The 50,693-nt window shown below is 46.1% G+C and overlaps 1 protein-coding gene across 1 annotated transcript; it reads right to left on the bottom strand.

The window, feature by feature from the left end:
- Window positions 1-2,604: 2,604 nt before the first annotated feature.
- On the bottom strand, window positions 2,605-44,548 carry vat1 (vesicle amine transport 1). Its single transcript, XM_072487276.1, has 6 exons — window positions 43,981-44,548; window positions 38,784-38,991; window positions 30,108-30,278; window positions 29,680-29,769; window positions 18,458-18,693; window positions 2,605-3,346 (listed from the first exon to the last, which is right to left on the bottom strand). The coding sequence occupies exons 1-6, from the start codon at window positions 44,296-44,298 to the stop codon at window positions 3,260-3,262; spliced, it is 1,110 nt and encodes a 369-aa protein (XP_072343377.1). The 5' UTR covers window positions 44,299-44,548; the 3' UTR covers window positions 2,605-3,259.
- Between the last annotated feature and the right edge of the window lie 6,145 nt (window positions 44,549-50,693).

The raw sequence follows: 50,693 nt of genomic DNA, 5'->3' as shown, positions 1-50,693 counted from the left end.
GCTATTATCACTCGCTCACCTACCTCATTCAGTTTTGATGCACAGAGATCCAATGGGACAGTCTGCACCAGGCATTCCCATTGCAGTAAATGGGAGGGGCTGGGAAAGTTGTGTTAAACAAAATGGCCAGTGAAATAAAAGGTCACTCAATGGTCTGAGATTTTGCTACAGAATAACTTGTTGATTCCGGAATTGTTCCAAGTAGTTCACATGTTAACACAAAGAAAAGATGTTCCCTGTCTAGCTAAACATGTAGGCCAACTTGCTCCTATACAATAAGCTCATCTGTCCACTTAGGCAAGATGTCAGGATTCAATACTCAAATACTCTTTGGTCCCCAGTTATTTCTATAATGTTGTAGATTTTATTTGGTAAACAAGACATATCCCCTTTCACATCACATTTTATTAAAAAAAAACTTAAATCTACATGTCCAAACTAATTTTTCCACTATTTCAAGTAACATACTACTGCCTCTCCATTAATTTGGCATACTGCCTCTCTATTAATTTGGCACATGAAAGGGACTAGGACAATAAGGCCAACTTGATAAAGAACACAGGATTAAAAAGATCAATTACTGAAGCGTTTGTAGCCAAAACAGCGAGTTGGGAATTTTTGACGAGAGAGAGAGAAAGCTACCTCTGTGGGCAAAAAAGCTTGCTCTCCGCTTTGCTGCAGAACATTCTAATATAGAGGATGGGCTAGTCCAGACTGACCAATCTTAAATAAGAATCCGTCAAAACATTTCCATGTAGAAAGAGGCTTTCTCTGCTTTTAGTAAATAACATTCATCTAATTGCAAACAGTGTACAAGGCTGTAATGAACCCAAAGATCTCAAACCATGACTAGTTTACAGGTAACCACTGCAACTTATCCTAGGAGAGCTCATATGCTAATTTGCTCAACCCAACAATATTAAGCAAGAGCACAGGTTGACTTTTGCTCCTCTGCAGAGTGGTGTCTAGGTAGAAAACATTACAGACAGACACTTCATTACCATTTTTTATTTTTATAAAATGTAAAATACCGAGGACAGACTTCATTACCCAACGGGAGTCTCAAAAGTGGGGGCGGCTTGGGTAGAACTACAATCAAGAGTTTTGTGAGATTGAACTCCGGACATTAGAGGGCAGGGTTTTAATACTGACAAAATAAATATATGTCATCAACGGTTGAAATGGCAAACATTTGCTTATCTTTGAATCCATGCACAATTCACTGTAGATTTATCTAGTGCGCAAATGGAATAAATCTAGTTGAGTCTTCACAAGGCACTGGATTTGTACTCCTGGGGAGGCAGAGGTTACCATTAGCTATATTGTTACTTCCAGCACTAAAGACACTACAGTATTATAAACTAATATGCAACTTAATTGAGGAAAATTTGATGCTTTTAGGCAAGCTAAAATGCCAAATTCAGACCAGGTTGCTAAATAAGCAGTGCTCTCTGCAGAATGCAAATAAACCTTAATAATTTGGAGAAAGATTTAGCCTTGAGCCGCAATACAGAAGACGGAGATGTGTAGAAATGCTTAAAGAATTTGGCTCTAGTGCAAGATGGAGTCCTTAGTCGGAATGATTATTAAGTACAGGAGGCAATTGTGTTGGTACCACTGCTAGATCCACATTTCAGCTATTACTATTACTCCTAAACCTATACAGCTGTTGCAAAAATGCTTCATCAAGGTCCAGCATCAAACCCCATAAAATTACACTTAAAGCTCTTCTGTAATGTAAACAGAGCAAAAATTTAATGGAGAAACTCGCATTGGTCTTAGTGGCTCAAGTGGAGATCACAATTACCTGTTGTAACATTAAGATTTAAAACATTGATCCTACAATATTTGCAAGCCATTCAAGGTGGATTTAAGTTTCCTGGGTTAGATTATTCCAAGATGCAATGGCCCAAGATGTGGTTAGCAGAGTTTTCATTCTAATTATGGATCCAGTTTAAGTAAATGGTATACCTACCCCCTGGACCCCCCCCCCCCCCCCCCCCCCTGCAATTTACCAGTGCACCTTCAGCCCTCATTAAAATTCAGAAGTGTCTATTGATTGTGACAGCCAGGGGAGAACAGGCAATCCTGCTGCAAACAGAAAAGAAGTTTTAAACAATAGCAAGGCATGGTTAGTTGTGCAATTAGATCTGCAGTTCTAAGCAGCACGACCCACTTGAAAAAGGGCTGAAGTGCATGGGACAAAACAAAAACCCTGAAAAAAAAGTGACATTACCTTTGACTAGATCAGAGCTGGGAATGTGCAACTTCAGGATGTTCAGTCCAGGCAGAACATCCTAACTGAGTTGGTGACTTACCCAGTTCAGACTGGATTTCAGCTAATTAAACTGGAACCCAATTAGCTGTTAGACCAATTCGTTACTGTTTCTATAATTTTTTTTAAAACTACATGAACACTAATGTCAGTGTTTTAGTGATGGTTACTAGTCATCGGTTTTAGACACTTGCTGAGCCAAATCAGCTGGATATATGCACAGCCCCAGCTACAGTCCTCAAACACAGTTTCAGGAGATCAATGGAATAAGTAAAAATGGCGAAGTTCAGAGAGAGCAGAGTTGGAAGTAAGTAAGAGTGGGAGAGTTCTTTTAAACCCCAATATACGATTAGCATCTCCACAGGTTCAAACTCAGCCATCTCTTATCGCTCGACTGTGAATCAGTTAGTACTAACCCTTTAGGTTATATAAATGGACAGATGGAATGGAGTTGTGGGTGGCAATGAATTATAGAATTGAGGATAGGGGGAAAATGCTGCACAGACTTTACATGTTCAGCAGTTTCTGGAAATTGGGCATCTCTAGCATAGCTGTATGGTCACAGCCCCAGTTTCAAAGCATTTTACAAACACCAATCTATGCCACACTGACTAATGGAAACATCATGAATCCGTTTCATCCTCTTGGATATTTGTCTATAATATTTGGACCATTCACAGTAGTTTTGAATCATTGGAGAAAGGGAGCCAAGGCAGACTACGGCATGTCAATTGGAGATGTTTAAAAAGTTTGGAATTGAGCATTTTGGGGATAGAAAAAAAGTGATAACTTGTATACAAAAGGCCCATTAATAGGTTGGTATCTTTCAAGCAGCAAACAACCAAATAATCAGATTACAGGAGCGGTGAGCATTTATTTCCCTGCTTCAAGCTTAAGTTAGTCATCTGTCCATCTACAGGTCATAAAAGGTTAGCACTTTAACTAATTTACAAGGTATTTCCCTGCTGCCTCGAGGCAACTGGACTAATCTTCAGTCTTCTTTACTTCAGGGACCAGAATGACTTTCCCAATATTTTTGCGCTCCTGCATTTGCTTCATAGCATCTCCGATCTGCAAAAAGGAAAATAAATTTATACCCCGAGAACTGGTCGAGAATCCACATAGATAAAGGAAATAACAACAAAAAAAAAAAAAAAAAAAAAAAGAGACAATATTAAAATTAGACAATCCAAAATTGAGCAGGCATGGGGCAATTTAAATATTTAAAATAAATTTAGAATTCCCAATTATTGTATTTTTCAATTAAGGGGTAATTTAGAGTGTCCAATTCACCTACCCGGCACATCTTTTTGGATTGTGGGAGTGATACCCACGCAGACACGGGTAGAACGTGCAAACTCCATACGGACAGTGACCCAGGGCCAGGATCGAACCCGGATCCTCGGCGCAGTGAGGCGGCAGTGCTAGCCACTGCACTGCCCTGGTCAATTTAAATATTTAGGAGGAACCTTCCAAAGACAAATGTAAGACAAGGATCCAAAATCTTAGTGCTGAACCTTTGGTCCCACCCTCAAAGTCACATGATGCCAAGTGACAATTAAAGCATAGCAGGAGCAAAATCAACCCAAACACCAGGATTGCTTGGCATTTGAAGGTAACCTTCACAGTGGGAGGGAACAAATAATAAATGTGGGTTGACCACTCTAGCCTCCCAGTTGAAGGTAGTTTACTCAATAGGAACTTAAAAATAACCCTGTTCATGTTCGTCAAGCAAATAAGTCTGTCAGTGTAGTGATGCATTGGACAGAGACTTTAAACCATATGCAAAATCTTCCCAAGTTAACAGAAATGGTGCATACTTAACTATTTATTTATTTATTTATTTTTTAAAAAGGCAAGTTTGAAGAGGAAGCACCTTTTTCCTCTCTTCACTTGCTCATGTTGAATTCAATTAAAGGGAACATTCTTAACAGCCCCAACTTTCACACAGCAGATTAAAAATTCCTAATGCTTGAAAACCTTGACCCAAAATCCATACATTGTAAATCACTCCTATCAACATGTTGCACTGCCGCCGCCAATGCAAGTGTTATTTCAATTTGAACAAGTGGAAATTCTAAACAAATATGCTACTTGCTAGGTTAGTCATACTGCACAGAAGCTCTCCATGGGCTATAAGGCAATAACATTACCAAGTCTGAAAACATTATGCCCACTTGTGTTACTAGGTCCCACTCAAATGTTTTCTGTATTTCAAGCAAGTGGTCATGGAGTCACCACATGATGGCACCCTACACAAAACAATGTCACTGAAATCAAGTTCAACCTTTGCTGACAATACCCCAAGAAAGTAGAATTTAGGAATGCAATGGTGGAGCACTTTGTTCCAATTTACAATTGGACTAGTCAAAGCAACTATAGCACCGTTGTTTGGGGGAGGGGGGCAGGCGCAGTCAAATATTTAATATAGCAGTGATTATAGATTACTGATTAAACACTGTTTGCAAATTACTGTGTCTACAGATCAGAGACCAGTAGCCACGGTTGCATTGAGCACTGGGAGTACCAAAGCATTCTGTACACCCGAGTGCCACTACCTAGCTCTTTAGCATTTTGAACCTCTGGCAAGTCAGGAAAAGGGAAGGGTCAGCTCCTCAATGTCTGTATCGGTTTATGAAGTACTCCCAACAAAACCTAGAGCACTTCACATAGCATCAAACCCAAGAGCACAAAGGCATCCTGTATTTGCCAGAACTACACACAAATGAACAGCCTGGCTTGGTCATCGGGTAAACTTACAAATATGCTCTGGCAATGGGAAAAGTTGACAGAACAGGAAAACATTTCCTACTGGCAATTATCGCCTTCAAGATACCAAAACCAAGGACAGATATTACATTTGTTGTACAACTGGATTGTTTCCACTCCTGGAGTGGAAAATTGGAAAGAGATAAAGGGATAGGAAGAGTGCGACAGACCAAATGACAGATAAATCATTCCAAAATACAGCCAAGTGTAATAAGGAGTTCAAATGGCCTCCTGTCTGGTTGCAAAGTGGCACATTTTGCTAAAATTTCACTGTTACTCCTGAAGTACAATAGAAATCAAACTATGCAATCATGCCCGGCTACACTCCCACTCCTCTGGTTTGTAGCGCTTCACTTAGGGTTGATTGACAGCTTGTGAAAGATGCAAGTCCAAGCCCATATGCCATATTGAACAGCTAGACATTTTTCACCCCCACTGCTCGCCAATAACTGTTCTCCACTCAGGCACAGCTGAAACCCATGGCACGATCCTGCAGCTAACTGGCTACTGAACAGCTAGGATCAGAGTTAAATGACTGGTTCCTGTTCCTCCCTGCTTTACCAACTATACACAAGAGCCAGAAAAGGTCAATTAGGAAAGATGAGCTTTATTGAACAGCTCCAGAATCAAACTGGTGGGTCCAAATACTGGCCAGGATTTAGCCATTGCCACCACTCTGCATTCATTTAGCACCTCAATTTGACCAAAAATGTCCAGTGCTTCACAATCATTTCCTTTAGGTAGATGGAAATGGTTAAATCTAGGAAGTAACAGGGGGTGTGGATAAGGATTTCTGCAGTGGGTCAGCAGAGGCAGAGGAGGATGAGTTAGGTGATGACAGCAATGGTGAATTTATGTGTGCCTTTAACACAGGAGAATATCCAAGACATTCAGCCAAAACCAGATGTTGAGCAAGGGAGAGCAAAAGCTTATTGGGGGGGGGGGGGGGGGCTCAAGGTTTTTTTTTTCTTAAATATATAAAATCGAGAGGGGGTGTTACAAGAGAAATTGAGTAAATGTTAAATGGACTAGTGTTAGATGTGGACATAGTAGTCTTGGTGATGGAAAGGACTTCTGACTGGAAGCTTAGTTCAGTGGGCATCAACTGGAGGGGATGCCTGGAAAATCAGTGATAAATGGTGCTCAACACCATTCTCACTTTAAGCAAAGACAAGGGCACAATGCTATGGTCCTAATGAGCTTACCTCGCTACTTCTGGAACAAGATGTGGGAAAAAGAGCAAAGAAAAAAATAACGGAAGCCTATTCCTTAAGTCAATTCAAAGACGTTTTGGCACAGCATTCTGCCTTTCAAATATCGTGGCATCATAACCAAACTCCAATCCCACACATGCTTAGTTTCACCTCGCTCCCAAACAGCACTAACCAGACTGGTCACCTGAGATATCTGAACTTGATTTACTTCAGTAGCTGCAGGACCACAAGATTGGTAGCAAACCAAATTTGCTTGCTCGCAATTTACCAATACATCAGATACGTGCTTTGTTAGAGAATTGGACATTATGAATTCTCCCTCACCCGAACAGGTGCCAGAGTGTGGCGATTAGGGGGGATTTTCACAACTTCAATGCAGTGTTAATGTACTTGCAACACTAATAAAGATTATATTAGTAATTTCACGAGAACTGTTCAAAGAATCAACTTGTTTAAAAAATAAAAAAAATCCAAGTTCAATCAATCAACATTCATTAACTAACACCAGATCTACACATCCAGGATAGAGAGCTATGAAGCCAGGTGACAAATCATAACAGTAACACGTGACAAAAACGTTTGATGCTATTTTCTGACATTTTTAAAAGTGGGCAGGCACCTGCCAATATATAAACTTTTAGGACCACACAAACACAGGGAGAATGTGCAAACTCCACCCAGACAGTGACCCGGGGCCAAGATCGAACCTGGGTCCTCAGCACAGTGAGGCAGCAGTGCGAAACACTGCACCACCCCATATTAGATTTAGTTAGGAGTAATGAGCCAAATTTAGTTAGTAGCCCAATTGTGCAGACACCTATCAAAGTGATCATAACATGATTGGCCAATTCAGTGCAGTGTTTGAAAGTGAAAAGCACGTTGCAGATACTAGAATTTTAGGCCAACTTCAATGGGATGTGACGGACAGTAAACTGGAAAGACCCGTTAATGGGTCAACTGAATATCAGTGGAGAATATTCAGAGTATATACCCCTGAAGAAAAGGCTTCATTTCACAAATAAAACAGCCATGGACAAGATATGGGGCAGCACTAAACTAAAAGAAAGGGCTTACAAAAATGCAAAACATAGCACAGATCCAGATAGATGGGATGGATACACAGACCAACAAAGGGTCACAAAGCAATGTAAGAGTTACTGAAAGGGATTATGAAAGCAAGGACATCAAAATCAGTAAGAAATGTTAGTTATGTAGAGTGAAAGCAGGTGGTCAAGAGTAATGTATGTCCACTAAAAGCAGAAAATGGAGATATGGTCATTGATAATGGGGAAAAGACTAGAGATGTTGAACAATTACTTTGCCTCAGTATTTACAGTTGAGGATAACATGCCGAAGTCAAAGGACAGGGACTTGCACAATTAATGCAAGTCCGGCATCAGTAACTAGGAAATCAATGGAACTAAAGAGCGACAATTCTCCAGGACCTGATGGTTTACATCGGAAGATACTAAAGGAAGTAGGGGAGCAGATGTCCCCAACTATAATCTTCGAGTTCCCTAGATTCAGGAGTAGCCCCTCTTGGATGGGAAAAGGGAGAAACCAGGGAATTACAGACCGGTTAGCCCAACATCTGTGGGGGGAAAATTGCTGGAGTATAATCAGGGATGGGGTAACTGAATACCAAAATATTTTGGTCGATCAGAGGAATAATAGCTTACAGGGCTCAGAGAAAGAAGAGAAAAGGCAGCCACGCAGTGGCTGAACGATTCCATATTGGAAGTAGATTGATGGTACTCAGCCCCGACTGTAGAGCTGCGAGCGGAGATGAAAATTGCAAATGGACCTGCTCTCCTTGGGAAAGCAGCGCGTCGAACCAGCTCCACCTTTCATGAACATGGGGGACAAGGCCAGCCACCTACTGGCGCACTAGCTGAGGAAATAGGCAGTTGCAGAGGAGATTGCAGCACAGATCAGGGACAAGAGATCACAGCTCCAGGAGAGATCAACTGAGCCTTTGCAACCTTCTACCAGGGACTGCACACCCTCCCCGAGGGTGATTGAAACAATTCCTGAACAGGCTGAACTTCCCAGCTGTGTCTGTGTGAGTGGGTGGGGCACTGTTGGTTCTGGAGGAGGTCATGGCATGCAATCCAGGAAATGGCCAAACTGAAGGGTTCCCAGTGGAATTCTACAAAACGTTTGGGGCATCACTGACCCCGCACCTGCAGGAGAGGTTCAGCGACTTGCTGTTTGAGGGGGGCCCTGCTGCCCACATTGGCACAGTTGCTTGCCAGAAGTGATCAGACTAGGTCGGTCAAGGGCAGATAGCAACCATCAAGCACCTGTTGAACGCGTCATGTCCCCACCCAGGGAGGGCCACCAGAAGTCAACATCTCCCTGGTCGCAGAGAAAATCTTCCGACCAGGTGGAGTGGAAGTACCTCAGGTCAGTGCTCACCTCTATGGTGAGCATATCGACAAAAGCCACCAGCTCAGATTCAGGTGTTCATTGTCCTCACTGGCTATTGTGCTCATATCAGCAGAGGGGTGGAAAGGCATTGAGGGGAGAAAGGGGGGCGGAGTTTCTCTCTATGTGGATGACCTGTTCTACATTTTGAACCCCCTAGCCAGCTTGGGCAAGATAATAGAACAGGGGAGTTTGGTACCTTCTCGGGGGGGGGGGGGGGGGGGAGAAAAAGAGAGAGCGGGGGGAAAAGAGAGAGCGGGGGGGGAAAGAGAGAGCGGGGGGGAAAGAGAGAGCGGGGGGGGAAAGAGAGAGCGGGGGGGAAAGAGAGAGCGGGGGGGGAAAGAGAGAGCGGGGGGGGAAAGAGAGAGCGGGGGGGGAAAGAGAGAGCGGGGGGGGAAAGAGAGCGGGGGGGGGAAAGAGAGCGGGGGGGGAAAGAGAGCGGGGGGGGAAAGAGAGCGGGGAGGGGGGGAAAGAGAGCGGGGGGGGAAAGAGAGCGGGGGGGGAAAGAGAGCGGGGGGGGAAAGAGAGGCGGGGGGGGAAAGAGAGCGGGGGGGGAAAGAGAGCGGGGGGGGAAAGAGAGCGGGGGGGGAAAGAGAGCGGGGGGGGAAAGAGAGCGGGGGGGGAAAGAGAGCGGGGGGGGAAAGAGAGCGGGGGGGGAAAGAGAGCGGGGGGGGAAAGAGAGCGGGGGGGGGGGAAAGAGAGCGGGGGGGGAAAGAGAGCGGGGGGGGAAAGAGAGCGGGGGGGGGAAAGAGAGCGGGGGGGAAAGAGAGCGGGGGGGGAAAGAGAGCGGGGGGGAAAGAGAGCGGGGGGGGAAAGAGAGCGGGGGGGGAAAGAGAGCGGGGGGGGGAAAGAGAGCGGGGGGGGAAAGAGAGCGGGGGGGGAAGAGAGCGGGGGGGGGAAAGAGAGCGGGGGGGGAAAGAGAGCGGGGGGGGAAAGAGAGCGGGGGGGGAAAGAGAGCGGGGGGGGAAAGAGAGCGGGGGGGGGAAAGAGAGCGGGGGGGGAAAGAGAGCGGGGGGGGAAAGAGAGCGGGGGGGGAAAGAGAGCGGGGGGGGAAAGAGAGCGGGGGGGGAAAGAGAGCGGGGGGGAAAGAGAGCGGGGGGGGAAAGAGAGCGGGGGGGGAAAGAGAGCGGGGGGGGAAAGAGAGCGGGGGGGGAAAGAGAGCGGGGGGGAAAGAGAGCGGGGGGGAAAGAGAGCGGGGGGAAAGAGAGCGGGGGGGAAAGAGAGCGGGGGGGAAAGAGAGCGGGGGGGAAAGAGAGCGGGGGGGAAAGAGAGCGGGGGGGGAAAGAGAGCGGGGGGGAAAGAGAGCGGGGGGGAAAGAGAGCGGGGGGGAAAGAGAGCGGGGGGGAAAGAGAGCGGGGGGGAAAGAGAGCGGGGGGGAAAGAGAGCGGGGGGGAAAGAGAGCGGGGGGGAAAGAGAGCGGGGGGAAAGGAGAGCGGGGGGGAAAGAGAGCGGGGGGGAAAGAGAGCGGGGGGGAAAGAGAGCGGGGGGGGAAAGAGAGCGGGGGGGAAAGAGAGCGGGGGGGGAAAGAGAGCGGGGGGGAAAGAGAGCGGGGGGGAAAGAGAGCGGGGGGAAAGAGAGCGGGGGGGAAAGAGAGCGGGGGGGGAAAGAGAGCGGGGGGGGAAAGAGAGCGGGGGGGAAAGAGAGCGGGGGGGAAAGAGAGCGGGGGGGGAAAGAGAGAGAGAGAAAGAGAGAGAGAGAAAGAGAGAGAAAAAGAAAGAGAGAGAGAGAGAGAGAGTCACTCTTCGTTGCCACTCTCCCTAGTAGGAGAGTGCAGACAATAATGAATGCCCTGCCAAGGTTCCTTTTTTTGGGATCACTCCCGATCTTCATCCCCAAATCCTTCTGCACTAAGGTAAACAAACAAATCTTGGCTTTCATGTGAGTGGGCAAGAACCCCAGGGTCCGCAAAACCATCAACCCCAGGGTCCGCAAAACCATCATGAGAGGGTGGTGCCCGGAGGCAGGGTGGGGGAGCCTAGCACTGTTGAACCTCCTGGACAGCAAATGCAAAAAAAAAAAAAAAAAGTGGGGTTGGCCCAGGGCGGAATGGTTACAGATGAAGAGACCTCCTATATTGGGATGACCTTGCAAATGGACCTGCTCTCCTGGGGAAAGCAACGCGTCGAACCAGCTCCACCTTTCATGAACATGGGGGACAAGGCCAGCCACCTACTGGCGCACTAGCTGAGGAAACAGGCAGTTGCAGAAGAGATAGCAGCACAGATCAGGGACAAGAGATCACAGCTCCAGGAGAGATCAACTGAGCCTTTGCAACCTTCTACCAGGGACTGCACACCTCCCAAGGGTGATGAAACAATTCCTGAACAGGCTGAACTTCCCAGCGGTGTCTGTGAGAGTGGGTGGGGCACTGTTGGTTCTGGAGGAGGTCATGGCGTTTCCGACGGTGTGGACGCTGCCACCGAATGGGAGAATCCCGCCCCATGTATTTCCTTTCCTCTCCACCCCCAGGGCGTTTTACAAAATTCTCACCCAGGAGAGCTATCCCGCAATTGTATTTTCCCCCAACGCAAGTCAAAGCAGCCAAAAACGTGAGATTGCGAAGGTGAAAAAAAAAGTCAAAACCATCTATATGGAAATGGGGAACGTCACCAACAGAATGACAACTGTCACAGATGACAAGTTAAAACATTTGTGCTGAAGCAGGAATGTGCAGCTCTTAAACCTCTCAGGCAGCACCACCACAGCTGCCAGTTACTCAGCTCTTTTAATCTCAAGTATTGTTGGATTTGACACCCAGAACACTTTCCCCATTTGTCACAGAAAAGCCAAGCCTCTGAAAATCAGAGCTCATCAGCATCAACACAAACACTATATCCTCAAGTGTTCTGCCACATGCTGACTGACCTCCTCCTCCACAAACCATTTGTGCTCTATAGGATAGGCACCCACTCTGGACATTTGCACATTTCTTGCAAGGACATAAAATTTGAGACATGATTTTGCAGTTTTAAAGTTTCAGATTGTTCAAATATATTGCCACCCGTTTTCCCCAGCAGCTTCACTCCCACAAGCAAAGCTCATACATTACCGTGCCCTGGTACCATAGTTTTGACTGGCATCTGTGGTAATCAGCACAGCAGAATCAGCTCTGCCAGGCCTGGCTTCAATTTGCTTCCCCCACTCCCTACCCCCTTTACAATTCTTTATGAATTACTGTAGCTGCAGGCTACATGTTGTATCCTGAGCATTGTATATGATTTCCCCCCCCCCCCCCCCCCCCCCCCCCCCAAATTGTTCCTTCCTGTTGAACACTGCCCCAAAAAATTTTATTTAAGGGAAACGTGGATTGAGTAAGGGGCATCATGTTATTGAAATCCAAAAGTGGACAGGTGTGGTTTCACTCAGTTAAGATCCGATTCAGGCAGCACGGTGGCGCAGTGGTTAGCCCTGCTGCCTCATGCCACTGAGGACCTGGGTTCGATCCCAGCCCACTATCCGTGTAGGGTTTGCACATTCAGTGTCTGCATGGGTCTTACCCCCACAACCTAAAGATGTGCTGGGGTAGGTGGATTGGCCACGCCAAATTGCCCCTTAATTAGAAGAATTGGGTACTCTAATAAAAAAAGGATTACCTCGGGTCATTATTTTTCTACTATGGTGGAATTCTCTACCTGACCCCTTCTTAGCTGCCTGATCTAGCTTAAAATAATTCACATGTAGAGAGTCACATGGGAATAGTAGAGATCTGGCAGAAATCAGCATGAAGATATCAGGGCTGTATCCTGTATATAGGAGAGTTATTACTGAACCACACAAGCAGAGAGCTCTCTTCATGAGACCACATGAAGAACCAAAAACAATCCCAAAAATATCTTGCTGCCACTAACTGGTTGGAATCTATAGTCAGTCCCATATTCTACACACTTGGTGCAGAAATTTCAGAACGTTGGCCCGGAGATGGATTTTGCTGGGACGGAGGGACTCGAGCCTCCAAGTCAGGGGTCTGAGTCAGTGACATGGCAGGGCTTCTCAGGCTGGAGAAGATTAAATTCGCGTTAAGGAGTTTACTGCCATTCATCGATCTCTTTAACGAAAACTGACAGCGGGGGAAGTGGAGAATAAGGGAATGGAATCTAATATAAAGGGCAGGGGAAGTTGGGTATGTCACTGTGGGATTTTTGCGTGCGTCAGCTGCTCTGCTATTTAGAATGTAGATATGTTTAAAATGTTAAAATGATAAAATGTCTCAATAAAATGTTTTCTTAAAAAAAAAACCAGAACATTTCCTGCAGCTACAAGGGTGGGCAACATCCCATGGTGTCTGATGAATGTAATTTGTGGGGGTGTAATTATGTTGTAAAGCTGAGATTATTCTTTCAAGCCATGCTTACAAGAGGAGACATAATGCGTTTTGATTTCTGAGTAGATAATTCGAGACAGTGTTAGTACCACTTCCCTAATTGTGTAGGGAATCACTCCTGGAGCAAAATTAGCCTGGCCTCAGTTTTAGAAATTAAACAAAGTGATCAGGGTTCCTGTCTGGTATCATAATATTGTCAAGCCCTTGCACGACCTCTGGATTTGTAGCAGTCAAAAGAATCAGTTCATTGGACTTTGCCCAATCAATCATACAGGAACTCCCATGTAGGGAAATTTAGTTCCTGCTATCGAAATATGAAGACCACAAAAATATTCAAACAGGCAATTTGTAAAGAATCAGCAACCAGTAAGTTTATGATCGGATTATGATCAGACTGGGGAACAGGTTATCAGCTGGTAGACCAAAGCAGCCATATAATTAACTTTCACATCCTTTGATGAAACGTAAAGGGTCCCCAGAGTTACCACTCAGCCTGATGCTCTGCATGAAAGCAGGTCAGGATCAAGATTAACATGAGCACTCCAAGAAAGATGGCAAATAGGCAAATGACCAATACCTCCAGACCTCAACCACTAGATCCATCAGTACAACATTCCATCCAAATGAATTTCATGAATCTCTCACTGACTAATATTTTTTAAAATTCTTCTTAGGCAATTAGGGTTCCAAGAAAGTGGCCCATGAAAGTCTGTCAAATCCACGACATGCTCCATTTGATAAGGATTTCAAATGCTTGACAACTACATTTAGCAGACTGATAATTATGGCACAAACTTGATACCAATTTACATATTACTACATTCAATTTGACATTTAATATTGGCATCTCCTACTAACTAGCTGAGTCGTTTGCTAATGACTACTTTGATTATTCATGCTCAAACATCTTTGAAGCAAGCCTACCCATTAGAAATTACAACAGGAGTCATTGAGCCAACATGTCTAAACACTTTGTCACTGCAAATAGGTCCCCCATCAAAACCTGCAATTGTTTATAGCAAAAACAGTCAACAATCCGGTTTGGGTAAAGAAACCTCTATGACAATAGCTCCCAAGCCACAGGGCATAACATTGCCTGACTCAAAATCTATTCTACTTTTTATCCCCCAGAACATCTACAAATCTAGTCTTGGCCTTCTCCACTCCAAACCAATATTGTACCAGTACCCAAAGGTCTTTACTATGGAATCATGAAATGGAAGGAAGAATTCTGAAAATAAATTGTTGGGTTGGCACACTGGGGGTCAGATGGACTTCACCAAAGTCTTGAAAGAATTGGCTATTTTAGATGGTTGATGCACTTTAGTTTTCCAAAATTCCAGGGCTGCAGGGTGGCACAGTAGTTAGCACTGCTGCCTACACCACTGAGGACCTGGGTTTGATCCCAGCCAGTGTGGAGTTTGCACATTCTCAGTGTCTGCGGAGGTGCAGGTTAGGTGGATTGGTCGTGACAAATTGCTCTTTCATTGGAAAAAATAATTGGGTCATCAATTTAATTTTAAGGTTTGCCAAATTCTAGATTCAGAGATCATTAGGTTGGAAGATGCATATTCAAAGAGGGAAGGAGACAGAAAGCAGGAACAGGCCAATTAGTCCAACATCAGTCACCGGGAAGTGCTGGAAGCAATTATTAAGAGGGTACTTGGAAAAGATCAGGCAGAATCAACATGGTTTTGTCAAGGGAAATATGAAGTTCTTTTCCTTCATATGCACTGTGGATAAAGGGGAACTGGGTGCCTCAAAGATGGTGCAAATAGAGTTGTGTAGGGGATTACATGGCATGGATTGAAGATTGGCTGACAAAAGCACAATGTGGCAAGTGGTGTACCACACAAATCAGTGCAGGGGCTGCACTTTGCTTTCACAATTTATATTAACAACCGGGATGAAGAAGTGACTGAAGACATGGTGGTTAAATTTGCTGACACAGATAGGTAAGCCTAGCAAATGGAGCAATGTGGGCAACTGTGAAAGTGTCCAGTTCACAGTGAAAAAGCTAATCATCTAAATGATGAGATTGCAGAGCTGAGATCTGGCTGTCCAAGTGCATGAATTACAAAATACTAGTATGTAGGTACAGAACGTAATTAGGAAAGCCAATTAGAGGTCACTCATTCAAGGCAGAAGGAGAAAATCTTTCCTCAGGAGGGTCACGAGTCTCTCAAAAGGCAGCGGACGCATAATTTGAATATTTAAGGCAGGGCGAGAAAGATTCTTGATAAGGTGGGGTGAAATTATTCTGGTAGGCAGGAACATGAGGTTGAGGTTACAATCAGATCAGTCCAGATCTTATTGAATGGTGGAGTAAGTTAAAGGGGCTGAGTGACTTGCTCCTGATTCAGAAGTTTGTATGTGGGTACATTTTCAATTGGTGACAGAAGACCATACAACTGCATAAGAGGATCTTTCCTACCATCATTCACTACTCTGGAAGGGAATTAAAAATTCTACCCTCTTCACAGGCTTCCAGAAGCGATATCCATAAACCTGCCAAATGAGTTGCTGGAGTCCAATTACTTTGCTTTACAATTAAATAATTAAGACCAAGTTTCAACATGCAAATCGCCTGTTTAGGCAGGCTTGTTAAATATCCCAAGGAGTCTTCTCCAAATGCCAAGAGAAAGGCCACTACAGGGCTTCAAGTAAAGACCCCAATTCGGCTTCGCACTGGATTTTATTGGTGCAGTTGGCAATATTTTAGGTCAGGATAATAAATAGAACAAGTGCTGTCGAAATTAAATACTGCACATTATTTACAGGTAAACATCTGCTGGATTGGAGTAGGGCTCATGAAACGTGATCTGATGCACTAGGTTGTTAAATCAGTGTTACTGCAAACTCCCAATAGGGATGAAAGTAAATTTCCTATTAGGTCAATGTTATTTTAACAGTGACCTGGTTAAATAGCCAATAAACTTCGTGGTCCAGGTAATTTCTCAGTTGCACAGTGTACTAGTCATATACCCAAGCCAACAAAATGGCAGCATTCAGAGCACTAATAGAGTTCAAAGTACCATTCTATAGTTATAATAGGAAGTGCTGAGGGTTTTGGCCAAGGGTGGTACAGGCTTGGAGAGCCAAAGAGCTTGTTCCTTTGCTGTAATGTTCTTTGTTCCAAAGAAATATTCCCTTCACAACCTCAGGGCATTTTAGGGCTTTACACAGATTAATGACAAGAATTGTTTCAATGGTAATTAAAAGATAAACCAGTTGCAAAAATCTGATCTTCGACGTTCACCTTACAGGGGAAGGCAGCACTTAAATTTAATGCTTAAATTGATAGCTAGGGTGCGTACAAAGCCTTTACTGAAAGGGGACACTGATTTTTATGCTCAGATTATGTAGCCAGGTGCTGGAACCTTGGGCTTCCAATCACTGATTCAAGAGAGTTTACACTGGCAAAATAGGTTTAAGTAAACCCAAAAGAAAGCTACACGTGACATTGTGCACACGCACACATGCACTCAGTGCCACTAGCTCAAACGTTTAGCCCATGGTTAATTTTAAGCTTCCTTAGCCTGACGAAGGCCAACAGAGTCATGCCCCATTGCAGCTCTGCTTGGCACAGTTAGCAGGAGCAGAGTGAGGATATTTCCAGGTCAGAATGCTTCAAGTGCATTTAGCTACTAAGGAACTCCAGAAGGCAGCATTTATAAATTTGGCCTCCCCAAGATAAAAAGACCTTCAAGCCTCTGCTGCCTTTACTAGCAAAGCTTCAAAAAGATTTGATTTTAGGAATTAATAATCAAATAGGAACTTTGAATTCATAGACCAAGGAGCACCCAGGAGTTGCACCCAGCATGGATCCAGCACAATAGGTGAACTCAAGTGAGTCTCAAATCGGGCCTTGCACCAGGCACAAAACCTGTGTGACGTAACCCTCTCTCTCCCTCAAGTGTGATCCAGATCATGATCCATGATTGAATGGCGGATGGGGATGGGCTGAACCGTCTAATTTTTCTCCGGTGTCGCATGAATATTTAAATGAGCCTTACCTAAACATCAGATTCACGTGGCACAAGCCACACCTGGTAGGCAATGGAGCCAAGCCCAATTAAAAACTGGTGACATTGAAAATATTGACTATTGTCTCTCTTCCTTGGCATGGGAAAACAAGTCATTTTAGTATGATGTCTGTAACATTAACAATAAGGTAAGAATACTTCTCACCACCAGATGGAGAGAAGGAGCAGTGATATAAATATCATGTGACGTCTGGGAGAATGTTACAAGGTACTAGAAAGATTAGGTGAATAGCAGAGTTCTGTTGAGATGTCATTATTTTATTTAATAACTTATTCCTTGTTGGCTGGTTTGAATCTTTAATTTAGTAGTGTAAAATAAATCAGCTTTGTTCAATAACTCAAGCTTGGTGTTCTCACTACGTTTTCAAAGCATCCTGATAAACCCAATGAGAACAAAACGAGAACAAAACCCAACGCAAGTATTTTACCATGATCGTGCGCATGCGTGGCCACGCACCAGCCCATTCTTCTGCAGTTTTTGGCGCAGGAGCCGGGAGTTTTATCCTGCGCTGCTATAAGTCCCTCATAGGTCCCAGAATCGGAGAGAGTTCAGCCCCAGTTTTTGGAGTCATAAAACCCCCACAAATTCTCCATTTCAGCTGGCACTTAGCCACTGAAACGGCGAATCCACACCATTTGTTCTCTGCCCTATTTCTAGGGCTTGTACTTCAGTGATGATTATGTCGGTGTGAATCTAACCATCACCTCCTGACGTGAAGGCATTACCATAGCTGAATTTCCCCATTAACACCATCCTGGGGATTACCAGAAACAGAACTGGATTTATCATAGAATCATCATAGAATTTACAGTGCAGAAGGAGGCCATTTGGCCCATCGAGTCTGCACCGGCTCTTGGAAAGAGCACCCTACCCAAGGTCAACACCTCCACCCTATCCCCATAACCCTCCCCACCCAACACGAAGGGCAATTTTGGACACTAAGGGCAATTTATCATGGCCAATCCACCTAAGCTGCACATCTTTGGACTGTGGGAGGAAACCGGAGCACCCGGAGGAAACCCACGCAGACACAGGGAGAACGTGCAGACTCCGCACAGACAGTGACCCAAGCCGGAATCGAACCTGGGACCCTGGAGCTGTGAAGCAATTGTGCTATCCACAATGCTACCGTGCTGCCCGTCCACAATGCTACCGTGCTGCCCATAAATGCCCACTTCACCATTAAAAAAATAAAGTATTTTACCATGATCGTTTGCGAAGAAGAAGAAATTGATTTTATGGAGTGGGTGGGGCAGGAAGTTTGAGGAAATAAAATTCCTAGGATGAAGACAAGACTAAGTCGATGTTAATATTATTTAACCAGCAACAGTGCAGGGGTGGACGAGGCATTATGCATGACCAGCTTCAAGGGTAACACAAAGATTTTAAAATAAAGCTTCTTACCTGCTCAAATGACCACACAGAATCCACTCTAGGTTTGATTTTCCCTTCTTTGTACAGAGAAAGCAACTTGGTCAGAGCGTCGCTAATCTGGTCAACCTCCAGGTAGCCCAGATGGTAGCCGCACACAGCTTTGTTGGAATGCAACAACTGCAGGCTATTAATACTGAACTTATTCCACCACATCTTTGCGATGGCTAATGGATTGCGTTTGGGTCCAGTCAGTAGATTTGCTGCACCTGATTTAAGAAAACGCTCAGTTAGAACATGCAAATTACTGAAGGAAACATACATCTCCACAGACAGTGCCTGGAACATTCCAGCCAATTCTTATCAGACCGAAAGGAGTGTTTCCTGTGTTTAGCAAAATCCAGATCTGGGCAGTACAACATTCCATCTGAAGGGTGGATTGATGGGGGCCATGACATTTCAGTCATATGCTGCTATCAGCAACACAAAAGCTCATTTGAGTGAATAGGTTTTTGCCATACGCAAAAGGAGTTGTAACCATTTAATGTGCATTTTCATACCCAGCTCGTAATGTAGCAGCCCTCGTGTCCTCCTGACAAAAATAGCAACGTTCTGGCATGTGGGACAAGCCAGGGACCTTGTTCTGTTCCTCCTCTGCTATGCCATTCCCCTCATATTTTGAGGAAAGAACAAATGCCACTCTTGACAAAAAACTAGATTCATATGCTTAGAATGGTCGGAGAATACACTGACTGCTTTAGAGTGCCGGGGCTGCAAGGTCAATTTGATTTCTTTTGAATATTTTTCAAAGGAATAAACATTTACTTCATATGTGAGTCACTGGTCTCTCAAGGATGAGCCACACAGGACCTTGTAGGAGCTGCTAATCAGGAAGTGAACGCATGGGGCCATCAACATGGAAAGACTGCGTTAATAAGCACACAAATCTACTTCTATTTACAGCATTTAGCTTTGGGTGGTGTTATCTCGATCAAAATGAAGGATACACTTTGTGAGGTCATGGAATTTCTCTTCAATTTGGTCAGGGTTAGGATTAAGCTATCTATACTCAGCCAGGGCGGCAAATGTAGCCCCCATCTCTCCTTCTCCTCCCCCCCCCCCCCCCCCCCCCCCCAAGTGGTTTGCATTTCTCCACTATCAAGCAGACTTGGTGAAAGGTCACTGCGCACACTAGCAGAAATTCCCTCCCACTCACAAAAGATATGAACAAGAGGGTGCCAGCAAGATAACAAAAATCACCAGGGGACAGTGAGCCATATCCCACACAAATTTCATCCAATAATCTACAATTTTATGGAAGCAGCAATTTTTACCACATTAAATTTTGGGTTCACACCTGGGCTCCTAACTAGTACACTGGGCTAAATCACTGGCTTTGAAAGCAGACCAAGGCAGGCCAGCAGCACGGTTCAATTCCCGTAACAGCCTCCCCGAACAGGCGCCGGAATGTGGCAACTAGGGGCTTTTCACAGTAACTTCATTGAAGCCTACTTGTGACAATAAGCGATTTTATTTATTATACACCTTAGGCATAGCCAGGCTGAGAATTTAGCCAATAACCCTCACTCTGCATGAACATGATCCTCATTTCAGGAGTCAAATTGAAATGGAGACTGTGAGAATCCTGCTCACCTCCCTCTCCAAAGAAAAAAGGGAATTTTAAACAATGTCAAGTTTATTAAGTGACCAGAGCTGTGTGAACTTTAAAATTTCTTCTCCAAACGGACTCAAAATGGACCCCTGATTTCTGGACAATATAAAGAATGCAATACTTCTGTAATGAAATTGTCGACAAATAAAATGGCCAGTTCCAGGAATCAGGCCAGTTCCAGGGATCATTAATTAACCAGTTGATCACCAAGTGGAAGCTCCTAACAATTGTTTTACAACTCTTAGCTCAAAAAAAGTCTTGTGTTTTTTTGTATATGAATGGACATGAAGCAGATTTAAAGAATACTGGTGATATTAGACTGCAAGAATTCTGGAAAATGAAGGGCCAAGAATGGAGCCAGTGAAAGCAAGTCACATTCCAATTTTTAAAAAAAGTTTTATTCCAAAAACAACCCAATATAAATATCTCTCCCCCCCACGACAAACAAACAGACAGAAAGCCTCCACCATGCATAAAACGCCCTCTGCTGACCCTCAGAGCAAACTAAGTTAAGAACACAAATCCCCCAACCAGGCAGAGATCCCCAGGGGCGCTGCCAACCTCCAACTCAAGAGTCACTGCGGCAGAGAGGTGAAGGCCACACATTGGGGATTGTTTCGACTCCTCAACAATCCCCAACATTGCCAAAGGACATGAAACCTCCCCCCACCATCTGACAGGGTCTTGAAAACCACTGCTGCGCTCGTCCTCCTCTTCTCTCCCCCCCCACCCCCCAAGCCCAGGGTCAAGTGAGCCCTACTCACTTGAATGCAGCCTTGAACTGCATCAGGCTGATCCTAGCACAGGACAAGGTTGAATTAATCTGGAGCAATATTTCACTCTGGGCTCCTCACCCAAGCTCCCATCCCCAATTCCTCCTCCCATTTTGGCATAGTCCCCTTCTCCATCAATCACCTATAAATATTCCCAATCAGCCAGTCTTCCCGTTCTTCCGGGGTTAACATTTGCTTTGGCAGTGCGGGCAGCTACCTCATGCCCCAGATTGTAAAATATCTAAATTCACTCCTCCTTTGCAATTAGAATTACTCCTGTAATTCTGCTAGCCCCACAAATCTCCTCTCTACATACAAAGAGGTCCCTAACCCACCATCTGTTCCCTGTGGCAACTCTCATACATCACATCCATTCCTCCCACATAATCGGGGCCAATACCAACGCAGGTCCTACATCAAAATGCCACCTCAACCAATTCCAAATTCTAAGAGATGACAACAGGACTACTAGTGCCCCCGCACCCTCACCCCCTTCTGCATAAAAAAAGATCCTCCGAATCCTAGGTGTTTTGCCTTCCCAAACAAATTCAGAAATCAACTTGATCCACCCTCCAGAGAAATGCTTTGGGAGGCATATTTATGGGATTTAAAAATAAACAAAAACATCCATCAAAAACATTTATTTTTGTGGTGTACTCGTCCCACCAGAGATAGTAGCAGGGCACCCCACCTCTTCAAACCCCCTTTGACTCCCTCTACCAAACTGGCCAGTTCCATTTATGCATTGTGGCCCAGTCATGGGCCTCCTGAATACCTAGATACCAAAACAGTGTCCTGGCCACCTCGAATGGCAGGGCTCCCAAATTTGCATTCCTCTCTTGGGCATTCACCGGGAATACCTCACTTTGCTATATACCCAGAAAACGCACCAAATTTCCCCAGCAGATCCATCATCGTCCGAATTCTCTCTGGCTGGTCAGAGACATAAATCATCTGCATATAACCACACCCTGTGCTCCCTACCTCCCCTTAATATCCTCCCTCTCTCAACTGCAGTACAAATTGCCCAAGAGTTCAATAGCCAATGCGAACAATGCGTTGGACATTCCCGCCTCATTTCCCCATGTAATCCAAAATATCCAGAATTTATCACGTGCATCCTCACACACGTTGAGAGAGATGCACACAACTCGCAACCATAAATAAATGCTAGCCCAAACTGAAACCTCCTCAGGACCTCGAACAGGTACCGCCATTCCACCTGGTCAAAGGTCTTCGCCGCCTCCATTGAATGACACTTAACGAACCCCTTCCGGTCCTCAGACCACCTCATACACCCCTTTCCAAGCACCTCACTAAAACCTGCCCATCTGTATTTAGTAGGGCGATGGTCCTACAAGATCCACACCCCATCAGGTCCTTATCCTTCGTTGGGATCAACGAAATAGAAGCCTGCGCAATATGGCCAGCAACTCTACTTCGCCAACAATTCATTATGCATATCCAGGAGATGGGGTGCCAACGCTGCCAAAAACTACTTATAAAAACATTTGACCAGGAAGCCAACCGGCCCTGGTGCCTTCCCAAATTGCATCAATCCCACGCGCTCCATTATCTTCTGCAACCCTAATGGCACTTCCAATCCCCGTCACTTCACATCCTCAAACCCATCCAAAAAATTCCCCATATCCGCACCCTGCCCCAGGGCTCAGATCTATACAGCTTCCAATAGAAAACCTTGAAATGCCATTTCCCCCGTCGTCGTCATCACCAATCCCACTTCACCTGTACAATTTCCCAAGCAGCTGCCTGCTGCCTCAAACGATCGGCTAATATCCAACTGGCTAACATTGAACCTCCACCCTGGTCTGTGCCCATCCCAAGCTTTATCTCCACATAATGCGGCCGAAAATTACTACCCTACATATTCCACCTCCACGACCTATGACAGCTTCGCCTTCCCCCCCCCCCAACAAAGAAATCAATACACACATGAAAAGTATCCTCTCTCCAAGATGCCAGCAATGGGATTATGCACCGTTGGTGCACCGTGATGGGAACATAATAGTGACTGAGCAGTTTGGAATTTGGCCAGTTTAGGTTTAAATGTCTGAAAGCCTCATTAAATTTGAAATGAATAGGGTGGCATGGTGACTCAGCAGTTAGCACTGCTGACCGACAGCGCCGAGGATCCGGGTTCAATCCTGGCCCACTGTCCATGTGGAGTTAGCACATTCTCCCCATGTCTGTGTGGGTCACACCGCCACAACTCAAGATGTGCAGGGTAGGTGAATTGCCCATGCTTAATTGCCCCTCAAATTGGAAAGAAAAAGAATTGGGTACTCTAAATTTTGAAATGATTGCCTTCACACTAGAAAAAAAAAATCATATCTGGGGTGTGGGCATCACTGCCCACCCCGAACTGCCCTTGAACTGAATGAAATGGCCCAGCAAATCATAAAAAAGGGCAGTGGGTCTGCAGGTGGAAGACCAGGCAAGGATTTCCTTCCATAATTTTAACAGTGGTCATCAACAGATTTAATTGTAGATATTTATTGAATTAGAATACACATTTGAAACCAGGTCTACTAGCCTATTGACATACCACAATGCCATTGCCTTTCCACACATTAGCACCAGATCTTTAAAGCTAGCTTGTCCAGCCTCTCAGGATGTACAGTTAAAGTAACCTCCCTCGAGGTTTGCTTTAAACTGAGACTAGATATACAAAAAGGAACAGCTTCATGTCTGAAACACAGCCAGGAAATATTCATTAAACAATGTTGGGCAGGAATTGTTTTTGTGTTTCACTGAACAAGTAGAAGTGAACACCAATTTGCCTGTAAAGCCTTTCCTTCCCTCAAAGCTCATGATTTATAGCGCTGCAAAAATTAGGTAACAACAAGTACAAATGCAAGCTGCAGGCTTCCACTCTCCTGTGCACATTTTTCCTGTCACTATTCACAACGTCGTTCTGCAGAATACAATCCTAGCTCCCTCCCCTCATTCCCCAGCAACAAAGGCATCTTCCCATAACCTGCAGGAAAGGATAGTGAAGCAGCCCATTAGGAGGAACTTTGGCAAATTTCCACTGCCTTTGTTGAATGGTGAAGATTTATGGCCTGTGCATTATCATAACTATCAAGAACAACAAGTATGATGATGTTTTTCCATTACCCACTGTACTGGCATTATAAAACTATTTCTTTAATGTATTAAGGCAGCCACTTAAAGACCTGCACACCATAAGCTAAACAGGTCCAAAGCAGATTAACTAGTCTTTTATCCAAACTTTCGGAGAACCTTGCTCTGCAAAAATTGATACCCGTTTGACCTCATAACAATGACTACAGTTCAAAACCTGTGACGCAATCCAACAGATGTGGAAAGGCAGGTACTGTGCAAATTAATTCCCATCAGGTATACGCTATCACACTGCCAAGCATTGGACCAAGACAGGGACAGTGCTTTTCAGCATGTTTTGGACAGCTTTTTAAAATACATCAGCGAAGCGTTCTCTTGTACAAAATACAAGCACTAATAAAACGGAGCCGAGCTACCGCATTACACAAAATACCTACAGTCTGGAGGGCTAGCTGAGCTTAGTTTTCTCCTTAGGAACCCACCTTCAAAATTTGAGTAGAGAAGCTTACCAGAGCATAGGCGGTGGTGCAATTAAACATCAAAATTCAGTGAAGCCCTTTTTAGGAGACATTGATTACCACAAGATAGGACAACATTACTCCCTTGCGATCTACAGGAAGCGGTGCTATAGTGCAGTTGTAAGTTGCATTTTGAGGCAAGTACCTGGCCCCAAAATAAGGCTGCGTTTTGCTGACGTCCGGGAAGATATCAAGATTGAGACTTTTGGGACCTGGAGCTTGACATGGTGGACTCCACAATCCATTTCCACTCAACCATTGCCTTTTGCACACTGTCACGGTGCACAAACTGAATGATACTACACGACACACAAGGGAGCAGCAATGTGACAGTTGCTCAGACTTGCAACTGGAATCCTATTTTGCCATGATAGAATCAGAATCAGTGGAGTGAGGAGCGAGCAGCCATGGATGCAAAGGGTGGCCTTGGATTTCAACATCCGGTCCCAGATCCCCCATCTGGGTCATGCGCGCTTTCCAAATAAATGGCCAGTGATGTGATTAATGATTTGTGGCTAAATGTTACCCAAACATAATTAAATACTAACCTTGCCACCATGGTCTCGTGAAGCTAGTATAGGCATCTCGGAATTATTCCCAATAAATGGGGTTGCCTAGGATGCTCCAGGACTCATGGCAGGTCCCAACAGAACACCTCGGATGCTTCTTCCTCATTTGGAGGGTTGGGAAGGAACTGAACCATTTGACCCTTTTGTAATTAACAGAAACAACACCTGCTGAAATTTAAGCTTCAGTATATGAAAGTGAAGCCAGATGCTGGGATTTATTTTTAAAATTTAAAGTGGCAATTTCAACAACACCTCTCAAATTAGGAAGTAAACCAGATCGGAGGTTTGGGTTTACACTCCGACTGCACTTTCCAATGAAGTTAGGGGCGTAACATATGTCCCGACTGCACTTTCCAATGAAGTTAGGGGCGTAACATATGTCCCACCCAATTCCATGGATTACCTACCAATGAGCAAGGTCAAGATCAAAGAATCTAGTGTCAAAATTTGCCATCACCCTCAGGCAGTAAGGCTGCAAAACTGACCCAACCTCCCAAAATATGCTATTGTCCCAACTCAAGGGGCTGGATTCTCCGACTCCCCCGCCGGGTTGGAGAATCGACAGAGGCTGGTGTGAATCACACCTCGCCAGTGCCGTGCCGCCGCCCCCCCCCCCCCCCCCCCCCCCCCCCCCCCCCCCCCCCCCCCCCCCGCGGGCGATGGGTCGAAGTCCCACTGCTGGAATGCCTGTCCCGCCGACGAGAATCAAACCACCTCTCTTACTGGCGGGACTAGGCGGCACGGGTGGGCTCCGGGGTCCTGGGGGAGGGGGGGGCGGCGATCTGGCCCCGGGGGTACCCCCAGTGGCCTGGCCCACAATCGGGGCCCACCGATCCGCGGGCGGGCCTGTGCCATGGGGGCACTTTTTTTCCCTCCACCTCGGCCACAGCCTTCACCATGGCCGACGCACGAGACACGCCCCCCCTGCGCACGTGCAGGGCTGACAGCAGCCGCTGACGCTCCCACGCATGCGCGGACTTCTGCCGGCCGGCAAAGTCCTTTCGGCCCTGGCTGGCGTTGTGCCAAAGGTCTTTGCCGCCGGCCAGCGGCACACCAACCACTCCGGCGCGGGCCTAGCCCCTCAGGGTGAGGGCTTGGCCCCTAAACGTGTGGAGAAATCCGCACCTTTGGGGCAGCCTGACGCCGGAGTGATCCCCGCCACTCCATCCCACCAGGACCCCCATCCCGCCAGGTAGGGGAGAATCCCGGCCAAGGTTCTTGAACAAGGAGTTTCTCTCTTCTCTTCCTCCCCCACTTCTAAGTCCATCACTCCTGGAATAGATCTAAATTTCTGCCCCAGTCACAGTCGCAAAACAGCTCGAGAGTCATCCCACGAGTGCAGCAAGATAAACTCACGTCTCAACCTTTGTGCAAACTTGACATGGCTCCATCATCAGATTGGATCGGACTCACTTAGTTTCATTCTTAATCTACCCAGGCACAACCAGACACTGGCCTCCCTTCACCTCTGGTGTCCCAAGGAGTGATCTTTGGCCCCCTATTTCCCACTGACATACTAACCCTTGGCGACATCCAAAAAGCAGGAGTGTCCATTTTCACACATGCTGACAAAAACCTCCACTGTCTCCAAGCCATTAGTTTACTTGTCGGCCATCCAGACTTTCCCCTCTAATTTATCAGGAAGATTAAGCCACCAAACATTAAATCCTGTTCCAACCACCAACTCCATCCCTCTCCCGGAGCTGTCTGAAACTAACGCCACCTGCATGTTATTTCAGGTGAGCTTCCTACCACATCTCCAAAAGAAAACCACCAAGATCACCCATTTCACTCCAAAAACAATATCCACATATTCGACTGCAAAACCAATATCCCTACCTCGACCCATCTGCTCCTAAAACCTTCATACATGCCTTGGTTACCTCTGGGATTATTCCACCACATTTGTGGCCAGACTAGCTCCCCTAGTTCCATTTGTTTAAATCTGGTATTCAAAACTGTTGCCCATGTTCCACCAATTGTGACACTGATTTTAGTTCCCTCCATGGCCTCACCCGCTCACTATCCCCACCAGTCCTAATCACCCCGTGCCTTCAGCTGCCATGTCCCATAAAGCTCTCTTCCAAGTACCTTAGACACGCAAGCTTTTGGGCATCTAGCTTAAGGTGGCTGTCAAATTTAGTTTAATAACGCTCTTAAATGTCCACGGTGCTTCACAAGTTGAAAATGAAATTCCCATCACTTTTCTTGAAATTTGCTTTTACTAAGCCACCTTGCTGGTTGTTTAAACAGTGCTAATTGCATAGGTACGATTCGTGCTGCTAACAAATGCTCTGCAACTGTGGGGAAGCCTGGGGAAACAGTGCTCCCGCTATGCAAAAGCCAGCTCCTGTAGCCAAATGCTTAAACAAACAGGAATGTGGCTTTTGCAATGGTGATTCAATGAAAAGCCCCATTAGAATGGCAAGTGACAATGCTGCCAAGGGGGAGGGGGAAAAACAACCTACCTCAGGACTGTTAGGAGAAGCCCAGTGGCAGGTTATGCCATGGAAATGAAAATCGCTCAGTAGGCTTCAATGAAGTTACTGTGAAAAGCCCCTAGTCGCCACATTCCAGCACCTGTTCAGGGAGGCTGGTACGGGAATTGAACCGTGCTGCTGGCCTGCCTTCAAAGCCAGCGATTTAGCCCAGTGTGCTAAATCAGCCCCTAAGGCAACGAGAAAGTCTAGTCTAGTCATATTAGGACACCAATCACGGTTTGCCATGATGATATTATGAATGGGGCCCCCAAGTGTTTAATTTGCTTGAAGCAATTAGCATCTAGCAAGGCCCAATGACTGTTTAAAACGAAAGAAAAAACGGAAAAATCCAACAATTCAAGTTTTCAGCTGTACAATGGTTAGAAACCACCCACAATTCTTTATCGTGCTGCTCTATGACAGACTGATCGGGGGTTGTCTGGTAACAGAGTCAGTTTAACGCAAATGAGATACTGTGATATGACTTACTAAATGCAATTTTTATTACAGTTAACTCAGAGGGGATTAGGTCATTGTTCCAAGGCAATAGATTGTGCCCGAATAAATCCTTCACTTTGACCATTGACAATTTGATTATTCCAAGATATACCCTAGCTGGTGTTTTGTATAACTGCAGTATTAGCCCATTCAATTAAAAGAAAAATTATGAGGCAGAAGTCAGATAATGGACTTTGATTCTCCACTCTCTCCATGCCAGTGGGATTCTCCATTCCTGCTGCCTTCACTCCAGTGGGATTTTCTGCCTGCTGCCATGAGTGGAGATTTGGTGGAGCATCAAATTCTCCACCCTCGCTGGCAACGGTAGACTCAATGGAGAATCCTGCCCGATATTTGCTGGGATCTTCTGTAAAAGGTTACAGAATCCTCATGGGCATGCTCATTAACAAGCTGCTTTACCAAGTCAGATTCCAATGCTTTGCCCTCATGCTCATTATAACTAAATCTCAACCTTTCCAAACCTTTAGTAAGAACTTTTACAACACCAGGTTAAAGTCCAACAGATTTGTTCTCACCCCAGTCCAATGCTGGTATCTCCACATCATGGCTTTACAAACCCTTGACCAGACTTTAATAATACCAGTACACACTACAGTTAACCTATTTTGCAGATTACCAACAAGGAAGGAAATATTAATCTACTTTAAAAAAAAAAAACATTTTTAGAGCATCCAATTATTTTTTCCCCCCAACTAAGGGGCAATTTAGCGTGGCCAATTCACCTGCACATCTTTGGGTTGTGGGGGGTGAGATCCATGCAAACATGGGGAGAATGTGCAAACTCCACACGGACAGTGACCCGGGATTGAACCCGGTCCTCAGAGCCATCGTGCCACCCACATTAATCTATCCTTAGCAGAACTCCACACTTTCAGGGCTATAATAGAATGTGCACTTGTTGAGAAGGATGTAAAAACACCCAATACTACACAAACAGATTCATTCTACAATTTAATGACGAAACAGACCATCATGTGTACTGCTGCAAAACTGTTTCTTGCAGAGTACAGTAGCTTAATGGTTATTGTATCCAGTTAGTAGCCAAGAGCCACAAGTTCAAATTCAGTCATTTTACCCGGTGATATTTGAACCCATTAAAACTGGGAGTGATCATGAAATAAGTGCTGGACTGTCCAAAATTCAGGAATGGCAATCAGCTATCCTTATGCAGGTTGTCCTAGATGTAACCCCAGCCCCACAAGACTGGCTCGAATGCTCAGGAGCAGGTAAACCGAGCAGAGAAATATTATTGTGCCATATCCCAGAATTAAATAAAGAAATCTCTAACTTGAGGTGGCCATTAAAATCTCTCACCATCCTGATACAGCCATATGGGTCAAAATTATTTACTTCCCTCTCTAACGCCACAGAGAGCAGAGTCATTGCAAGAGCTAAAGTGGGTCAGGAACGAGGTCACCACCGCCTTCAGGGAAACTAGGGGAGGCAATTAATTTAGTGTTATCCCAATGTCCCAGAACAAGAATAAAAATGCTACATGCATAACCTTGGCCAGTGTCAAATATTTCATTAAAAATAATGTTTACAATGTTGCCAGTGATTAGAGCAATTCTTCTGATGCACCAGTCAACCATTGCAAATACACCAAAAATGTTATTTACCATATAATACTATTTTTCCCATTGGTTTCAGCAAATTGAAACCTTTAGTCGTGTCACCGCCTCCCAGGGGATCCAAAACAATGTCAATACCTAAGGGGAGAAAGGAAAAAAGATAAAACAAGTTATAGAAGAATGACATCACAGAACGGCAGTTACATGACCAGTTGATTAAATGAGTAGATATGCAAGCCAGTAGTTTAAAAAAAAAAGTGGGGAAAAGATCTGCACAGTCAAAATTGCAATTCAAAATGCTATGCGATGCAAACTAAACCACATCAAGACTACAGCCATTATTCTGCCCCAATTTAGTAGCCCATCGGGTAATGGCAAACAAGACACGAACGATGGACAATCCGATCAGTCAACTTTAATTGCTACCTTCTAGCCAGTGAAATTAAATAGTGTTGCCCCTCTTTTCATGTCATTACCATTGGGAGAAATCTTTCTAACTTCTTCAGCATAATCCAGGGTGGAGTAGTCGATGGGATGAGTCACGCCGTTTTCTTTGAGGGTTTCATGTTTAGATGCCAAGGCAGTGCCGAAGATGGTCACATCTTTAACTATTTTACACAGCTGTGTCACAGCAGTACCCACACCACCTGAAAATAAGTCATACAAGAATATCCATCAGCAGTGACCCAATTTTTGTTAGTCGACTTGAATAGTGAACATGGGCACATTGGAGGAATAATTGAAACTGCATTTTGTACAAAAGGAAAAGCATTTCAGGCAAAGGAAACAGCACATCCCATTTCTCACCAAAAATCTAGCTCCAAATAGTTTTTCTGCACAACCGCAAAAGCATGCATTCGTCCTCGGTCAGCAAGTATTGTAAAATACTAAAAGTCTCACAAGGTTACAATCAAGTTCAGAGACGACAATGCTTGAAGTAGTAATTTCTTGTCATTCTAATTTAGCTTTCTGACAGCTGCAAGTTTTTTCTTAAAAGTTTGGCTATGTCATAATACAAGTAGAATAAAATTACAATAGGATTCAAGTATTCGAAGGCAGAAAGGAATCTCTCCCTCTTACCCACCTTCTCTCCCCTCCGTTCCTCTTCTCCTCCCCCAGGGGCTGCTACCCAGTCTTTGTAACGACAAGGCAGGGAGTGACATGGGTTAAAAATAAACAAGTTCCATTTCTTTTGTAGATTTAGGTAGTAATGTTTGGCCAGTTATTCCAAACTGAAAATGCCTCTGTCGGGCCTTGCAATTGGAATCAGTGAGGTTATTCGATTTTTGCCAAATGCAGTCTAAATGAAGCCCACTTTTAATTCCAAATTTAAACAATTCCATAATCAAGAAGTTAGTCAAACTGGACATGTCTCTGGAGAAATTTCACTCATATTGGTAAAACATCCATAAAGGAAAAAGGGGGGGGGGGTAGAAAACAGGCAGCAGAGTGTTGCATAGCATTGCTGCCTCACGACACTGAAGTTTCGGGTTTGATGTGGTCCTGGGTCCCAGTCCAGGTAGAGTTTGTCCATTCGCCATGTGTGTGCGTGTCTCACTCCCACAACCCAAAGATGTGCAGGCTAGGTGGATTGGCCATGCTAAATTGCCCCTAAAAATTGGATACTCTTTGGGTGGGGTGGGGGGGGAATGGTTGGCACTCAAGTTAATAGAAAAAGGAAACATCTAAAAAATAGAAAAATGCGCAAGTTTATACAAATAGGCATGGCATATTCGAGAATAAGATGGAACCAGTCAGAATTAGATTTTAAAATTAAGCTGAGCAGAATATTAACCCTACCACAGGTGAAAGCTTTGACCTAATTCAGCTTGAGCAGCATGCAAAAAAAAAATTTTTTTTAAATTCTTAACTATTAGGTTGAAGAGGCGTGACTGAGGCTAAAAAGTGTTAAGACTGTGGAAAACAAAGATCATGTGGATGTTGTAAATTGAAAGGAAGGAGGGGGACCTGGCAGAGGACAGGCTTATAACAACTAAGCTTGGGAAAAAAAACTAAAGACTTGAAAATTACGTTTGTTTTATCAGTAGTCCTGAATGTTTTACTGTAACTAGGGGGACAAATACAAGACTGCACTTTTATAGAAAAATTACCATGAAATGTGAGCAGTTAGAGGTTTTATTAGTAATTTCCATTTTGTTGAAAAAGCTCATCCATTTAGATGAGATTTAACTGGCAGTTCTGGAAAGTTGCAAGTGGAACTATTTGGGTCATAAACCAATATGGATTGCTTTCAAACCTGCTGAGATTGTCCAGCATTTTCCATTGTGTGTTTCAGAATCCAGCGTCTGCAGTAATTTGCTTTTATCTATGGATTGGAGGTTCTCTAATTGAACATATTAATTAAAAAAGTGACTGCACAACCATGATTGTGCTGTGCTTGGATGGATATTGACAAAAAGGCACTGAAAGTCCATTCTCACCCACTACCACTTCTACGTAACGGATCAACAACAATTTTTTAAAAAACCAATCACTAGTACATGAAGGAAATGTCTGAACTCTATTTAAATCCCCTCCCACCCATACAAGGATTTGCCAAGTAATTTTTTTCCACGGTGAAAACTATCTGTTTAACACGGCCTTGAACTGCCTTCTGGAAGAGCCATTTGTTCAAGGAAGGCTGCAGTCTTTTTCCTTAAATGGCCTATACCCAAGAATTTGCTTAAAATCAAACATTCCAACATACCATAAATCCATTACTTTACAACAAGTGCTACTGGCCTTCTAAAAATTTAAAATTAAGGTCAGTTCAAAATATTTGCTTCCCAAGTTCAAGTTGCACGTACACAAACGTATACTAAACAAATTCCCCAAGGCATTCGGTTTAATGGAATATTCTTCTTTCCAGGAACAGGTCAAAGGACTATGGGCGTCGCCCAAAAAATTTCTTCTCCCCCAAAAAAGTTAATTTGTGGCAGGTTTTCTAGGGCGTTTCCCGCCAGCTCTGCCAGCACTGGGGAGCTGAACTCGAGCCGCCATTTTGAAAGGGAGTCGATCTCCTAAGGGAGCTCATGGGTCCTCCACACTGCACTACCCCACAGTGAGGACACCCTGCTGTGGGTCCCCCCCTCCCAGAGGCCCTTCCTTACCTGCCCTGAACAACCCCACCCTTTAACCCTCCCCTCCATTCATGGGCATGCCCCCCCCCCCCCCCCCCTTGGACCCAGACTCTTGGCGTGCTACCCTGACACCAGTCACCCAGGTAATGCCAGGGTGGCCACATTCCAGGAGGGGGGGGGGGCAGGAAGCCACCCTGCACTGATACTGACCACCAAGGGGTCTCTGATGGCCCAGGAGACCCCCCACCCTCGGTTCTTGTGGACCAACACGGATCGGTGCCAAGCTGCAGCCTCCCTGGGGAGGTCAGTGGACATCGGAGCAGATTTAGACCTACTTCCGCGAGCGTCATTCTTTTGGGCAGAGTTCCGAATCCAACGCCTCGGGGGACTTGGGCAAATCCCACGAGAGGGCTCTCCCGAGATTCACGGCTGTGTTGTGCAATCTCCCGAGCGCAAGGCGGCCAGAGAACCGCGCCCCATGTCTTCATCAAATCTGAGCAATCTAGACCAGCAATGATCCCAGTGTTGTCAGATTGTATCAAAGAGGACACTTGGGAGTGGTTACATAAGAAAATTGGAAGTGGTGACATACAAGGAAATTGTATCATATTTCCGTCCACCATGAAGCTTTTTACCTGGCTCCACCTTCTCCGTTGTCTTCCATTAGTATAGCAATTCTGTGGGTGACAGTGGATTGAGAATGGCACTTGATCTGATCATGTAGCAATTAAGTATTCCAATAGTAAGTAGCCTTACACAACACCAGGTCAGACTTCTTACTGTGCCCACCCCAGTATCTCCACATCATGTATTCCAATGGAGTAGTCCATTGACAGGAGACACAACTGGATCCCACTACTTGTTCCTTACCTTATCCCAGGGAATAGCAGGCCACTATAGTGCCAACTTAAAGTTAATGTAGCACAAAGCATTGGTCAAAATGAAACAAAAAAAAAAAAAAAAAAAAAAAAAAAAAAAAAAAACTTGAAACTGTATTTTTAGGGAAAATCAGATAAATGTTTTGGCTATATTCCCTTTGGAACTGCAAGCAAGTGGAAGGTACTTAGAATTTATTAAAAAAAAGGAGGAATCCATTCACTATAAATCGTGAAGTATTTCATATTCCCAAGCTCCAGAAATTTATTAGAACCAAACTTGTGAAATGAAAAACCTATATTTTTAAGAAATAAATTTACAGTACCCAATTATTTCCCCCCCCCAAATTAAAGGGCAATTTAGCCTGGCCAACCCACCTACCCTGCACATCTTTGGGTTGTGGGGGGTGAGACCTACGCAGACACAAGGACAATGTGCAAACTCCACATGGACAGTGACCCGGAACCAGGGTCCTCGGCGCCATTAGGCTGCAGTGCTAACCACTGCACCACCGTGCCACCCTGAAAAACCTATTTGAAAAGATTGTTGGGTAGTAAGCAGACCCTTATACCCCATGATTTTGAAGCCATTCCTTCAGCTGCCTTAGTAGAGCTCCAGAATTTCTGCAAACCTCTGCCAAGATACCTTAGCATACCACAGATGTCCTTCTCTAGCCGAGTGTCAACTTTTGGTTGACAACCTGAAGTGGTATGTTTTTGTTGCAGTCAGAGGTTTCAACTACCCTCTGTTATAAAGGTTGTCACTATTGAAGCACAGGGGATTATTCCTGTTCACCCTAGATTCGTCCCTCACCAGCACTACTCATGCAGAAGGTTGCAAAATGCCTGGGCGAGCCAGGTCTTTCATTCATGTTCAACTCAAAAAGGGTCCCATTTCCAGGCAGGGAAGGTATTGGCTGATCGGAAGGGGGGGGGGGGGGGGGTTGGTAAATGATGGTTGCAGCACATTGGAGGAGGAGAAGACAGTGGTGTTGGTGAATGTATACACCCAGAATTGGGACAATGTCAAGTTTATAAGGTGGTTTCTGGCTGCAATACCGGATTTAGATACGCAGGGGTTGACGCACAAGCTGTACAGGATATATTTGTCTTGGGTAGCTCTCTTTTCCCTCATGAAAAAGGCAGAATATATTTTTTATAATTTAAACAATGTTTTTATTCTCCATTTTCACATTTTCCTTCAAAATTTACACCACACCTGCAAACAGTAAACGGTAACAAATACAAAATCAATCCCCTTAATAATACCAACTACCCCAGCCTCCCACCACCACAAACAACGGCCCACCTGTCAATATATGCATCCAATAAAACAAACCCTTCCACGGTCGAAACAAAAAAACAAAGGAGAAAAAGAAAAAAAAAAAGAGTCCGGGACCGCCCATGGTCACCATTGACCTATAGAGTCCACTCTCTCCTCCCTCCCCCCCCCTCCTCCTACACAACACCCTTCCAACCTCGTACATGATACCCAAGAGTTGGGTATACAATGCTGCACCGCACCTTGCTAATGTACAGTGCCCTCTTCACCCAGTTGAAGGCAGCCCGCCTCCTTGCCAGCTCCACCGTTAAGTCCTGGTATACACTTATACCACCTCCAGCCCACTGCACTATCTGCTTCTGCTTGGCCCAGCTCAGGACCTTCGCCTTCACACTGTACCTACGGGATCACAGAGTCACTGCCCTTGGCGACTCACTCGCCTTCGGCACAGGCCTCCACGATCGATGAGCCCGATCCAGTTCACATCGGGAGGGATCCTCCCCCTCTAGTTTCGCCAGCATCGCGGCAAAATACTCAGTTGGCTTTGGTCCTTCACCTCCTTCGGGCAGCCCCACAATCCTCAAATTCTGTCGCCTGGATCTGTTTTCCAGGTCTTCCATTTTTCCCTCGCAGATCCTTGTCAATGTCCATCACCTTCCGCATCTCCTTCCCCATCGAGGTAAGTTGATCACCGTGCTGCAATACCATCTCCTCCACTTCCTTCAGCACCTCCCCTTGCTCTCGCACCTCCGCCACTGCGCTCGCCATCCGTCATCACCGGGGAAATCGCCTCCTCCACCAGCGCACTCAACCTCCCTCATCTCCTTCCTCATTGTCCCCATGGATTTTGTAAACTGCCTTTCGAATTCCGCAGCCATCACCTTAGTTATTTCTCCAGCCTCCATTTTCCTTGTGACCCCGTGGTGACCTTTCCACTCCCCGACGGACCCCCTCCATTGTGCAGCCGCCTCCCACCCACCGTCACCGGAAGTCCGAAAAAGGCAGAATATTTGACCGTGGTTATTTCGGACGTTGCTTTGTACCTGGTGGATCTGATGTTAGAGGCAGGACGGATGCAGCACACAGGATGGAAGTTACCAGCTCTTGGGTTCTGTGGGAAGGTCTCTAGAGCCACAAGGGAATATGCAGAGTTTAATGGACAGACTCACCCTCTACTTTTAGAGAGGTGTTCAAGGTGGTGATTAGAGGAGAGATCATTTTGTACACGGCACATGTGGATGGAGAGGCCAAGAAAGTGTGACAGAGGAGATGATCCTGGAGTGGACTGTGGGTATACGAGCAACCCAACTCCAAAACTATTGGCACGCAGGAAAAAGCTGCAAATGCAGTTTGATGTGCTGCCGACAGACAGGGCAGTGCACCAGCTGAAGCGGTTGAAAGGGGTGGTAACCAAGTATGGGGAGAAAGTCAGTTATCTCTTGGCTTAACCGCTGAGGCAGCAAGAGGCTGCTCGGGAGATCATTCAGGTTAGGGATTGAGGGTAGGCTGGTCTCTGCCCCAGACAAGGTGAATGGGGCACCGAGCCTTTGAGGAGAGGCTCTAAAGCCACCAGGGAAAGGCAGAGTTTTTAAAGAGGGTCTGGAGTTTCCCAAAATTGGGGGGAGGAATTGCAGGATCTGGAGGTGCAGCTGGGATTGGAGGTCTGAACAGCCCTAGGAATCGGGGTTGGATGAGTTTCCAGTAACATTTTAAGTTTGCAGTGGAGGGATCTCTCAGCACTTCGGGCGGGGCAGGGGGGGGGGGGGGGGGGGGAGGAGGAGGAAAGAAGAGTGTTACCTTTCTGGGACTAGCTTTTGGTATTTGGGTGTCCAGGTGGCTGGAGACTGGGTGCGGCTCCATAAATTGAATTCAGCCATCCTAGTGGGGAGGGTCAAGGCGGACCTGAAAAGGTGGGACAGCTTCAATTTATTTCAGCATCTACTGGTATTCCTACCAAAGTCTTTTTCCAGGTGTTTGAGCAGCTTATAATCGGGTTTCATATGGACGGGGAAACCTCGAGGATTGGAGGGAGGTCCTACAGAGGGATAGACACAGTCAGGAGGGTTTGCACTACCACATTTGATGTTTTACGACTGGGTTGCAGTCTACACAGGTGGTGTAGAGACCCAGGCTCTACCTGGATGTGGTTGGAGTCTGGTTCGTGCAGAGGGTCCAGTTTGGGGCCGATGGCATCTTTGCCTTTTGCTCCAGCATGTGCTCTTCAAACCCAATGGTTGTTTCCACTTATGGAGGCAATTCCAGGAGCATTTCAAGCTGGGGTCAGCATCAAGGTGGGCCCCTATTTGTATGAACCACTTGTTCGAACTGGTGAAGTTGGGTGCCACTTTTGGGGAGGGTGGGGGATGGAAGAGACAGTTTGCCAGCCTGGAGGAGCTGAAAGAGAAAGTCGGACGGACACATTTAGGTTATCTCCAGGTTTGAAATTTCGTTCAACTGACGTTCCTGGGGATGCAGTCTTCACCCTTAGTGGTCAGGATCTTTTCTTGTTTAGGGTCGAAGTACATCCGGCATCTACAGATGGATTTTGGGGGAAAGAATTGGTCTCAATGGAGGGGTTTGAAGGCTGAATGAGAGGAGAGTTGGGGCCCATGCTGGACAAGGTGGCGTGGAGTCCCTCCGCAGGCTAACCAGTGCTGCCCATTTTATGATAATATTTTCCAAAAAACGTCATGTTTGTGGGACCTTGCTTTGTGCAGATTTGCTGCAGCAATAGAAAAGATAACTACACTGGCAAAAAAGTAGTTGGAAAAACATTGGGATATGGAGAATTCGGAAGGATCACGCGAGTTCTGCCTTCATTAAACGTCAATATGCAAAACAAAATGGTGGAAACTGTTAACACCTGTGGAGGAGAAAAGTTAATGCATAGGATCACTCCATGGTCTTCAGAACCACACCCTAATTTGGACAATGTAGTGCAGGGGGAGGGGATTGTGTGGCAAACTGTCTATAACATTCACCAGAGCATAGGGATCTTAAAAAACAGTACGCTTGTAAATGTAGTCAAGTCCGATATTACACAATTGCACTGCGGAGGTCAAAAAAGAGACAGACGCTATCACAAACAGGTGTTGTTAATGTTAAACATTTATAAACTGAACTTATTACTTACTGAATATTTGTATCCACACCTGATGTGCACGAATTTTAGTTCAAAGGGGAAAGACACCCATGTTAAAATGCTATGCCTAACTGAAACTAATATCTTACCACAATTCTCATTGCTGGTTTTTGCACAAAGCCGTTGTGATACCAATTCTGCACTAAAGTACCAACATGCCACCCCCTGTCCACCCAAGTCAAAAAATGATTGGCTCATGTTCCACTTTATACTTCACCTTCATGCCCTGCAAACTGCCATATTTCAGGTCACAAAATCCAAGGAACCGACTCCAGCAGCAGGACTCTCCTTTCGTGAAAGTTGCTGTTTGTGGGGCCATGTGCACAAACCTGCTGCCATATTGCCTCCATAACAGAATTGCATTTGGCAATTTACTAGCTGAAGCTGCGGCATTACAAGGTACAACAGAATTAACACTTATTTTAGTGCCAGACCAGTGCCTCCAATGCACACGCACCATAAAAAAAAAGACATCTTTAGGAGAACCCGGTATCTTATGGATAAGGTATTGTTAGTTAAACAATGTATTCCTGTTGCTCATATCCCAAATGGTAGAATTATATTTGGAGAAATGACTGTACTGACCAGAATCCAAATTAGCAGTTCAGATATTGCACCTTCCTTGGCAGGTTTAATTACAAAATGGAATGCCTTCTGGAGTCAAGTGGTGCCTCCTTACAAGTAATTCAGTTCAAAATGACAGGTTTCAGTGCAGTGTAGTGCACTCTCTCATATATAGAAGGTAAACAAAGAAAGATCAAGATGACTCTTACCAGCTGCCATGTGGACGAGGATGCTCTGGTTTGGACGCAGATTTGCAAAGTCATAGATCATCATATATGCAGTGACATAATTGACAGAGATAGCAGCAGCCTCTTCAAAACTCATCCCATCAGGCATCAGGAAGGTATGACTGACTGGAATCACAACCATCTCCGACCACAGCCCCGCTCTGTTCATTACAATCACATTGTCCCCAACCTTAAAAAGAAGCACAGTCACAGACTCAGGTTTGAAGCAGCAGGGAACAATTCAGTACAGCATTCATTACAGGTTATTGTTAATTTCTGACCCCAGATGTTTGACTACTGCTTACAACTTACTTTAAAAAGGTTCTGATTTCATACGTTGAGCCAATTGGGAAGTATTTTCCCAAGTTTACTCTGTATAGTGAGTAGGTTAGTCATTGGGGCTATTAACACTTCTTTCACACCCTCCCCAACAATACAACAATCTACAGACTTCCATTTAACAACTGTTCAGGGTCCATTTCAAGTCAATTACTAAAAAAAAAGCACGCGAGGCTAACTGCTAAACAGTAAAACTGCAGTACAGAGTTCTAATTATCCGTGACCAATGTTCCAGAAGATCAGCTAAAAACGACAAGGGAAACAGTCCAAGTGGAGGTGAAAGGTAAAGAGGATAAATGGTCATTTCCTGGACTACTCCTTCTTGGTGTTAGGTGCAAGAAAGGAGGTTCCAGTCTATTTGATAACCTTTCACCCTTATAATAATATAATAGCGATTGTCACAAGTAGGCTTCAATGAAGTTACTGTGACAAGCCCCTAGTCGCCACATTCCGGCACCTGTTCGGGGAGGCCAGTGCCAGAATTGAACCCGCGCTGCTGGCCTTGTTCTGCATTACAAGCCAGCTGTTTAGCCCACTGAGCTAAACCTGAGCATATAAGCTTTTATTGTCACAAGTATGAAGACACTGTGAAAAGCCCCCGCTCGCCACATGAAGCACCTGTTCGAGTAAGCTGGTACAGGAATTGAACCCGCACTGCTGGCCTTGTTTTGCATCACAAACCAGCTGTCTAGCCACTGAGCTAAACCAGCCTTTTTTTCCCCCCTTGTGGGATTCTGTGGCATTTGGATATTTTTCGGTTTAAATATTTCAAAAGCACATATTCTGATCAGTGACAATAGTAACTTATGTCCTCCAGCCTCTGCAATCTTCAGCCCATTTGTCAGAGAAGGTCTTCAGGGTACTTTTCTCTTTTGCCAGAGCCACATAGGCAGTATGTGCAGCCAAGTGACTGCCTCCACAGACCACACCTAACTGAACACAAACAATTTAAACGCTTATTTTTGCTTAGGTTTTAAAACAGTGGCTTAGCTTGAATTCTTATTAGTTGTGCCCCCAAGAGTTCTCTATTTGATGCCAATGGGGAAACCCACTGTCATCATAAAGGAAAAGGAGCACTTATTATAAGCAGTCTGAAATTAAGAGACACGTAATATGTTCAAATTGTGCTTTGAAAAGATAATCCAAGCAAGTTAGTCTGTTCTACTGGTACTTCATTATGAATTGTTACAGATGAAAACATCTAATAGCACCCAATGGAAGCAAATAAAAAAAAAAAGAATTAAGACTAGTGTTAATTGTAACCCTGAATGCGCAGCTACAGCATGTTAATAAACCAATAGTCTAGAGTGATCAGATGCAGTTGACCATTCCGCAATGTTTCCTTCCACGCGGCTAATCCCAGACAAGACTACAGAAGGAAGTTAAGAGAATCTCTTACACCACTTCCCATCCCCAAAATGACAAATTCATACACAATCAATTCTGGAGTATCCTGGAGCAGCAAATGTGTTACTGAAAAAAGAAAAGCCCTTTTCTTTTTCTCCTTCCCCTCCCCCCAGGCAGCTGCACCCAAAGCACTCGAAGTTCATAGATGTTTAGTGATGCTGACACTATACAACTTTAAACTAGTGGAGATTTCTTCCAAATCTAGCATCTGGTCGCAGGAACAAGTTTGCAATAATGACTGGTTCATCTGGACTGAGTTTTTTGTTTAGGAAAAATTACATTTGTTTTACACAACTAATGTAGCTTTCAATTATCACTATCTTTCAAAAAAGAAAATTCAATAGAACCCACTTGAAATTAGCAGTTTTACTTAATTAGGCACTGCTGAAACAACAAGTAAATTATATTGTTCACAGAGTTTTATTTTCAGGCCCTCATGCATCTTCCAAGTAGAAAATCTTGAATCATTTCTTCGTCCATTGCACAACTGATTTGAAAAGATCATATATCCCCATGGTTTCTCTGCCCCTTTCAAATGGCTTTGCAATGTCTGAACAATCTCACTGAACCCTTTCTGCTGCCTTTATCATCAGTGATGACCAGGGTAGCACATTTGGTTTCACTAATGCTTCACTTCCATTAGGCCACTAAATCTTCTGCTTAAATTTGGTGATTGCACAAGTGCTCCCAGCTTTACCAATGATCATTTCATTGACAAGTTCACAAAAGGATGAACAATTTTCTGCCTCCGTTTCTCTGGTAACCCAATTGTATCGGCCATCTTAAGAAATGCAAAAAATTAATACACTTTACCATGACTCATCCACATGCTTTTTATGGGTTAGGCAACATAATTTATTGTAGCTTTCCCTAGATGTTCCTTTCCCTAGATGTTCTATCATTTTCAATTTTCTTCTTTACTAATGGTATACTTTTACCACCATATCCATGATCCACCTCAAGATGATATACTTCTCAATTAGCATATATAATGTACTGTGCAAATCATTGATGCTCGACTCAGTTCATGCATCACAAGGAATAGAAATAATATCGGCCATCTGATGGCAATTTTCTCTGCATTAAGTCAAATGCTATTGCCCAAAATCCACTTCAATCAAGAAAAGCTTCCCTGCAATTGCTCAAACAGAAGATATTTACAATTGGGATTTGAAAAAGGGGGATAGGAGTTCCAGAAATGTGAATAATTACCTATGGTAGAGTGTTTATTTCATAGATCTCCTAAACCTTGGAACTTGTTTGATCATCTTCAGGAGTCAAGAAGGGGTACTTCAGGCAACACGGTGGTGCAGCGGTTTGTGCTGCTGCCTCACGGCGCCGAGGTCCCATGTTCGATCCCGGCTCTGGGTCACTGTCCATGTGGAGTTTGCACACTCACCATGTTTGCGTGGGTGTCGCCCCCACAACCCAAAAGATGTGCAGGGTAGGTGAATTGGTCATGCTAAATTGCCCCTTAATTGGAAAAAATGAATTGGGCATTCTAAATTTTTTTTAATATTGAAGGGGCACTTAAAGAGTTTCTCACCATCCACTGTTTTCTTATCCATCTCAGGCAATTAAGTGCATATGTGGAGCAATAGGGATAGGTCAGATGGGCATTGAATGCAACAATGGACATTGATGGACCAGATACTCTCCATTCCTCATCTTTTGATCAGTTGAGGTAAATTGTCCAAAAAGACAAGATGTTTTCCATAAAAATTATTTTATCTGCAATAGTACCCTCAAGGTTAGCACTACAATTGCCCATGAACCATGCAATTCCCCTTCTTGAAGAAGATTTGGATTCCTCTTTCACACATGCCGATGCAATAGGGGTTGATTTGAGACACAATCTCAGCTCACCATACACATTTGCTTTGCCATATAATTGCTCTCAGCATCTAGGTTGAGAGTCAGGGTGGGAAAGGGAGAGAAACTTTAGCCAGGTTACTGTTACTCATTTACTCTTGCTTCAAGCATAGCCAACTATCCTTCCCCAGTTCAACTATTGCCAACACCTCAACAGTCAGCAACTCGGCTGCCTGTATTCCATCCCAAAACCATGTCTCCATCTCAACCACTCATCTGTGGTAACCTCCAATTTAGAATTCAAATCCTGGATAACATCGCCCATCTACTCCTTTAGTCCCACAGTCCTCAGAACTCTTCATTTTGCCAGACAACCACCCTACCCCCATCACTGGTGGCCCTGCTTCATGGTCTAGCCCCCCCCCCCCAAAGAGATTCTGGAATTCCTGCCCCAACCATAACCCACCACTCTGGCTGAAGTCCTGGTCTCTCCTCTCGGTTGATCATCAAGTCATTTTGTGCGATCAGGTCCCGGAAGCATCTTGAAACAGTAAGGCACTGTACAAATAGCTGCCATGAGTCTTATGTATGAAGCTACCCCTGGGGTACAGAGTACCATGAAGGAACCAGCACAATAAAGTCAAGGGGATGGGCACCCTTTTTTTCAAAAAAAAATTGTTATTCTTATAGTAAACAATGGAAAGTGCCCAATGTCTTAACTGCATTGCTGCAGGGAGTGCCCAGTCAACAGGGTAGATGCTAGTCACTTAGCACCTCCCACTGCGGGGGGCGGGGGGGGGGGGGGGAGAGAGAAAAGAGACACTGACCAACTCTTAATCCCCAATTCAATCCCTGCAACCAGACAATTAAACACTGCATTTAACTGTAAAATTAAGAGCATCTCAACTGTGATAACAGAAGAGGCCAGGATAAATTAATATTCGGTTATTATGGCAATAACACCATGACAAATAAGTCAAAGGGAACCCAAAAAAAGCAAACCAATAGTGAATGTTACGAAAGCCTTTTACTTCAGTATAAAGAATATCTTCTCGTCAAAAATATATCCCCCCCACCAAAAAAAAATGTTCAAATTGCACATTGTGAACCCAAAGAGAGGCTTCTTCCCATTTTTATTCAACAAAAGGGAGTGGCATCATTTTCCAAACCCCATTTGGACATATGGCGATCCATGTTCCAAGTGTTCAAACGCCCATGTATCTATTTAAAAAAAACTCTGGGACTGCAGTGTGGTGTGTAACAGGGTGTGGAGCCAACAATAATGCCCGTTATTCTGAAGACAATCCAGAGGAATCTGGTCAGGGAAGCTCAGAGCCACAGTCACACGGAGCACAGCAGCGGGAGCTACCACAACCAGGGCAGTGAGGGGAGCTTTTACCCGCTCAACCCCACAATAAAACGGGACAAAACGCCCCAGACCTGCTCTTCTATTGGGTTCAGAGACATTTATCTTTACTCATGCGCAGCCCCAGCCTCCCCTCAACACTGTTGTCTTCGGGAGGATTTGGGCGGTGGCTTTGATATCCCAGCCATGCAGACATTTTTTTTGAGGGGGTGGGAAAAGGAGAATCAACAGTTTGCAGGTAGCACAGTGCCTTACCTTTCTGTCGGTCACATCGTCCCCAATCACTTCCACAACCCCCGAGCACTCCATGCCCGGAATCAGTGGGGGAGAAGACGGCAGCCTATCGTACAGACCCTGCCTGGCCATCAAATCAGCAAAATTCAAGCCGCAAGCCTTGACTCGGATCAGGATTTCACCTGATTTGGGAGTGGGGAGATCTTTCTTGACCTCCACCTTCAGTTTATCATAGCCCCCGAAGCCAGTGAGCACAATGGCTTTGTAAGAGGGCTCCGGCTCCTTGGCTTCTTGCTGAGGCTCCTGTTGTTGAGGCTCTTTGACTTCTTCTACAGACATTTCTGGATTTGATTCCCCCCCGTCCCTCTTTTATAAGGAGCGCAAAGTAAACGAGCACAAGGACACGTTAATGCTGATACCACAAGCTGATCTACAAAGAGAAATGCCCGGCCGAATTCGTCAGTTTCTTAAGCGGTTTCAAGGCAATTAGCACCAAAATCTTAGCGACTCCTAGTAAACCTTTCAGCAGCTAGTGAGCAAACTAAAAACATGGAGCTGGCACTTCAAGCTGCAGCTCCAACGTCACTGAATCACCAGCCAGTGGATTGCTTGTATTTTTAAAAGCGTGTCACCCTCCCAGTTTTTCTCCTCTCACTCTCTCTCTCTCCACTTATAAATATTACTAAAGTGCTGATTATCTGATTAGCATGTTTAAATACGACCGACAAGCGGCTTGAAGCCTTTATTCCCTCCCCTCCCGTTGCGTTAGAAACACATTCAATGTCACAATTCACTGCTGGGTCATTTTTATTTGATTAAGTGCCATGTTATTGCGCTAGTCTTCTCACCTTCAGCCAAGGAAAGGTTTTGGGGGAATTGTTTTTCATGGCTTCCCAATACGATTGTCTCCCTTTTAAGGGCAGGGGGGGAAAACACCACACACTCTGAGAGCAATTTCCCAAGATTTGCTCCCCCGCCCCCAAGTGGGGAAATTCACGGTTTAGAAGCAGAATTCGATTGGGGTGGCTGGGTCACTGATGTGCAGGTCGTCAGATAGTGGACCAGTGGAGTTATAGCAAAACTGAGAATGTTCCCACTACCAATCTCCCCTGTATAGGTTTTTAAAGCATTTTTATGTACACCAGCGTTGCTTTAAACAAAAGGCATGGTGTGGCCCATTGTACTGCTTCCTGTAGACAGTTGAGAGGATGTTTAGTTAGAATGTGCTTGTGCAATTTCTATTTGTCATTCCCAGCCTCTGCTTTACCAGTGCATTACAGGCTTCCTGTGAGAATACTAAGAGTTCAAAATATCTCCTGGTGTCAATGCTAAAAGATAAAATTTGTGGTTTCATTATGGCACAACTATAAGACCGGTTTCATGGATAACCACAAATTATTGCAATGTTAAGGGGTACATGTTACAAACTAAGATAGATGACTTTTTTCCCCATAGAATTTACAGTGCAGAAGGAGGCCATTCGGCCCATCGAGTCTGCACTGGCCCTTGGAAAGAGCACCCTACTTAATCCCACGCCTCCACCCTATCCCTGTAACCCCACCTAACCTTTTGGATACTAAGGGCCGATTGTGGCCAGTCCACCTAATGTGCACATCTTTGGACTGTGGGAGGAAACCAGAGCAAACCCACACAGACAAGAGGAGAACGTGCAAACTCCACACAGACAGTCACCTGAGACCGGAAATGAACCCGGGATCCTGGAGCTGTGAGGCAGCAGAGCTAACCACTGTGCCACCGTGCTGATTACCCATTATTCCCCATCTTTTGAGGATATTGGGGGTAGATTTTGATCTGACTTCGGGGCACAAATCCACTATTACAGATTGGCTGCCAGTTCAAGAAACTGCCTCATTTTTATTTTATTATTTCCAACATGCGTTAAAGTGACTTTTTTTCTAATAGGCAGCTGAGCTGCTTTCCCAGTTTTACGCCCAGGGAGGGAAGCTGAAAATCTACCCCAATAACTCTGCCTGGGATACAGTCCCAGGAGTGCTTGTAGCTCCAGGTACTGGCCTTGACATGTGTGCCGAGGGAATGTTTTGGCAGGGCACTCAATAAAGGTGGTTATCACTGCAGAACTCAATCCAGATTGCACCTGATGTCTTATGTACCAGTCCAGCAGGGGTTGCCAGATATCAATGAAGAGCAAGTGTTTCTGCCAGTTTAAACTTCCCTGGCCTAGGAATCAACGCCTCTTTTCATATTAAGATTTGATATTGATAAGTTTCCGTTCTTTTTTATTTTTGGGCAGTGCCCGTATGTGGAGTGGCTCCTCTTAATTTCCCCCTGAGTTCATTTTTTTGAGAAAAAAAAATGTTATTCAAATGTTTACATATTTTCAACAAAACCCCCCCTTACAGAAAAAAGATAAACAAAGAACGCATAAATAAACATCATATAACTACATAAACACAGTAGTAAACACAAAGTACATCCCCCCCCCCCCCCCCACCCCCACACCCCTCCTAATGCTCTGCTAGAAAGTCTAGGAACGGTTGCACAGACCCTCTCAAGGCAAATCGTCCGATACCCCAAATAGTGCTAACCTCCAGCTCGGCTTAACCTGGGTGTTCACCACTGAGACATCGCCCTCGCACTACCCCTCCAGAACCCATCCAGCGCCGGACACGCCCAGAACATATGGGTGTGATTTGCTGGGCTCCCCGAGCACCTCCCACACCTGTCTTCCACCGCAAAGAACCTGTTCAGCCTCGCCCCTGTCATATGCGCTCTGTGAAGAACCTTAAATTGTATCAGGCTAAGCCTGGCGCAAGAGGAGGAAGAATTAACCCTACCCAGGGCATCCGCCCACATACCCTCGTCTATCTCCTCCCCAAGCTCCTCCAATTTACTCTTTAGCTCCTCCACCGAGGCCTCCTCCTCCTCCTGCATCTCCTGGTAGATCGCCGAGACCTTGCCTTCTCCAACCCACACCCCCGAGAGCACCCTATCCTGGATCCTGAGTGCTGGAAGCAGCAGGAACTCCCTCACCTGCCGTCTTACAAACGCCCTTACCTGCATGTACCTGAAGGCATTTCCGGGGGGAAGCCTGAATTTTTCCTCCTTCGCAAACGTCCCATCTAAAAACAGGTGCCAGCTCAGGAACCCTCCGTCCATTCTCCCTGGGACGAACCGATGGTTCTCTCGGATCGGGGACCAAACCGAAGCCTCTACCTCACCCCTGTGGTGTCTCCACTGCCCCCAAATTTTCAAAGTTGCCGCCACCACCGGTCTCATGTTGTACCTAGTCGGCGGGAGCGGCAGCGGTGCTTTCACCAGAGCTCTCAGACTTGTGCCCACACAGGACGCCATCTCCACCTCTTCCACGCAGCCCCCACCACCCCCTCCATTACCCACTTGCGTACCATCGCCACATTGGCAGCCCAGTAGTACCCACACAGATTCGGCAAAGCTAACCCTCCTCTGTCCCTACTCCATTCCAGAAACACCCTTCTCACCCTCGGGGTCTTTTTCGCCCACACGAATCCCATGATGCTCCTGCTGACCCGCTTAAAAAAGGCCTTAGGGATCAGGATGGGGAGGCACTGGAATATAAAAAGGAACCTTGGGAGCACCGTCATCTTCACCGACTGTACCCTACCCGCCAAGGAGAGTGGCAGCATATCCCACCTTTTTAACTCCTCCTCCATCTGCTCCACCAGTCGCATCAAGTTGAGCTTGTGTAGGGCCACCTGGATCCCCAGGTACCGAAAACGCCTTTCCGCCCTCTTCAATGGATGCTCATCTATCCCCCTTCCCTGGTCCCCTGGGTGTACCACGAAGAGCTCACTCTTCTCCACGTTGAACTTATACCCGGAAAAATCCCTCAACTCCCTGAGGATCCGCATCACTTCCGGAATCCCCCCCACTGGGTCCGCCACATACAGTAACAGGTCATCGGCATACAACAAAACCCGGTGTTCCTCTCCCCCCCCCCGGACCAGCCCCCTTCAGTTCCTGGACTCCCTTACAGCCATAGCCAAAGGCTCAATTGCCAATGCAAATAGCAAAGGGGATAGGGGGCACCCCTGCCTCGTTCCCCGGTACAGCCGAAAGTATTCCGCCCTCCTCCGATTTGTGGCCACACTCACCACTGGGGCTTCGTAAAGTAGCCTAACTCAACTAATGAACCCCTCCCAAACCCAAACCTCCTCAACACTTCCCAAAGGTACCCCCACTCAACCCTATCGAAGGCCTTCTCCGCGTCCGTCGCCGCCACTTTCTCCGCTTCCTCCTCCACTGCAGACATCATGATTACGTTAAGGAGCCTCCGCACATTGGTATTCAGCTGCCTTCACTTAACAAAACCCATCTGGTCCTCGTGAATCACCCCCGGGACACAGTCCTCAATTCTGGTAGCCAACACCTTCGCTAACAGCTTTGCGTCCACGTTGAGGAGCGAGATTGGCCTATATGACCCACACTGTAATGGGTCCTTGTCCCGCTTCAAGATCAGCGCCCTGGACATGGTCAGGGGTAGGGCCCCCCCTCCCTCGCCTCATTGAAAGTTGACACTAGTTGAGGGCCCAGCAGGTCCATGTACTTCCGGTAAAATTCCACCGGGAACCCATCTGGCCCCGGTGCCTTCCCCGCCTGCATATTCCCCAGCCCCTTAGTCAGCTCCTCCAGCCCTACCAGTGCCCCAAGCCCAGCCACCTGCTCCTCCTCCACTCTCGGGAACCTCAGCCGATCCAAAGATCGATGCATCCCCCCCCTCCTCCGTCGGGGACTCAGACCTATACAGCCCCTCATAAAAGTCTCTAAATACCCCATTTATTCCCACAGCACTCCGCACCGTGTTCCCCCCTTTATCCCTAACTCCCTGATTCTACATCGCTGCCTCCCGCTTCCGAAGCTGGTGTGCCAACATCCGGCTAGCCTTCTGCCCGTACTCATACACCGCCCCTTGCACTTTCCTCCACTGCACCTCTGCCTTCTTGGTGGTCAACAGGTCGAACACGGCCTGGAGGCTTCGTCGCTCCTTGAGTAGTCCCTCCTCGGGGACCTCCGCATACCTCCTATCCACCCTTAAAATCTCCCCCACCAATCTCTCCCTCTCTCTCCTCTCCTTGTTGGCCCTAGTGGAGATTAGCTCTACCCTAATCACCGCCTTCAGCGTCTCCCAGACCACCCCCACCTGCACCTCCCCATTATCGTTAGCCTCTAGATAGCTTTCAATGCATCCCCGGATCCGCCCGCTCACCTCCTCATCCGCCAGCAAGCCCACATCCAGGCGCCACAGCGGGCCCTCCTCCCCTAGCTCCAGCTCCACCCAATGGGGAACATGGTCTGAGATGGCTATGGCCGAATACTCCGTGTCCTCCACCCTCGGGCTTAGTGCCCTGCTCATAACGAAGAAGTCTATCTGGGAGTAGGCTTTATGGACGTGGGAAAAAAAGAACATTCTCTGGCCCCCGGCCTGACAAACCTCCATGAGTCCACTCCTCCCATCTGGTCCATAAACCCCCTCAGCACCTTGGCCGCCGCCGGCCTCTTACCCGTCCTGGACCTGGAGCGGTCCAATGCTGGATCCAGTACCGTGTTAAAGTCCCCCCCCCATTATCAAGCTCCCTGCCTCCAGGACCGGAATCTGTCCCAACATGCGCCGCATAAATCTGGCATTGTCCCAATTCGGGGCATATACATTCACTAACACCACCCGTACCCCCTGCAGCTTACCGCTCACCATCACATACCTACCTCCATTGTCTGCCACGATGTTCAGCGCCTCAAACGACACCCGCTTCCCCACCAAAATCGCCACCTTTCGATTCTTTGTGTCCAACCCCGAGTAGAAAATCTGCCCTACCCACCCCTTTCTCAGCCTAACCTGATCTGCCACCCTCAAATGCGTCTCCTGGAGCATAACCACATCTGACTTCAGTCCCTTCAGGAGCGCGAACACACGGGCCCTCTTGACCGGCCCGTTCAGGCCTCTCACATTCCAAGTTATCAGCCGGATCAGAGGGCTTCCCCGCCCAACCCCCCCCCCCCCCCAACGCCCCTCCCCCCTGCCGATTAGCCATCCCCTTTTCTAGGCCAGCCACGTGCCCGCGCCTCCTGCACTCTCCATTCCCCCAGCGGCAGACCCCCACCCCGACTCTCTCTCCGAGCTCCAGCTCCCCTTTGGCCAATGCAGCAGCAACCCAGTTTCCCCCTCCCACCCTCCCCCTCCATCCCCCCAGCTAGGTTCCCCCCCTAGCTGCGTTGCTCCCCCCATAGCACTCCCGTAAGTCAGCTGATTCCTGCTGACCCCAGCCACTCCAGCCACTCCATCGACCCCCCAATGTGGTAGTCTCCCCCCCCCCCACTTTCCTGTCCATCAGCAGGCGCTCCTCTCCAACACTGCCCCCCCCCCCCCCCCCCCCCGGCCCAGCCACCTTCCTTCCCGAGCACGGGAAAAAGCTCGCGCTTTCCATCAGACCGGCCCCGCCCTCGCTGGCGCAACTCCCTTTTGCGGCCTAATCCCAGCTCCCCCACCTCGGGCCTCCCATCTCCCCTCACCCCCACTGGGGCCCTGTCTTTCCAACCACCGTCACCCACACTCCCACAAAACCCCCACTTCGAACCATTTCACCCTACCCCACCCAGCACCCAAGGAAACAGTACAGAACAGAACATCCCCCAACATCCCCCAAAACACAGTAACCAGAGTAGCCCCCCTGCGACATCCCCTCACAACCGACCCTCAGTCCGTGTCTAACTTTTCGGCC

Source organism: Scyliorhinus torazame, chromosome 21 (genome assembly GCF_047496885.1).
Source record: "Scyliorhinus torazame isolate Kashiwa2021f chromosome 21, sScyTor2.1, whole genome shotgun sequence".
Classification (NCBI taxonomy): Eukaryota; Metazoa; Chordata; class Chondrichthyes; order Carcharhiniformes; family Scyliorhinidae; genus Scyliorhinus; species Scyliorhinus torazame.
The sequence above is the reverse complement of the archived record's forward strand: the minus strand, read 5'-3'. Positions and strand labels throughout refer to the sequence as shown.

Coding starts and splice junctions, on each gene's coding strand:
- vat1 (XM_072487276.1), bottom strand. CDS start 44,298: ATGTCTGTAGAAGAAGTCAAAGAGCCTCAACAACAGGAGCCTCAGCAA. Junction 30,279..38,783: donor CCTCGTCCACATGGCAGCTG/GTAAGAGTCATC, acceptor ACTTATTTTCAG/GTGGTGTGGGTACTGCTGTG. Junction 29,770..30,107: donor TAGAAAGATTTCTCCCAATG/GTAATGACATGA, acceptor TTCTCCCCTTAG/GTATTGACATTGTTTTGGAT.